Here is a 55000-nt window from a genome sequence, read left to right as displayed (position 1 = left end):
GGGGTGTCCAAACTAAACGGGTCGTACCCAACAGTCCTGCTCAACACTGACCTGGACATGCCAGCGGCCATTGCTGTGGATGTACGCTACGGGTAAGAACACTGTGGTGACATCATGAACCACACACTGAATTTATCAACCATCCTGTGAATAGGGCTGTCACGTTTACACTTTTAAGTTGATGATTTATTGTCACACAAATAATTGCTATTAACGATTTAATTGTGTTTTTGACATTGAACATTGAAACAATATGAATCAAATGTAATTTCAGATTGCCTTGAAGGCTTCGTAATCAAAATTTGCACAGGACAGATTATGACAATAAATATGCAAAGACATATACTGACTGATATTTAATAGTATATACTTTCAAAAAGAAAGTTAAATTAATACAGATACATTTAAACACACACACACACACACACACACACGCACACACACACACACACACACACACACACACACACACACACACACACACACACCTGACCCTGACACAGTGTCTCCCTGACAGATACTTGTACTGGTCAGACATAAGTAAGAACAACCCCCACATAGGGAGGATGGGGATGGACGGCACCAACAGGACAGTCATCGTGAAGGAGAAGATCTCCAAGCCCTACGGCCTGACGTTAGACTACATCAATGATCACATATACTGGACCAACAATAGGAAATACATTGAGTTTGCCAACCTGGATGGAACCAACAGACAGACAGGTGCACACACACACACACACACACACACACACACACACACACACACACACACACACACACACACACACACACACACACACACACACATTGTTCACTTTGTTATACTCTAATGTATGTTAAAGCAGTATTTGTAGTACTTTATTCATGCATGCATTTATTACAGTCTGACTCTTTTTATTTGGGGTTCTGTGTGTCTGTAGTTGTGAGTCAGGACAACATCGGGATTATTACTGTGTTTGAGGATCACATCTACTGGACAGACAGGAGGACCAGATCCATCTACAGAGCCAACAAGACTCATGGTACCAACAAGACCACAATCATCAGCAAGCTGAACTATCCAAATGACATCCACATCTACCACCCCTCTAGACAACCTGAGGGTCTGTACCACCTGCTGTAACACTCTCATTATTACTCTTCATTACGTTTCATGACTTTTATTTCTTCTGTATTGTTGAATTAATTGATGTGTTTTGAAAAGTGTTGTATAAACAACGTTCCTATTGTGATAATGCCATTATAGGCTAGCTTAATTGTTGCATTATATGTGGACATATTTGAATGACCCACACACACACACACACACACACACACACACACACACACACACACACACACACACACACACACACACACACAACATAAATAATATGTAAATTAATACATAAATTCATGAAAATAAAAAATAAATAACCGAATAAATTTAAAATGTGACAAAAGCAGATGTACAACTTCACAATGCATTGCGGCGGGATGTGTTGTGAACTTGTAGAACAGCTGTTTTCATTATGAATACAGGTGTTCCTTATTATTGTTTTACTTACACACATTGGTTACAACAGGTTTATAAAGCACTGTTGTAACATATTGGTGTGTGTTCTCATATTCCTTACATGTTTTCTCCACCCTGCAGTGTCTGGTCATCCATGTCAGACCAACAATGGAGGCTGCAGTCTCCTGTGTCTGCTCTCACCTGGAGGAGGCTACAAGTGTTCCTGTCCCACCTACCAGTACTGGTCAGATGACGACAAGCAGTGCATGTCCAACTGCACTGCCAGCCAGGTGATTCACCTCAGCTTCTCTTGTGTTACTCTGTATGAATTCATGTCTCATGTCTGCATTTGATACATTAGTACATTACTTCATTTTCATTTCATTTAGTTTTCAGTAAATTATGTGCCATGTTTGAAAAAAAGAGTAGGAAGAAGTTTGTGTATAAAAGTGTGTATAAAAAGTAACGTATCTATCCGGTCCTTCTTTGTTCATCTCAAACTACATCCGTCCCAGTGTTTACACACTCAGACTCACATTGAAAGCAATACAATTATACAAACAAGACAATACAGTCAGAATGATGCACCAAAACCTACAACTCCCGTACCGAGCTATTCTATTTAATATGTACATTTTAAACATTTCTTTGAACTCATACCATTTCATACAATTCCTGTCGTGCTTTGTTCCACAGAGTACAGTAATTCCTTTAACAGAAACACAATGATATTTTATATTGGTCCTCCTCAATAACCATGTGAACATTCAGATTCCTCTCAAATTGTGTTGACTCTCACTTGAAAAGAAAAGTTGGATATTGTTTGGTAATAATAATGTATTTTGTGTTGTACATTATTTGAACTGTCTACTGATTCTAAACAGAATCCTCTGTCTCCCCCATCAGTTTGTTTGTAAGAACTACAAGTGCATTCCAATGTCATGGAAATGTGACACAGTAGATGACTGTGGGGACCGGTCAGACGAACCTGCAGATTGTCGTGAGTAAAGACTGGAAAATGACCATGTGTCCACGCACGCACGCACACACACATGTGCCCATAATAAATAAAGGTCAATAAAAAATGTGTTGGTCATTTTTGTCGCGTTACCAAGCTAAAAGCCATGACTCAAATAAAGGATTTTAGGAGCGGAGTGCCTTGGAATGTTTTCTCATACTTGGAAGTCAGCCTAGTATACTACTACAAGGGAAGGAACTCATGTCTTTACACACATGTTAATTCTTTAACCCACAAATTAATATTAATTTACAGGGAAACAAATGTAACAGGGTTAGACATGCCATGGGCATGTCAAGGATATACATTATAGAACCTTCTCCTCCGCACAGACAGTGAGGCAAGTATTTCCTACAGCTTTAAGTCCAGAAATCTGAAGCAACACTTTGAATGTGTTATACCTACAGTATACTGTTGAACCCTCTCCAATGAGCACCTGTTTTCAGTCACGGAGCCATGCAGCGGTTCCTCTTTTCTCTGTTCAACATTACAATGTGTGTGTGTAGCGTACGTGCGTGCGTGTTTCTGTTTGTTTGTTTCTTTGTTTTAAACATTGTGTACTTTGTAATCAAGGACATGCATGTGTGGTCACCAGCAGTCACGTCTTGTGTTGCTGTGTGCAAAGTTCAATGGCCCGTTTTGACGATTGTAACAACTCAATGAATCTGTGTGTCCTTCCGTGACCTGTTGTAACCTTTGAGCTGTGATGATGAGTAGCCTACAGAAGATGATACCTTGGCTCTCTGTGATATTATGATCAATGCTGATCACTTTATGATGTTGGTCAGCTCCATTCATTTGGCAAAATGACGCACTATATATATGCAGCCTTCAGCTCAGGCCTGTGTGTGTATGTGCGTGTGCGTGCGTGTGCGTGCCCGTGTGCGTGTGTGTGTGTGTGTGTGTGCGTGCGTGCGTGTGCTTTGAGCTGCATTTCATATCATGAAAGGTGCTATTAATTAATTGACATTATTGTATTAATGCATGTGTTTACACATATATAAAACATGAATTTATATAATGTAGTCATTATTTAATTTATTAGGGTTAATATAGTTACATTGAACCATCATGCCCGGCATGGCAGACAGGTGTGTGTGTGTGTACGCCATACATGCAATAGTGTATTGAATTATGCTCACTGAGAGCTACGTATGTATACGGTTCATATTGTCATCATCATGAACACCATGGAAATTGTTTGTTTTGTTGTGATGCTCATGGTTGAAACTATATAGGTCTCAGTGCGTGAATTGAGATTACAGCGCCTCATGCCTCTCAAAGGTTTTTTATTTCAGGGACCCCGTCCCATAACTCTGAGAGCGTATACACATGCAACCAAATGGACCGGTTGGGTTCCATTTGTACACTCTCAGAGCTACTGATCCGTAAGGGCCCATTGTGGTTCCAACTGTAACTGTCAATCATGTTAGCTGCGGAGCCAGGATGGCTGGGTGTGGCTGTGATCGCTCATCTGTTGAACATCTCCATCCATTTATTTATTGAATCAATAGAGATAGAGACATTGTTGGGTTTTTTTCATGTCATGTGAAGGCAGGGAATCATATAGCTTCAAATTGACATATTATATTGCTGTTCAGTTTGGACCACCAGTTTTGGAGATATGGTTTATAGAGTAATGTTTTGCAGAAAACAGGCTTGAAAGGTTCACTTCTGTGGTCTCTAACATTACACCTAGCTACATGTTTAAGCACTTATTTAATATTTACATGTCGATTTAAGCTCTGACATTCATTTCAGACATGCTCTAGTATGTGAAGAGTCTGCCTGTGCTAATAACTCATTTTGCTAGTTTATTTATTTTGGTCATTAAAAACAGATTCATACAGTGCCTGCTTTGTTTTTTGCAAAAGAAACATTGACCAAAAAGGTGTAGGCTGAAGCCTAAGCTTATTGTGCCTACCCTTCCAACATATAAATGGCTTTCATAGGTGAAATAGTACAACAAAGCAAACAAAAAAAACACAACAAAAGAAGAAAAAAACAAAACAAAGAAAGACAGGACGAAACAGTCAACAAAGACAGAACAGAAAAGAACAAAAACTAAAAAACTAAACAAAACAACTAAACAAAGAAAACAAAACAAAACATCATATCAATGTTCTATGTATCTACTATATTTGATCTATACAATTTATTTTATTTTATTTATTGTACTACAATGTTTTTGTTCGTCATACCTTGGCTCTCTGTGATATTATGATCACTTTATGCTCTACCTTTCATGTTGGTCAGCTCCGTTCATTTGGCAAAATGACGCAAGTGAAGTCTGTGCCACAACACTATTCACATGCAGCCTACAGCTCAGGCCTGTGTGTGTGTGTGTGCAGCGTGCGCGCGTGTGTGTGTATGTGTGGCACGCGTGTGTGGGCGTGCGTGCGTGCGTGTGTGTGTGTGTGTGCGCACGTGCTTGCGTGTGTGATTGTGGGTTATTAATACTATTACTATTACTATTCATATTCATATTCATATTCATATTCATATTCATATTAGAATGAGTTCAGCTCCTCCTGGTCAGTCCATGAATTCATTGTTCACAATGTGAACAGTGTGATATATATTTGTTTAATAGACTTTTGTTATGTTCTGGTCCGCCTTCTAATGCATTAGAAACAATACTAATGATTGTCTACTGGTCAAACGTACTTGCTGACCCCTGGACTCTGTATTTCTACGGACTCCACTGTGACCTGTACTAATTGTATAAATTTTTTTCTGACACTGTTTGTGAGATGCGAAAATACCTTTCGCTGCACTGTACTGTACTGTACTGTACTGTACTGTACTGTACTTGTAGCCTACTGTACATTGACAATACTCCTATTTTAGAGCCGAATAAAAGTCGGTTCGGCTCTGTAGAGCCTACAATGTGACGTCATTTGAGGTTCGGGGGGGGGCGCGGGTACCGTCCTAAAGTCGGCTCTTCGGTGCTAATGAAAATGTCTGACGAGCCGAAATCATTTCGGCACTACAGCGGTAAAATAGGAGTATGAATCGGCCCTAACACATCCATGTGGACTGGCAGAGTACAGTTGAGTCTTACACAAACACACGCACACGCACACACATAGTGCCACAGCATATCCATGTGGCAGAGTAAACGGGCACTAATTCTCTTTCAGGAAGTTGCTCTTCCTGGTTTGTGCGCTGAAGCTCTGTACGTGTGACCAAATCACAAAATGCGAGCCAACCTGTTAACACTTTGATTGCTGGAAGATCTCAACAGGCCTATTTGGATGTTGCTGCCATTTAACATTGCACAAAGGCCTTGTTCGGGGGCCCACAGTAAAATGTTCTCTTATAGCGAGAATCACACGCCTACATCAAAAGAAAGCTGAACTTGTCCACTTCAATTAAAAAAATACATTTTGATTTTACCATGTTCCATTCTGGAGATATTGACCTTTTTGCAACACCTGCATTTGCCTGGATGGTTTAAAGTCAGAGACATTGACAGGCAGATATAAAATTGAACCCAATAAATATCCTATACATCCTATACACCGAATGAAAGCCCTGAATGTGTACTTTTACGAGGAAAACAGTAAACATTGATCCCATCTACAGTTAGACAGTAATTGGTTATTGAATGCAGCTTGTGCCCACCAGATAACTTCAGAGAAGACATGGACGTGAACTCCTCAATATTCACAAAATAAGGCCTATAGCGACATATAAATACTATATACCGTATGAAACAGAAGACTCTCTGCTTTCATAAGGAAAAAAATTGTACCGTAATAATAAAAAAATCACACCCCTGTGAAGTGAGCAGTGCAACTCTACTTCTCTACTTATTCACTACAGCTCGCTATATACGGACTGAGACAGAAAGTCATGTAAAGCTTTTATTTACAGTTTGGTCTGTAAACTTCTACTGTAATAATAAAAATCACACCCCTGTGAAGTGAGCGGTCAAACTCTGTTCTCTACAGCTCGCTATATACGGACTGAGGCAGAAAGTCATGTAAACCTTTTATTTACAGTTTGGTCTGTAAACTTCTACTGCAATAATAAAAATCACACCCCTGTGAAGTGAGCGGTGCAACTGTTCTCTACCATTGCACCGCGCAACTGTAGAGAACAGTTGCACCGCTCACTTCACAGGGGTGTGATTTTTATTATTACAGTATAAGTTTACAGACCAAACTGTAAATAAAAGGTTTACATGACTTTCTGTCTCAGTCCGTATATAGCGAGCTGTAGAGAACAGAGTTTGACCGCTCACTTCACAGGGGTGTGATTTTTATTATTACAGTAGAAGTTTACAGACCAAACTGTAAATAAAAGCTTTACATGACTTTCTGTCTCAGTCCGTATATAGCGAGCTGTAGTGAATAAGTAGAGAAGTAGAGTTGCACTGCTCACTTCACAGGGGTGTGATTTTTTTATTATTACAGTACAATTTTTTTCCTTATGAAAGCAGAGAGTCTTCTGTTTCATACGGTATGTAGTATTTATATGTCGCTATAGGCCTTATTTTGTGAATATTGAGTTCGGGTCCATGTCTTCTCTGCAGTTATATCTGGTGGGCGCAATGTGCATCCACCCAGTATCCAATTTATGACAAACTGTACATGGGATCAATGTTTACTCTTTTCCTCGTAAAAGTACACATTCAGGGCTTTCATTCGATGTATAGGATGTATAGCATATTTATTGTGTTTATTGTTATATCTGCCTGTCAATGTCTGACTATAAACCTTCATAACTATGCTTTCTTTTTGATGATGATGATGATTGCCGCCTCGCCTAATCTATCTCACTGCTTTCATTGTTTTGATCGCAGTAACATTGGGGGGGGGGGGGGGGGGGTCATGGGCACATTGGGCAGCAAAAGTCTTGATCCGTACGGCTATAAAAAGTCCCATTCCACCGTTCGGTTCAGAACTATAGTATAACGGTGAGACGCGTTGTCATCAGCTGATTTTGTTTTTCAAGCTAGTGTAGGGGAACATGCCTGGGCATGCTAGCCTGGCACGGCCAGACTCATAGCGAGGGTTCACTGATGTTTCCTCCGGGGAAGAATCTTCAGTGAATCCCCGCTATGAGGCTGGCCAAGCCAGGCTATGGGCATGCAGCTTGGGGGCGATGGAGGGGGAAAAAAGCGTCACCCGGCTGTGATGTCGACGAGAAGGAAAAAATGACTTCCACAGATGACAACACCACGGTTTAGGTCGCGGAAAAGTTCGTTATACATTACACCCGGGTCGATTACGTCCCCGACGCGTTCATTGCGGTCTTATCACTACAATTATAATGAATAAAAAAGCGTTACAATCACACGTCTGAGCGATCTCCGATTATGACGGCTCTGCATGGCGATACGTGATCCACCAACGGAACACTGTCTTGTCGTGGCGGCCCCTCGATACTGTGGTTAGTTCGTAGTATTGTAGGCTCGGGGATCGTTTGGTCGCTACAGTATGAAGAAGGAAACATGCATCTGTCCATGTGTGTTGCAGACGTTGCATTGCAATGCCGATCTGGTGCATATGTGTTCAGGCAGCGTTCCGTTCAGCGTTCGTCATGTTTTTTCCGAGAGACAGAGGAGAGCATGTACCCCCTCGCAAGATCCTCCTCCTGGAGAAACAGGAGGGGAGGGGGGAATCAAATGTCCGAGGTGGAAAGCCTGGTGAGGCGAGGTTAGGTGAAATTTGATTCTTTTCAAACACAGACTAGATCGGCATGGGCGCAGCCATTACACTGGCTTCTCTACACGTAAAGCGGCCCGCCCTCCTGTTTTCAGGAGGGGAGGGTTTTTTTTTTTTTTTTGTTTTTTTTCTGATCACGTGAGCTGGACTAAGCAGCAATGATAGGGCGATGGTTCTTCATTGTCCGGGTGGGTAAAAAGATGAATGAAAGTATGCTATAAAAAAGTGATTGAAACGTATTGATACGTGATCCGCACCCGACGTTTGATTAATTGATAACGTATTGATACGCGATCCGCGTTGGGAGTGTTAATTTACAACAAACTATTGCTTGCCAGCCATTTTCATTTCATGTGAGCTCCGATATAAATCGTAGTTACTCTTTCCCATCTTGGTGGGGCAAATACATTATAAATAGCAGCGAAGAGGAGAACCAAAGGACATCTTTCACGTGTATTTCAACAGATAAACCACAAATACCGTACAACCAACCAGCTGTTGTTACACTGAAGCTCATTTATTGTTTGTTATTGTATTGTTTCTCCACAGCTCTCCATGCTACACCATCACATGACACCACAGGTAAGAGAGTGTGTGTGTGTGTGTGTGTGTGTGTGTGTGTGTGTGTGCGTGTGCGTGCGTGTGCGTGCGTGCGTGCGTGCGTGCGTGCGCGCGCACGCGTTTGGGTGTGCACATGTGTCTGTCTGTCTGTCTGTCTTTAGGGTTTGTGTATTTCTAAAAGTAGACCAACTGAAGTGTAATGTCTCACTTTATCCAGAGGTGGAGCCCTTCCTCATCTTAGCCAACGGGGACAACCTGATGAGGATCAGCTTTTACGGCTCCAGCTCCACAGAGCTCAAACAGGTGAAAACCATTGGACATAATTAACAACACATGTAATCCTATACAATATTCTACACACACTGCTTTTGACATGCTGGAATGTATTCCAGTCTGAGACTAACACAACTGCTGTGGTGTGACAGGACTTGAAGAATGCATGGTATCTGGACTATGACTATCAGCAGCAGAAGATCTACTGGATAGAGGTGACACAACAGACCCCCCGGCGCAGCATGATCAGTGTCATGAACATCAACGGCAGTGACGTCCAGGTCAGTGTGACAACGACAACTATGAGGATGAATGAAGGATACTTGTTGTATTTATAATAGTACTCAGAGTACTTATAATAGCCAGTTGGACAGTAACAAGTTACTTGTTGTATATTACTGTAATATTATTATTTAACCCAGCAATGAGTACTGTAAGGAATTATTTAACCAAAAACATAATAATATAGTAATATGTAAAAAATAGCACATTACATATTACTCAGAGTAAACAGTGTTGTTGGCTGCCTTTTGAAAACATTTAGTTTAAAAGGTCAAGAGAGATTTAACTGCTGTATTTTATCTACTGTACACAATGTGGAATATGCAGCAGAAAAAGATGAAAGACAATCTTTGTTTTATATTATTCAGTTTGACTCAGTTTGATTCAGTTTTAAAGGAGCTGGCTAAACAGATTGTTTTGTTGTACATTTTCTTTGCAGGAGGTCGGGGGTTAATATGTAATATAATATGTAATATATTACTCTTGATTCCAAGTAATACGTATTATAACATTAATGCTTTTTAAAGCAGTAATATGTAATTAGTAATATATATTGGCCAACACTGATAATTGAAAATCTCTAAGCTGTGTGGAACTGAGAACTCAACTGCTACAATTCCAAGTGCTTCTCAGGGTGGGATGTCTCCAGTTCAAATATGATTCATTTTGGGGGTCTCCAGTTCAAATATGATTCATTTTGGGGGTCTCCAGTTCAAATATGATTCATTTTTGGGGTCTCCATATCAAATATAATTCCAACTGAACAGTTTGAGAACCACTGAGTTAGTGTACACACGCACGCACGCACGCACACATGCACGCAAACGCACGCACGCACGCACGCACGCACGCACGCACGCACGCACGCACGCACACGCACACGCACACACACTAGTGTTGATTTTGACAGCAAATTTTGATTTTAGTTTAGTCATAATCACAATTTCAAAGACTATGACTAAACTAAAATCAAAAATTGCAGAATTTTACATTAATCATTAACATTTGACATTAATTAATTAAATAAGACCTTTCTACAAGTTTCTACAAATGACTTCTAAATCATGCTGAAAAATCTATTTTGCAGTGGTTCTCAAGTCAAGGACCCAAAGAATTATCTGTATTTGGCCGCGGACCCACCATCAGAAAATATGTTGTTCCAGGGACACCCCCAGAAGCAAATATTTGAGTTAAAATCGTTTGCTGTGAAAGCAAATACTGTATATTCAAAGATTTGTGCCACATTTTCACAATTAAAAAAAAAAATAGCAAGCTCGTACAAGAGTGCCGCGCTACGAGCTTGTAGATCTGCACTTTTTTTCAACAACTGGTTTAAAATAATGATATATTTTAGTCATCTGAAATGTGTTATTGTTTGTCTAGTTTTTGTTGAATAAAGATTTATTATTTATTATTATTATTGTCAACTAAATGTACAGATTGTTAATGCATTCAGTCTTAGTTTTACACACACACACACACACACACACACACACACACACACACACACACACACGTATCCCATGCAGCCCACACTTTGACAAGTTGCTCTAACTATCATAATGTAAGAATGAAGGCGTGGTGAGTATATTCAGAGTGCATGTATGGTTCATTGACAGGTCATTCACAACACGTCGACCATCACACCACGGGGCCTGGCTGTTGATTGGATAGGAGGAAACCTATACTGGACTGACTTTATACATGACACCATAGGGGTGTCCAAACTAAACGGGTCGTACCCAACAGTCCTGCTCAACACTGACCTGGCCATGCATGGACCATAGCTGTGGATGTACGCTACGGGTAAGAACACTGTGGTGACATCATGAACCACACACTGAATTTATCAACCATCCTGTGAATAGGGCTGTCACGTTTACACTTTTAAGTTGATGATTTATTGTCACACAAATAATTGCTATTAACGATTTAATTGTGTTTTTGACATTGAACATTGAAACAATATGAATCAAATGTAATTTCAGATTGCCTTGAAGGCTTCGTAATCAAAATTTGCACAGGACAGATTATGACAATAAATATGCAAAGACATATACTGACTGATATTTAATAGTATATACTTTCAAAAAGAAAGTTAAATTAATACAGATACATTTAAACACACACACACACACACACACACACGCACGCACGCACGCACGCACGCACGCACGCACACCTGACCCTGACACAGTGTCTCCCTGACAGATACTTGTACTGGTCAGACATAAGTGACAACAACCCCCACATAGGGAGGATGGGGATGGACGGCACCAACAGGACAGTCATCGTGAAGGAGAAGATCTCCAAGCCCTGGGGCCTGACGTTGGACTACATCAATGATCACATATACTGGACCAACGATGAGAAATACATTGAGTTTGCCAACCTGGATGGAACCAACAGACAGACAGGTGCACACACACACACACACACACACACACACACACACACACACACACACACACACACACACACACACACACACATTGTTCACTTTGTTATACTCTAATGTATGTTAAATCAGTATTTGTAGTACTTTATTCATGCATGCATGTATTACAGTCTGACTCTTTTTATTTGGGGTTCTGTGTGTCTAGTTGTGAGTCAGGACAACATCTGGACTATTACTGTGTTTGAGGATCACATCTACTGGATAGACGAGACGAACAGCTCCATCTACAGAGCCAACAAGACTCATGGTACCAACAAGACCACAATCATCAGCAAGCTGAACAGTCCATCGGACATCCACATCTACCACCCCTCTAGACAACCTGAGGGTCTGTACCACCTGCTGTAACACTCTCATTATTACTCTTCATTATGTTTCATGACTTTTATTTCTTCTGTATTGTTGAATTAATTGATATGTTTTGAAAAGTGTTGTATAAACAACCTGGTGTTGAATACAGGTGTATAAAGCACTGTTTTAACATATAGGTGTGTGTTCTCATATTCCTTACATGTGTTGCATGTTTTCTCCACCCTGCAGTGTCTGGTCATCCATGTCAGACCAACAATGGAGGCTGCAGTCACCTGTGTCTGCTATCACCTGGAGGAGGCTACAAGTGTTCCTGTCCCACCGACTCCTACTTGTCAGATGACGACAAGCAGTGCATGTCCAACTGCACTGCCAGCCAGGTGATTCACCTCAGCTTCACTTGTGTTACTCTGTATGACTTTATCCATTAAAGGAGAATTCCGCATGCTGAAAGGCTTTCTTATACCTTTATTTGTAGTTGTTACGTCCCCACCAAAGAGGTCCAGGTGTTATTTTGTGCAAAAGCGCATTATTGGCTATTTCCCCTACCATAAGCCCTCAATGAATTGCATTGAATTGCATTGAATTGAATGGGGTTATGGGGTGTTGTGCTAATTCGCTTATTTCCATCATTTCCATCGCTCAAAAATCAACTTGACTACTTATTTCGATGGAAATAAGCGAATTAGCACAAAACCTCAACCCCCATTGAGGGCTTATGGTAGGGGAAATAATGCACTTTTGCACAAAATAACACCTGGACCTCTTTGGTGGGGACGTAACAACTACAAATAAAGCTAAGAAAGCCTTCTAGTATGGAATTCTCCTTTAAGGACGGGAACCCCTTTTGGTGTTTTAAGCATTATGTTATACTTTAGCTATTGACAAATAGCAGATCTACAAGCTCGTAGCGCGGCACAGTGCTGCACTATGAGCTTGTAGATCTGCTATTTGTCAAATATTGTGAAAATGTGGCACACATTTTTGAATGTATATTCTTTCAGGGCGAACGTTTTTAACTCGTATCTTTGCAGGGATGGTCCCTGGAACAACATATTTTCAGATGGGGGTCGGCGGCCAATTGCATATAATTGTTGGGTTCTTTGACATGAAATAGTTTGAGAATCACTGACATAGAAACATTTTTTTTATAGACAACTGTCATGATTTAGAAGACATTCTGTAGAATCTGGTCCTCAGTCCTAAATGGGTTACATGTCTTTGATACATTACTGATTATTATGGACCTGAACCTCTGTCTCCCCCTTCAGTTTGTTTGTCAGAAAGACACGTGCATTCCATTGTCGTGGAGATGTGACTGTGAGGACGAACACGCTGACTGCCGTGAGTAGAGACTGAACCATTACCTCAGTAGTCATGCTTTATTATCACTGTTTATGTATTCTAAAAACACTGATAAATGCTTTATCACAATAATAATAACACAGTATGAATGCATTATAATCTGCTTATAATGCAGTATTATTAAAGCTATAGTAAGCTAAAGCTTACTAAAGCTAAAGTACAATAATCACAACATAAATCATTTTATATTGACTGTTAAGGTGAACTTTTATGATGGTGAATGGTGCATTTATATAGCGCCTTTATTGAAAGTGCTTAACAATGTGCGTTACACATTCACCCATCCACACACTGATAGCAGAGGAAACCATGCAACTTGGGAGCAGTTCGGCGGTATTATGCTATTCCGACGCAGTAAAGAAATAAGCAATGAATAAAGTATTCAATCAATCAAAGAAGACTACAGTGAGGTCAACACAGTGAATGTTTCAGTGTGAAATTAAAGCATACATTTAAAAAGTAGCATAAGTGGGTGTAGCTTTTATTTATTTACCTGACACCTGCAGGATCACTCATGCTGTGTCCATGGTAACGATAGGTCTGCAGTTCCATGACGACAGGGCCCTGAAAATGACACACATATTATCATCACTGATCATTTTAGATGACATTCATCGTGTCTCCCAGGCAGTGTTGATTTCGTCGACTAATACTAACTAAAAATGTTCGTCGACTAGCTTTTTCCACTGACGAAAACTACATGGAAACTAAATGAAAACTAAGCTACGATGACTAAATATATTGACAATTTCGTCAACAAATAAAAACTAGACTAAAATGCTAGGAAGGGACTAGTGGACAAGAGATCCACTATAAGTCATTTTAAAATTAGTTGCATGCTGAAAATAGCCGATCTACAAGCTAACAATGCGTCGCGCTGCGACACGTTGTGGGCTTGTAGATCAGCTATTTTTGTGTTCAGTGTCTTGCTCAAGGACACTTGGACAATAACACAGGGAAGAGCCCGGGATCGAACCGGGAACCTTCCTATTCCTCCTGGGCCAGTGCTGTCCTGCTAATACTGAACACACCTGTTTATTTTACTGCTGTCCTGCTAATGACTATACTGAACACACCTGTTTATTTTACTGCTGCCCTGCTAATGACTATACTGAACACACCTGTTTATTTTACTGCTGTCCTGCTAATGACTATACTGAACACACCTGTTTATTTTACTGCTGCCCTGCTAATGACTATACTGAACAGTGAACACACCTGTTTATTTTACTGCTGTCCTGCTAATGACTATACTGAACACACCTGTTCATTTAACTGCTGCTAATGCCCTCACAGTACATACCTGTACAGACAGACATACACGTTATATCCATCCATCTTCAATAACACTTCCAACAGAGATTTCCAGACTTCATTTCCAGTGTATCGTTAGAGTGAAACTAATTTATTCATTTTTTTCCCCTCAGCTCTCCAACTAAAACCAACTCACAACTCAACAGGTGAACACAATTGAAACTGATTTTTATATTGTATTGTCCAAGGTATTGTAATGAATGTAATCCGTTTTTACTGCTTATTACTCTGTGCAGAGTCCGAAGATGTCAGGTTGGTGGGAGGAACCAGTAGCTGTACTGGTATACTGGAGATGAAACACCAGGGAGAGTGGAGACCGGTGTTGGCTTGGTTTGACTGGAACAGGATGTCATCATCTGTAGTGTGTAGACAGTTGGATTGTGGATCTGCTCTTTCAACAGAATTTGCTTCTAGTTCTACACGTCAACCAGGATGGGTGATTCCATCTTCCTGTGTTGGCTCTGAGTCTTCACTGATGGAGTGTGGACCAGTAAAGTCGTATAATTCCACTCTTACACTGAAGCTCAACTGTTCAGGTAAAAGCAGTAAACAGTATATGCATCAACAATGTAAAAGTTGTGTTATCATCAACATGCTATTTCAAATATGCCTTTCCTTTTCATGTGAAGTCCACAATTAAATAATACAGAGCAATTTACATGTGTGATCGGAATACACTAAGTAAGCATGAATTGTAGTCGACAAACAAGTTAAAGAATCACACAAGTAGAAACAAGTGTAGAGGGAACCCTGTAGTGCCTAAAAGATACTAGGACACATTTCACTGCTTGTACTTGTATACGTTAGTTCCAGCGGAACCTTCAAAATAAGGGTTTCACTGAAAAACGCTGGCAGTTAGGGAAGAATGAATGAATACCTGACAAGGGATGTGTTAAAGCAGGCGGAGCGAGACTGTTTCGCTTCCGGTTCACTGCCTTTACATCGGTTACCTAGCAACAGAGACCTATAAGTGGCCGTCGGCCGTACAGCACAGAGACGAAGTTGAATGCAATATAAAACTAAACAGTTACAAAACTTGTCTAGTGATGTAAACACAAAAATAAAACCACTCATGATGTCATGTGGCAGCCAAATGGACTGTTTGTACAATGTTTGTTTCAGGATGCGAAGCGCCCCATCACTTCACACAAGTGTGATTTAAAAAGGTCACACCCGTGTGAAGTAAGGGGCGCTCTTATCATCTTACAACATCAATTACAACATAATGTTTGTTTAACATAACCACCCCCCCCCCCTCTCTCTCTCTCTCTCTCTCTCCATCTCTCCAGAGTCTGTGAGGTTGGTGGATGGTCCTAGTGTGTGTTCAGGCAGAGTGGAGGTGAAGTCTAATGAGTCGTGGGCCTCAGTGTGTGAAGGTGACTTTAACCAGCAGGATGCAGAGGTGGTCTGTAGGGAGCTTGGTTGCGGAGCTGCTTCGGCCCTCAAGGGGGCGCTCTATGGAGAAGTGAACACTCCAATATGGACCAAAGAGTTCCAGTGTGAAGGCACTGAGTCTGCTCTCCTGGACTGTAGAGCCTCAAACTCAACCAGAAACACCTGTTTGCCTGACAAGACCGTTGGACTCACCTGCTCAGGTAAAGACAAGCTACACCCTGCAATAATTTTTGAGGGGTGCTAGCTATAGGATAGTAGTATAGGCTAGTATAGTTCTGTGTCTGTGTGTGCCACATAATTGAGGCTAAAAGTGAGGACAGAAAAGTGAGGACACCAATTGTGCTTGGCCGGAATGTGATGATGTATGATAAGAGCCCCCCTCACTTCACACAAGTGTGATCTTTCATGTTTATTATAAAGTGATACTGTTTAAATGTTTACTCACCTGTCTCTTTACAGTGGTTGATGATGTAAGGTTGGTGGGAGGAACCAGTACCTGTTCTGGTATACTGGAAATAAAACACCAGGGAGAGTGGAGATCAGTGGACGGTGGGTTTCACTGGAACCTGCAGTCCTCATCTGTAGTGTGCAGACAATTGGACTGCGGCTCTGCCGTTTCAACAGAAAGGACTTCTGGTTTCACACAACAACCTATATGGAGGATTACACCTTACTGTGTTGGGTCTGAGTCTTCACTGAGCGTCTGTGTCATAATGGAGAATCATGTCACACGGAAAGGTTTGATTACAGGCAAACCCACTGTGAACTGTTCAGGTAACACAATGACAGCAGTCCTTACAGTCTCTCATTTCATCTCTGTGCGTGTATGTATGTGCACTTGCGTGCGTGTGTGCGTAAGTGTCTTCGTGCTTGTGTGTGCATGTGTGTTTATGCGTGTGTGTGCATGCTTATGAGTGCAGTGACTAGAAAAGGCCTTTAGTCTCATGAGCTACTGGGAAAGATCTCGTGATGATGATGATTAGTTATTTGTGTTTTGATTTATTGATTATATATTTCCATATGAATTACTTTATTGTTTAGGGTTTCAGTAAAACAACGTTGACTTTCCTCTGATGTGATTAGATTCAATTTGCATCCATAATGCATTCATACATTCTCTTGTAGATCACTAACATCATTGTATAATCACTCTCTCTCTCTCTCTCTCTCTCTCTCTCTCTCCAGAGTCTGTGAGGTTGGTGGATGGTCCTAGTGTGTGTTCAGGCAGAGTGGAGGTGAAGTCTAATGAGTCATGGGCCTCAGTGTGTGAAGGTGACTTTGACCAGCAGGATGCAGAGGTGGTCTGTAGGGAGCTTGGTTGCGGAGCTTCTTCGGCCCTCAAGGGGGCGCTCTATGGAGAAGTCAAGGCTCCAATGTGGGCCAAAGAGTTCCAGTGTGAAGGCACTGAGTCAGCTCTCCGGAACTGTGGAGCCTCAAACTCATCCAGAAACACCTCCTCATCGGACAAGTCTGTTGAACTAACCTGCTCAGGTAAAAGACACCTTTTAATTTGGATAATCATTTTATAATGAGAGTAATAACATGTTTTTTTCCCCTTGCATGTTAATCCCACCCCCCCACTTGATAGTGGGTGCAGCAGATTAACTCAACAACGGCACCGCTCACTTCACACTGGGGTGTGATTTTATTTTTGATGCCCAGCTTTGTGGATCTGTGTGAACACAAACATTGGCTGATGATTGGCTGATCACCCCATAGTGATGATTGGCTGAGCAAAGTACATATTGAAGATACAAGTGAGGGCAGACGCCAAAAGTGATTGGCCAGAATTACATTTGTGATGATTTGATTGGCTAAGCACAGAATGTGATGTGTGATGGTGCATGATGATAAGAGCACCCTTTCGTGTGAAGTGAGGACGCCACAAGTGATTAGCCTTGAGGATTAGCCTTGAGGACTTGAGATAAAAAGGACTTCAGGACAGAAAAGTTAAGATAGAAATTGTGAATGGCCAGAATGAGATGATGTATGAAGATAAGAGTGCCCCTCACTTCACATGGTTGTGATTTATTTATTTATTTAATTTTTGTATTTGTTTGTTTGTTTATTGCGTTTACTCTCTTGTCTCTACAGAGTCTGATGATGTCAGGTTGGTGAGAGGAACCAGTAACTGTGCTGGTATACTGGAGATGAAACACCAGAGAGAGTGGAGACCAGTGGACGGTTGGTCTGACTGGAACCTGCAGTCCTCATCTGTAGTGTGTCGACACCTTGGCTGTGGCTCTGCCATTTCAACAGAGAGGAGTTCTGGTGTTACACATCAACCTGCATGGAGGATAACACCTCACTGTGTTGGGTCTTCTCTGAGTGACTGTGGAAATAAGATGTCTTCCCACTCCTTGTACGTACTGGAGGTGAACTGTTCAGGTAACAAACTACTACTTCAACGACAGTAATGTCTGACAAAGCCACGGGAAACACTGGCCCTGATCAATTATTAAACCATTCGGAGCCATTATTTACCGTTTGTGAAAATAACATGTGTGGAATGTTCTGATGGGGCATTATGCCTTACTATACTATTATGCTACAGTATGTAACATTCATCTTGCATATAATGTCTCTGGGCTTGTTATTGCTTTCATTTTTCTTGTTTTATTATGCCTTTATCGTCAGTGACTTGAAATGTCTCTCTCTCTCTCTCTCTCTCTCTCTCTCTCCAGAGTCTGTGAGGTTGGTGAATGGTCCTAGTTTGTGTTCAGGCAGAGTGGAGGTGAAGTCTAATGAGTCTTGGGTCTCAGTGTGTGAAGGTGACTTTGACCAGCAGGATGCAGAGGTGGTCTGTAGGCAGCTAGGATGTGGGCCTCCTTCAGTCCTCCAGGGGGCGCTCTATGGAGAAGCCAATGTTTCAATGTGGACCAAAGAGTTCCAGTGTAAAGGCAACGAGTCTGTTCTCCTGGACTGTGGAACTTCAGACTCAACTAGAAACACAAGCTCACCTTACAAGTCTGTTGGACTCACCTGCTCAGGTAAAAGACAGGCTAAATATTTGGTTTGGAACTTTGGATTATTATTTCATGAATAAATAAATATGAATCTTTACTGTTTACTCTCTGGTCTCTGTACAGAGTCTGACAATGTCAGGTTGGTGAGGGGAACCAGTAAGTGTATTGGAATACTGGAGATGAAACACCAGGGAGAGTGGAGACCAGTGGATGGTCGGTCTGACTGGAACCTGAAGTCATCATCTGTAGTGTGTCGACAGCTGGAGTGTGGCTCTGCTGTATCAAGAGAAAGGACTTCTGCTTCTACACATGAACCTGTATGGTGGATTTCAGCTTCCTGTGTTGGGTCTGAGTCTTCACTGAGGGAGTGTGGAACAAAGAAGTCTGGCAATTCCACTGCCAGACTGGAGATTATCTGTTCAGGTAAAACAATGACTTCAACAATGACACATTTACATTATCTCATCTATCTGTCAGTACAATATCTTATAATTAAACTGGTCATACAGTCAAATCTACTGTATTGAGGCGGCGGTGGCTCAGGGGTAGTTTCTGGATGGTAACCGCAAGGTTGCCTGTTCGAACCCCGGCTCCCCCAGAGTTGGTGTCGAAGTGTCCTTGAGCAAGACACTGAACCCCTAATTGCTCCCGATGTGCTGGCTAGTGCCTTGCATGGTTTCTGCCGCCATCGGTATATGAATGGGTGTATGAATGTGTGTGTGAATGGGTGAATTGATGCACAATCTATGTAAAGCGCCTTGGATAAAGGCGCTATATAAATGCACCATTTACCATTTATTACCAATTTCAGCCAATCGCCTCTGTCTTGTTCCAGATCTGCTGTTTAAGCCTATCATCACCTTTGTAAGCTCCATTTCTGAAAGCCAGCAGCAGGAGCTGCATGTGATCAGCTGCTCCACCAACACAACATCACTGGATACAACACAAGACACAACACCACTGGATACAACACAACACACACCACTGGATACAACACAACACACACCACTGGATACAACACAACACACACCTCTGGATATGACACAACACACATCTCTGGATACGACACAACACACATCACTGGCTACGACACAACACACATCACTGGCTACAACACAACACACATCTCTGGATACGACACAACACACATCTCTGGATACGACACAACACACATCTCTGGATACGACACAACACACAACACTGGATACGACACAACACACATCACTGGATACGACACAACACACATCACTGGATACAACACAAGACACAACACCACTGGATACAACACAACACACAACACCACTGGATACAACACAACACACATCACTGGATACGACACAACACACATCACTGGATACAGCACAACTCACAACATCAGTGCAAACCTTAGTACACTCCATTTCTGGAAGCCAGCAGCAGGTGGTGGAGGGTTTCAGCTTCAGTATCAGATGCTCCATCCTGCCACAGTACCCAGGAGGCTTCTTCTACCTCACCTTCACTGGATCCAACACCACGCGCAACTACACCCAGTCAGCTGTCAATCACTCTGTATCCAACACAACACACAACATCACTGCATCCAACACAACATCACTGGATACAACACAACACACAACGCCACTGGATACAACACGACACACAACACCACTAGATACAACACAACAGACAACACCACTGTATTCAACACAACAGACATCTCTGGATACAACACAACACACAACGCCACTAGATACAACACAACAGACAACACCACTGTATTCAACACAACAGACATCTCTGGATACAACACAACACACAACGCCACTAAATACAACACAACACACAACACCACTAGACATAACACAACACACAGCATCACTGGACACAACACAACAAACAACATCTCTGGATGCAACACAACACACAGCGTCACTGAATGCAACACACAACATCTCTGGATGCAGCGGAACTCAGAACCATACCCAGACAGCTGTCAATCACTCTGCCACATTCCTGTTTCCTGCAGCAAACCACACCCACCAGGGAAGTTACATCTGTGTTTATCACATCCACGTTTTCTCTCACAACTTCTCCTCTAAGAGCGAGGTCCTCTCTATCACTGTCACAGGTAACACGAAATGTGGTCTTTTCAAGTCACAATTTGAAACTCAAGCAAGCAATCTTTACGCTGTTCTTTTGCATGATGTTTGATGTTCTAACATATTTAACATATTTCCCTCACAGCTTCTCATCTGACATCTAACGTTCTCACATGTACAGTCATGGTGCTGCTGCTCTCGATCCTGATAATTGCTGTCCTCTATCGTCTCTGGAAGGTAATCATACTTCTTTATTCAACATAACACTGCAATGTAAATGTCAGACGTTTTTAATTTAAGAGAGCCGGTTTATTAAAGCCGGGCACTGCTGTGTTTCTCCAGGTCATCAGAAGGCGGCGTGCGGGAGCGCAGGACATTGGCGTGGTTTATTATAATGTAAGACGGGAGAGCGTAGAGATAGTTTATTATAACGAATTTGCTCGTTCCGACGTTGAAGCCGGACTGAGTGAAGAGGCAGAATACCACCAGTATGATGATGTGGGTGTACGAGGAGGTGCTGACGCTGCACCCGGTGAGGAGACAGAATACCACCAGTATGATGATGTGGGTGTACGAGGAGGTGCCGAAGCTGCACCCTGTGAGGAGACAGAATACCACCAGTATGATGATGTGGGTGTACGAGGAGGTGCCGAAGCTGCACCCAGTGAGGAGACAGAATACCACCAGTATGATGATGTGGGTGTACGAGGAGGTGCCGAAGCTGCACCCAGTGAGGAGACAGAATACCACCAGTATGATGATGTGGGTGTAGGAGGAGGTGCCGAAGCTGCACCCTGTGAGGAGACAGAATACCACCAGTATGATGATGTGGGTGTACGAGGAGGTGCCGAAGCTGCACCCAGTGAGGAGACGGAATACCACCAGTATGATGATGTGGGCGTACGAGGAGGTGCTGATGGGGCAGTAAGAGGCAGGAGACCTCCTGTGTACGAGGTGGATCTCTAAAGGGTTTCGAGAGAGCACCACAGTAAAGGTCACAGATACAGGGCACAGAATAAAGTATATACATAATACAATCTGAATCATCCCGCCTGGTGCAGAACAGGAGACACCATCATTAATATTAAAGTATACCTAGATGTATAATCCCTTCCAGTGACATCATTGTTTGATTTTTTTGATTATAAATATATATTTATAAATATGTATTTTTTTTATTTGATTTTTGTCATTGTGAGAACGATGGCTTCCATTATATCATGGTAACTTTTAGGGAATAGAAAGCCTGCAGTTTCTATTAGCTTGGATTCCCCATCAATTGTCACTGGTGGACGGGTTTCTGAACTGCCCACAGCCCTCCTATGAGACACATACTGGTTTCTGAACTGCCCACAGCCCTCCTATGAGACACAGACTGGTTTCTGAACTGCCCACAGCCCTCCTATGAGACACAGACCAAGTAGGGAAAATAATTGACCCCCTCCCTCAAAATAATTATGCAGCTCACCTGCATCTTTTAAAACAGGCCTAAAAATCCACCTTTCAGCAGGCCGGAGGGACAGGAAAGGATCACTTCTCCCTTAAACACTCCACTCTGTACATATATGTTTTATTTTTGTTTCTGATTATATTGAATTTTGTTGTTATTTTTCATGTCATGTCTATGAATTGATAGGGCCTGAAATCTAAACAAAACCGCAAAGGACTTTTGTTTTGATGCTATCCCTTTGAGACTGGGCCCTAGTCTTGCGCCACCTATTTACTATTTTGAAAATCATTTTAAAATAGTTCAACTAGCCAATCTACATCTACACGTTGTGAGCTTGTAGATCAACTATTTGAACTATTTTAAAAGGTTTTTTAAAATAAAGTTTAGGGATAAGGGTTAAGGGGTGGTACAAGATATAGCCCCACCATGAGTCTTTACGTAAAAGTACGTGAACATCTCAAATGCAGTCCCTGTCCCACCCACCAATCGGCAGCCATGTTTTCTAAAGCACAGCAATGGACCTGAATGCCTCTTAATGAACTGTAAAGTTCACTGTTCACTTGCAGCAGTGTTGAACGCTGTACTGTAACTGTATGATTTACATGTTATCAATGAAAGAAAAACCTGCAAGAAAAGTTGCAGGTTTAAAACACAATAAGGCGGGTAACAGGAAAAACCCTTCTCTTGACCCAAGTTGACCGTGTTATTATTTATTATAATGTTTTATGTTGCTCACTGCTTTTTCAACAGTCTGTTCTAGGTGTGCAAATGTTTTTATGCAACTAAAGCTTCATGTTAAAATTTAAAATGTGTTTTTCTTTTTTTTTACATGTTTGATATGTAGGTGTGCGAATGTTTTTAACTATTATGTTAATATTAAAATTCAATAAAGTTGAAACTCCTTGAGTAAAATTAAGTGTTCCATCTCGTAACTGTGTTGTGTGTGAAGTACAGGAAGTTGTCACCGGTTACCATGAACACAAACCAAGGATTCGTCCGAAATCAGTGGCTGCGTCCGAATTCATAGTCCCTACTCCCTACTCCCCAGTGATGATATCGGACAGTAGGCTACTCGTGAACTCGATACTGCCACCATCTGACACAGTCAGGTTATTCCCTCCCCAATGATTGTGGATTGCAAATTATTCTAAACACATAATGATGGCGCTTTTATGCATTTGTCGCAATTCTAAAAAAGAATGTTATTTAAATAGATATATTTTTTGTATTCATGGATGAATGAAGGAATGAATAAATGAATAGGTTAATGACAATATGTTTGCAGGCATTTAGGCCTATGTTCGTGTTATGGTTATTCTCTTTACATAACATAACTGATTCCTCTCCTCTCCCACCGCACCATATTATCCAGCAATATGAAAACAGTGCACCACCTTGACAATATTCTTTTGACAATGAAAACATCATGACATATCATTGAATAGCATTTATAACCACATGAACCCCCGCTATATGCCTCTTCTGGCCGGTACCAGGTCACCTCGCCCCTTTTCCAACTCGCCCCGGCGAAAAGTGAAGACGGCTCGCCCCGAGCCGTGGAGAGCCCGCCCCCAAAGCGCGGATATGGCGTGCAACTACATGTAAACTGTCTGGTAACGGAACTTGTTGCGGCGTCTCGCATCGTAGACGAGTGCCGATGAGCGATGAAATGGACTGGATAAATAACAGCGTTGCTATATTATTATAGTCACAGGTCACATAATAATAATAATAATAGGACTTTCCAGCACCAATTCTTACAAGGAACGCAGGTGTGTATAGTTAATATATAATGTGAACGAACAACTGGACTGACAGAACAATGTCGGAATGTTGAGAGTTGGAAGTAAGCACTCGAGGAATGAAGAGAAACAAAAAAAGACATCCAATGGCCTTTTGGTAAGACTTTTTGAAAGCAGTTTGGGGCCACTGGGGTTTGTTTGTTTGTTTGTTTGCACCACACCACACCGCACAGCACTGGGAGGAAGAGGGACATGATGATGGTTCACTCTTCCAGGGTTCTGAAGGCGTTCTGCATGTCCTCCAACAGCTGGGCGTAGTCTGCTTTGATCTTGGCCTCGCCGTCCTTCACCGGGTCCTGAAGCAGACCAATAATAATAACACGTTAGTTAAAAGATACATTTTAGATTCGTGGAACAGAACTTGAACAATGGCACTTTTAGTCATAGTCTCCTTGAATAGTTTTCATTTCGTTTGAGTCACATTTTGGTCACCTGGAATGTCTTAGTGTTAGTCGACTAAATCTACAGTTGATTTAGTCAACTAAAATGTATTTTGGCGGGCCTTGATGCCGTCGTAATGACTGTTTTTACACTTGCTGAAAATAGCCCATCTACAAGCTCACAACGCGTCGCAGCACGACACGTTGTGAGCTTGTAGATCTGCTATTTTCAGCATGCAACCAAGTGTAAAATGACTTATACTGGATCTCTAGTCCCTTCCTAACATTTAGTCTAGTTTTCATTTAGTTTTCGTCAGTGAAAAAAGGTAGTCGACGGACATTTTTCGTCATAGTTTTAGTCGACGAAAACAACACTGGAACAACGCACAAGATTTACTTCATGTTAATACAGAGTGATAGTTGCCGACACGTTTAGAATCGATTGTCTTCATTGATCAAGTCAACCACAAGCCCGAGAAAATCAAACATCGGGATATTTGCTGGCGGGAACGTTGGCCAAGTCTGTTAGTCACTTTCAATCTGGAATCCCTAAATTTGGGTATGTCCTTATAGGCAAAAAAAAGTCTGAAAAAGACAAGCTCACGATGCGCTGCATTTCATCATATGACATGCATCATTCGTTGTCTTCCCTCTCCTCCGAACACGGGCCGATTGTGTTTGTGGAGAACTAGCTTGACAAAGCAGGATGCGCCACAGTGGAATCGAACCCACACAACCTCCACGGTGGTGGTGGGCAGGCACTTCACCGCTGCACCAACCCTGTGAGTGCCTCACCTAGGGCTGTCACCATTACAAGTTTAAGCTGACGATGAATTGTCACAAATAATTGCAATTAACGATTTAATTGTGTTTTTTTTTTGCATTGGAACGTTACAATGTGTATCGGATAGCCTTTTGGGCTTCATAATCACAAATTGCACAGGGCAGATATGACAAATAACATAAATATACAGGGGGAAAAAACACATTTAATAGATTTGTCTTTCCAAAAATATTACAAAACACGTAAACTACAAGCTTGTAAATGTAGATCAACTATTTTCTCTATTTTTGAAAAATGAAAATGAAAATTTGTGACTGGAAGAATTTGAAAAAAAGATGTATGGACATTTTGACGATGATTTGGCGCTTCTATAATCATTGTGCCGGTCCCCAACCATACCGTACCTTGAACTTCATGGCGCTGATCTTGTAGAGGATCTCTCCCATGTGCTCTCGGATCATGGACCAGGTGATCTTCTGGTCGCTCTGCGCCGTGCTCTCCACGGCGTGGCGCGCCATGTCGTAGAACGCGATCATGTTGGACAGGATGCCCACCGTCTTGTAGAACGGACAGAACCTGTGTGGTGCAGGGAAAGAAGTCCCGTTATGAAATATCTAGTCTCACGTAGCCAGACAATTATTCCACAAAGTCCGAATGCTATATAGAGTCTGGAACTATAGCAACCCATGAGCTGAGTAAGGAAGCTGCCATTTCCGTTCACGGAAATATATTTTAAAATATCTTTACATTTTCTTTTTGCATTTTCTTTTCTGCTAAGCAACAAGCTATACATGCTTAGGTGTTTTCTATTTATATTGGGATAAATCTGCGCGACTGTAAAGACGAAACGGAAGTGGGGAGGAGGCTCCACTTCCGCTTTATCGCTTAGGCATGACAGCTCTTCCGTTGGTCCAGACTGTATGATGAAGCTTTTGGAAATTGCGAGAGTCAACAGTCTGTGACATATCTGACACTAATACAATTGTATGGAAGACGCTTCTAAAACATGCAGCATTGGTAGTTGACCACTTCAAATGCTCCAATCTTAAAATAATAACAGACAAATAGCCGATCCACAGCTGCAGATCAGCTATTTCAGTTGTGCAACGTCACATTCTGCTTCCACAGAAGACATGGCTGCCGGCTTCTATATGGAATCCCAAAAGAGTGACCGAGAAGTTGAGAACTTTAACAGTATTACTGCGTAACCCGCGTTCCCTGCTATTTAATCCAATATTCTACGCTGCCGAGGTTGTTATGATCAGAAGAACCAGCGGCCATGACAATGCGAAACGAAGCCACCCTGCACAGCATGTAGTCTAAACAAACGGCCCGTTCACATGCATTGGGCTCAATTTCCCAGAAGCCCTAGCAGCCCAGAGGATGACTTGATTCCCAGGTTTCGTCGTCATAACGCGACGGACTCGTCACCAGGTCCGGGACAAATCCGCTATTTCTTTAAAATGATTTAAAAAAACGGCGAATTAAACACATTAACCCATTTTGGGCGGGAACCCCTTTTGGTGTTAGCATTATGTTATGCTTTAGCTATTGAAAAATAGCAGATCTACAAGCTCGTAGCGCGCCACCGAGTGGCGCGCTACGAGCTTGTAGGTCTGCGATTTTTTAAACATCGAAGAACGACTGACATAGAAACATAGCTCTTTCAGAAAACTGTCAGGATGTAGAAGACCTTTTTAGAATCTGATCTCAGGTCAAAATGGGTTAATCCACGAGAAAGAAGTAAAATACTATTGTGTCATCATCACTGTCAACTGTCAAGCCTGGTAGTCATCTGGACAAGGAATAAAAATAAAAAAAAAGGTACACTACACATCAGTGTTTCTTTTTGGGGTTTTTTACCTGTCGTAGGGGGTGTAACCGTTCTGTTGCAGAAAGTCGTCCTTCAGCAGCTTGGCGACCTCTAGCGTGATCTTGTCCGACTCAGCCAGAGATGCCTGTTATACGACTACAACGGGATGAGGAGACATTAGTGGATGTTTTACAGCTTGAGTTTAAAATAATAGTTAATGTGGTTAAAAGCTAAAAAGGTGACACAGATAAGTTCCAGGTCTTAAATGTTGGTTAACTGGTTCAGACCGTACGACGTGTGGGCACGTCATCGGCCATCCAGCCGACGGATCCAGAGGACACGTCCTAGCGCATTTTCGATGATATCAAACGAGAGAAGAATATTCTGCATTTTTCTCTTTTTTTCTTTTGAGTTGGACTCCAAGGCCACCATACTTTTGGCTCTTCGTTCATCTGCGGTCCCGTTCACTTCCTACTTTACCGCGGCAGAAAGAATGGCTCGTCTCTCCTAATCTAAGGAGCTCTCCGTGGTTTTGATCAGATGGATTTACTAAGCTCTTAATTTCTGACTTCTCACCTGCCTCTCGTTCAAAATATGAACACGAGCGATAATATTGAAACGAAAGAAAGGTAAGCAAGAAAAAATATGTCTCCGGTTTGAACGGAACAAAACTCATAGAGCTTGTAGGTCTGCTATTTTTGAAAAATCGAAGAACGACTGACATAGAAACATAGCTTTTTCTGAAAACTGTCAGGATGTAGAAGACATTTTTAGATCTCAGGTCAAAATGGGTTAATGTGGTTAAAAGCTAAAAGGTGACACAGATGCGTTCCAGGTCTAAATGGGTTAAATGTTGGGTTAAACGTTGGTCATTCCGTCGTCTCCTCACCTTGCCGACCAGCTGTACGATCTCGGCCAGGTCCTCCTCCTGCAGGATCTCCTTGGCCTTGGTGCGCAGCGGCACGCACTCTGGGAAGTGCTTGTCGTAGTACTCGTCCAGAGCGAGAGTGTACTTGCTGTAGCTGATCAGCCAGTTGACCGAGGGGAAGTGCTTCCTCTGGGCCAGCTTCTTGTCCAGACCCCAGAACACCTGCACAAGAAGAGAGAAACACACAAACGAGAATGCTAGTGTGAAACTATAGGCCTGAACCTCAATTAGTCCGACACTACCAATCTCTAATTTGATGTTTTTCGATTTAGAGATTGGCCTAATTGGTTATATTAATTAACAAATAGTTTGATTTTGTTTTAAAAGGATATATATATATATATATATATATATATATATATATATTGTGAGGTTTCGGATGTAAATCAAACACAGGGCTCAGGTTAACCAGGGTCTGGACTTCTCTAGTCACGGATTTTATTTTCTCAGGGTTTCTCACAGGGGGAAATAAACAGTGTGAGGCAATGTTCAGGGGGGTGAAGCTCTGTGCCTCTGGAGTCCGGTCTGTAGGGTGAGAGGGCACAGAGTTACACACTGACAACCAACAGAAACATACGTTGGGGCCCTGGGTCCACCCAGGGCGGTCTACCAACGTTAAACACCCGATAATAATCCTCTTCTTAGCACTTCACTTTTTTGGACAGTTGGTACGGCGGCCGAGCCCTAGGGGGCGCCCTCGGGCCGCCTGACTGCCGCAGGTGGGTCTAGAAGAGGCTTTCTCTGGTGCGCGTCTAGACACGGAGCCCGGCCCAACCGGATCTTCAGACGGATACGGTTGAGTGGGTGGGTCCTTCACCGCTATACGATATCTTCGGCCAAATAGTAATAATAATAACAGCTTCTCAATGTCTCTTCCCCTGCGATCTCTTCTTTCAGATCGAGGCGCTCACACAATGTCCATGGGAGCTGGCCAGGCTCGAATTGTTAATCACCGTCTTCTTTAACAGTCTTCTATGGCCGTCCATAGAACGTAAGATTAAAGGTGGGCTTACGACCTGAGATGAATGAAGGCGTCCGGGAGATGCGAGCTCCTTGTCCTCGCATTGATCGACCGGGCCATTTACATATATTCGTCCATAGACGCGGCTGCTCCGCTCTCCGTCTCCGCGTCAGGACTGCTACTGCTGCTGCTCCATGAAGCCTATGAATGGATAGAGTGGTGAGGGTGTGGATCAGGCATATAGGAATGTGGTACAGAGAGGCGCTGCATTTCTATGCCACTTACCACCCAAGGCTCGCTCTACGAGCGCGCTGCGTCTCTAGCTCTCTCTACGTGGTGAACCAACCTGCACTGACACGCGAGTCCGTCTGTGTTTATATAGTCCTCGTTCAGGCTCGCAGGTGAGTGTGGTTACCTGACGAGTAGGCGGCGGCATCAACCCTGACTGGCCGAGTAGGAGGTTCGGTAGGTAGGCGTTGTCTACCACGACACCCAGAGCGCGTCTCGTGACGTAGGGTTTCTGTCTGCTTGGTGCGCTGCTGGTTACCATGGCAACGTATGCCGGTGAATGGTGGCTGTCACTGGAGACACCACACATCCTCCCCCTAAGCTTCTCGCCCCCGCCAGAAGCTTCACTGACCTGTCCGTCTTCGTACCGCCTCGAGAGTGCATCGGCGTGTTTTAGCTCTTTACCTGGGCGGTGTTCCACCTTGAAGTTATAGTTTTGCAGCTCGACGAACCACCGTGTCACTCTGTCGTTCCTATCTTTGTTCGTCGACATCCACTTGAGTGGTGCGTGGTCGGTTATGAGCGTAAACCTCCGTCCCCATAAATAATAGCGCAAGTGGTGAATTGCCCACTTCACCGCTAGGCATTCTTTTTCTACTGTTGAATAATTCCTCTCGTGTTTCAATAGCTTTCTGCTTATGTATGTGATCGGGTGCTCGTCGCCCTCTATTGTTTGTGCGAGCACAGCGCCGACGCCGGTGCCGGATGCGTCCGTGTGCAGCGTGAAAGGCTGGCTAAAGTCTGGTGTGACCAGTACCGGCTCGCTGCATAGTGCCGCTTTCAGCGCTTGGAACGCAGCCTCGGTGCTGTCGGTCCAACATACGTGGTGGGGCAGGTTTTTTTTTGTTAGGTCGTGGAGCGGGCCAGCCAGAGTGGCAAAGTTTTCCACGAACTTTTGATAGTATGAAACCAGGCCGAGGAATGATTTGACTTGTTTTTTGGTGGTGGGTCGGGGCCAGGCCTGTATTCTCTCCACTTTCTTTTGTTGTGGGCGTATGCAGCCCCGGCCTATAGTATAGCCTAAGTAGTCCGTCTCCGTCCAACCAACCCGACACTTCTTTGGGTTGGCGGTGAGCCCCGCGGTGCGTAACGCGGCCAGCACCGCTTCCACCTGTTCTATGTGTTGGGACCAAGTAACGGAATGAATGATGACGTCATCAATATAAGCGGCCGCGTACTCTCGGTGCGGGCGGAGGACTTTGTCCATCAGGCGCTGGAAGGTGGCCGGCGCGCCGTGGACTCCGAACGGCATTGTCTTATATTGAAAGAGCCCGTCGGGGGTAGTGAAGGCAGTCTTGGGTCGGGACCGGGGAGTTAACAAGACTTGCCAATACCCTTTTGTTAAGTCCAAGGTGCTCACGAACCGTGCGGGACCGAGTCGCTGTACGAGTTCGTCGACGCGCGCCATTGGATAGGCGTCAAACGCGGAGATCTCGTTTAACTTCCGAAAGTCGTTGCAGAACCTCAGGCTGCCGTCTGGTTTGGGGACCAGTACGATGGGGCTGGACCATGGGCTATACGACTCTTCTATCACGCCTAATTCCAGCATTTTTTTTACCTCGTCGCGGACCGCCTCCCTCCTGGCCTCGGGGATCCTGTATGGGCGGAGGCGCACGACTTTGCCCGGCAGCGTGTCGATGTCGTGCTGGACGACATTGGTCTGCCCTGGCAGTTCGGAGAACACATCTGTGTTTCGGTCCAACAGCTCCCGGACGTCCTGCGCCTGCTGGGGGGACAAGTCCTCGCCCACGGCCACTGGTGGGATCTGAGGAGAGACAGCAGTTAGGAGAGCAGGTAACGGGATGGCCTCGGGCTCGTGCCATTTTTTTAATATATTAATGTGGTATACTTGCGTCTCCCTCCTTCTTCCTGGCTGACTGACGCGGTAGTTTACCGGGCTGAGTTTCTCTACCACCTCGTAAGGTCCTTTCCAGCGGGCAAGGAATTTACACTCCGTGGTGGGCACGAGTACTAGCACTTGCTCTCCGGGCTTGAATTCTCGTATGAGCGCGCCTCTGTTGTATATGCGCGCTTGGTCGGCCTGTGCCTTCTGCATGTGCTCGCGCACCAGTGGCCACACGCGTTTTGCGCGTTCTTGGAGTGTGACAACGTGCTCTATCACGCTGCGTAATGGCGAGGGCTGGCTCTCCCAAGCCTCTTTAGCGAGGTCTAGGAGGCCGCGGGGTCTCCTCCCATAGAGGAGCTCGAACGGAGAGAAGCCGGTCGAGGCCTGGGGAACCTCTCGTATGGCACACAGAACATACGGGATGAGGCGGTCCCAATCTTTTCCGTCCTCCTCTGCTACTTTTTTTAGCATTTTTTTTAATGTCTGGTTAAATCTTTCAACCAGCCCGTCCGTCTGCGGGTGGTAGACGGAGGTTCGAATCTGTTTCACCTTTAGCCATCGGTACAAGCTGGTCATGAGGCGTGCCACGAAACATGTGCCCTGATCCGTTAGGATTTCGTCCACGACACCCACCCGGCTAAATAGCATCATTAACTCGTGTGAAACAGTTTTAGCCGTGGCGGTGCGCAACGGGATGGCCTCTGGGTAGCGCGTCGCGTAATCAACTATGACCAGGATATACTTGTGGCCTCTGGCTGATTTAGGCAACGGGCCGATTATATCCATCGCAATGCGTGAGAACGGAACGTCTAGGATTGGTAGGGGTATAAGCGGCGCATGGGCTACTGCGCGGGGGGCCACCAGCTGGCACTCTGGGCACGCTCTACAGAAGCGCTCGACCGCGCTCTTCACTCCCGGCCAATAGAAGCGAGTGACAATTCTATCATAGGTCTTTTGGACCCCTAGGTGGGCACCTAGCTGGTGTGAGTGAGCCAAATACATCACACGTAGGACGTATTCTTTTGGGACCAACAGCTGTTCTACAAGCTCGCCTGCCTTGTCCTTATAACACCGGTATAGAAGGCCCCGCTTCACTACAAAGTGTGGTAGGGAAATTTCACTCACCCCAGGGTTCAGGACGCCGTCGACGGCGGACACGTGGTTCCGAGCCGGCGCCAGGTTCGGGTCGGTCCACTGGCCGCTGGCGAACTTCCCTTGGAGATGGGCTGGCGGCGTGTCAAGCTCTGGGAAGTGAGTGAATGGGTCGTCGCTTGCTTCTCTCTCTGGTGCGTCGGCGGGCGGGAGGGCCGGGTTGCTGGGCCCGGGCCGCTCGGTGTCTGGGGAGGTGGCGTCCGATGAGGGCTCGGACGGGGTCCCGGCGAGCGCCGGGCAGGCCAGGCGGGGGCCAGCACTTCGTCGACCCCTCCGGCGTCGGCCCCCCGGGGGCCTGGCCCGCCAGTACTTCTTGAACAGTGAGCAGTCGGTGCCAATCAGAAGGGGCACCGGGAGGTCGGGGACCACGCCCGCTGTGACCTGGGCGTCACCCCGTGGGGTCTGCACCTGGAGCCGTGCCACTGGGTAGCGGCGCACGTCTCCGTGTACACAGGTGACCGGGAGGCTCCGGGGCCCGGTACTGGTGGCGAGGTCCGCCCTCACCAGCGTCACCACGCTGCCGGAGTCCACCAGCGCGTGGGTATCGGTTCCGTCCACCCGCACCGGGATGGTGGCGCGTCGGAGGCTGCCCCCCGTGTGGAGGCAGGGCCGGCCGTGGTCGAGACTGGCGGCCGACGCCATAGAGGCATCCGCGTCGCGGGGCCGGTCCGGGCAAGCCCAGGAGAGGTGGCCTCCTTGACCACACACATAACATCTCCTGGCCTTCTGGGTGCGCTCGTTCTGCTGACTCGCAGGGGGTTGGGACCGAGAGGGTGTCGGTTGCTGCCGTCGCTTCTCTCGTCCTTGTCTGTCGTCGGCCTTCTGGGTTGGTTCACTGCGTGTTTGCTTCGCCATGTCGATGCTCACCTGGTGGTTCTCCAGCAGGGCCACCAGGGCATCGACGGAGGTGGGGCTAATGCCGGCAGCATATTCTTTGGCCTTGGGTGGCAATGCCCGGACGGCCCGGTCAACTACTATCCGCTCTATCCATGGCATGTCCTCTCCTGTGGTTAACCAGTTCTGTGCCAGTCTCATTAGACCTGCGATCTGGGGCCGGGGGGCTTCGGAGGGCGTGTATGACCAGAGATGGTACCGGTGGGCCCTGGCTGGAAGGCTGTAGCCCAGGCCGGACAAAATGGCCGCCTTCAGCCGTTCGTAGTTTTGGGCCTCCCCGGCGGGCATGTCAGTATAGGCCCTCTGGGGCTCTCCGGACAGGTACGGGGCCAGGATGTTGGCCCACTCGTCTGCTGGCCAGTGCTCTCTGGTGGCGGTGCGTTCAAACACCTCCAAGTACGACTCCACGTCGTCCTCTGGGCCCATCTTGGTGAGTGTGCCCCCTCGTGGCCGGCGTTGCTCGCCCTCGCGTTCGAAGGTGCGCGCTAGGTCCCTAACCGCATTCTGGAGCTCTGCCTGGCTCCTAAGCAGGGCAGCAATGGCATTGGCGTGTTCCATCGCCAGCGATGATTTGGATCGACGATACCCACGTTCTCCACCAACTGTGAGGTTTCGGATGTAAATCAAACACAGGGCTCAGGTTAACCAGGGTCTGGACTTCTCTAGTCACGGATTTTATTTTCTCAGGGTTTCTCACAGGGGGAAATAAACAGTGTGAGGCAATGTTCAGGGGGGTGAAGCTCTGTGCCTCTGGAGTCCGGTCTGTAGGGTGAGAGGGCACAGAGTTACACACTGACAACCAACAGAAACATACGTTGGGGCCCTGGGTCCACCCAGGGCGGTCTACCAACGTTAAACACCCGATAATAATCCTCTTCTTAGCACTTCACTTTTTTGGACAGTTGGTACGGCGGCCGAGCCCTAGGGGGCGCCCTCGGGCCGCCTGACTGCCGCAGGTGGGTCTAGAAGAGGCTTTCTCTGGTGCGCGTCTAGACACGGAGCCCGGCCCAACCGGATCTTCAGACGGATACGGTTGAGTGGGTGGGTCCTTCACCGCTATACGATATCTTCGGCCAAATAGTAATAATAATAACAGCTTCTCAATGTCTCTTCCCCTGCGATCTCTTCTTTCAGATCGAGGCGCTCACACAATGTCCATGGGAGCTGGCCAGGCTCGAATTGTTAATCACCGTCTTCTTTAACAGTCTTCTATGGCCGTCCATAGAACGTAAGATTAAAGGTGGGCTTACGACCTGAGATGAATGAAGGCGTCCGGGAGATGCGAGCTCCTTGTCCTCGCATTGATCGACCGGGCCATTTACATATATTCGTCCATGGATGCGGCTGCTCCGCTCTCCGTCTCCGCGTCAGGACTGCTACTGCTGCTGCTCCATGAAGCCTATGAATGGATAGAGTGGTGAGGGTGTGGATCAGGCATATAGGAATGTGGTACAGAGAGGCGCTGCATTTCTATGCCACTTACCACCCAAGGCTCGCTCTACGAGCGCGCTGCGTCTCTAGCTCTCTCTACGTGGTGAACCAACCTGCACTGACACGCGAGTCCGTCTGTGTTTATATAGTCCTCGTTCAGGCTCGCAGGTGAGTGTGGTTACCTGACGAGTAGGCGGCGGCATCAACCCTGACTGGCCGAGTAGGAGGTTCGGTAGGTAGGCGTTGTCTACCACGACACCCAGAGCGCGTCTCGTGACGTAGGGTTTCTGTCTGCTTGGTGCGCTGCTGGTTACCATGGCAACGTATGCCGGTGAATGGTGGCTGTCACTGGAGACACCACAATATATATAATTCTTTTTTTATTGGGAGAAACCAAGCAAGTATATGTTAAATCAAGTACCCCCCACAGCCCAAATGGAATGCTCCTCTATTGCATTTATTTATTTTTATGTTATGCAATCAGAGGGATCAGACTGATGATTCCACTGCCAATCTGTCAATTTATTTTGTAAAAATTCTGTAATAGTCAACTAACAGTCGACTATACCATTTTGGCCATCCATAGTCGACTATATTAATCCTTAATCCAGTGTTGATTTTGTCGACTAAAACTATGACGAAAAATGTTCGTCGACTACCCCTTTTCACTGACGAAAACTAAATGGAAACTAAATGAAAACTAAGCTATGATGACTAAATATACTGACAATTTCATCAACAAATAAAAAACTAGACGTCAGGAAGGGACTAGTGGACAAGAGATCCAGTATAAGTCAATTTACACATGGTTGCATGCTGAAAATAGCAGATCTACAAGCTCACAACGCGTCGCAATGCGACGCGTTGTGAGCTTGTAGATCGGCTATTTTCAGCAAGTGTAAAAACAGTCATTACGACAGCATCAAGTCCAGCCAAAATACATTTTACTCAACTAATACAACTGTAGATTTAGTCGACTAAAACTAGACTAAGGCCCTTTCCCAATTCCTTTTTTAACCCTACCCCTCATCCCTTGGCCCTAGCCCTTATCCCTTGGCCCTTCCCCTTGTCCCTTCATAATGAGTGTCAAGGGGTAGGGGGATAAATCATCACCCTAGGAATTGGAACGTCCCTAAATATTGAACGTCCCTTGTAGATATTGATATACAACCTGTTCTCAGAAAATAGCTGATCTGCAAGCTCACTACAGGCCAGTGGTCCCCACACTTTTTCATGTCAAGGACCCCCAAATTGACACGAATTAGCCCGCAGACCCCCATTTGAAGAGATATGCCAGGCACCCCATATATTTTTACGAATCTAGCAGTGTCACGGACCACCAGTGTGACATGCATTAGTCCATGGACCCCCATTTGATGGCATTTCTGTCTCTGGGATCCCCAATTTATATTGTAAAATCAATGTTAATTAACTCTGAGAGTGTACAAATGGACCCTTATGGGTCCATTTGGTTCCAAACTATCATTTAGCTGGGGACCTCCTGGAAGTCTCTCAAGGACCCCTGGGGGTCCCCATAACCCACTTTGGAAACCACTGCTATAAGCTGTAGATCGGCTATTTTGGGAGAAGAGATGGAACGTAAATATTTATGGCTGTGGTTATGATGAAATAAATATATTGTAATTTTGTCTCATCTTGGTAGCCCACCAGAATGTAATTCAGCTAGATATAGCTCATTCTGACACACTGCTCAACAGTTGTACCTGATTCATTGATTATTGTATTAACAGTTTGTATAGAATGGGTACAGTTATATATCATAATAGCCTACAGGGTTAGAAAAAGGAAAAACAATTTACAGTATAGAAAGAAGGGGCTGTGGTCACTGTGTTCATTGTTTTTAATATCATTAAGAACAGAGTCATTTTCTATCATGGAAGTCGTGGTATGCTAATAATAATATGAATGATAATGTTTCAAATTCAACAACATTTAGGACAATCGTGATTCATCTCCATCCAATGTACAGGCTGTACAGCAGCTTGCAGACTGTTCCATAGCTGGTTTGCCTGGGGGGAAAAACCAACACCATTGCTAATTAGTTATGTAACTTATGCAACTTGTGGGGATTAGCATAACATTGGTCATGATAATACCATACCAGCTATAACTGCAGCGAGTAGCCAACGTTATGCAGCGACAGCGTTATGTAGGTACAGTAGGATATTTCACGGCTTTTAAGAGCTCCAAAACTGCAGAATGTTGACATATCGTGGTCTGGGGGTCGGACTGATGCCTGCTAGTTAAGCTAGTTTGCATCCGAGTTGTTCCACCGGGGCACCGGCGGTAAATAAAAAATAATAAAGCGCTGATGCAAAATTAATGGGTAACGTTACCGTAACGTTGTATGAATGCAACGCCGTAGCATATCGTTAGTTCAAGTGAGGTAACGTTAACCTTTGCTAGAGATTGCGATATTTTTGGCGATGCAGATTGTTAACACATTCAAATAATATTGGTTAATATCATATTCTTCCATAAGTTCCATAATAAAGGACTGAAAAGGCGTCTTACCTTGTCCGCCTTCCGCCCTCTGTGTCATGTCCTTCCGTTTGAAATCTGGTCGCGATATCCCTTGGTTTGAAGGGGATCCTAACCCTCGCCATTGCCCCTACCCCTCGCTCCAAAGAGAATTGAGATAACCCTTCCTCCTCACGTGAACGCGCATCAGCAAGGGGAAGGGCTAAGGGCGATGGAGAAGGGGGGAATTGGGAAAGGGCCTTAACTAAAACATTCCAGGTGACTAAAATGTGACTAAAACTAAATGAAAACTAGAGACTATGACTAAAACTAAAATGTGCTGCCAAAAACAACACTGCCTTAGTCACGGGCGGCCCTATATGAAATAGGCCCTATATGAAAACTAAACAAAACGCGTGTGACATTAACGCTCTTTCCCAATTCATTTTTTAACCCTACCCCTCAGCCCTTGGCCCTAGCCCTTATCCCTTGGCCCTTCCCCTTGCCCCTTCATAATGAGTGTCAAGTGGAATCATCCCCCTAGGAATTGGAACGTCCCTTATAAAAACCTATGGCATCGCTGTGCGACGCAATTGTGCAACGGAAACCCTTGGACGTAAACAACATCCCGTTTCTGTGGTAACGCCAGCAACCTGTATAATGCCTTCTCCTGCTGTTATTGTTTCTTTCGCTTGTGCGATTCAACTTTTTCTGCGGCTGACGGAGGCGAAACAAGCGGGAGCAAGGAAACGAAGGTTCATCCGACATGTGGGAGTATTGGTGGCGCAGTTAGAGGTATGTAGACCCGTAGCAGCAAGCTCGTGTAATAATAAGCTCATAAGCCCTCGAGCTTGGCAATGTTGTAACTTATAACGTTATTCATTACAGCTTCGAACTAACGTTAACCAACGATTGATTTGTATTTGTTTAACTAGTAACTATTATTTATTTTTCTTTCAAGTCTGCTTGGTGTAAAAGGGATAGGCAAAATAAGCCACTGGCTTCAACATAAACCATTTGTCTGTAGGCCTATAGTGCAAAGTTATGATCAAATGAATGTATTCCATGTTCATTCTATGACCAAAATAAACTGAACTGAACTGAGTAATGCTATCCTACACATTATTGCCTTTATTAGCTTGGGGAAGGTGGGAATCCTTCGCTGTAGGCCTACAGTCTGTACACATTTTCAGGGACACTTTGCTCAGATATTCTACCTGATGTTACACCCCTGTCTTCTACCAGTGTAGCTGAGGCTAGCAGAATCAGTGTTTTCTTTCAAATCACTTCTAAAAGTGGTTTCTGCTTTTGTTATAAGATCATTTTTGTTGCTGTTTATTCTGTTATTTATTGTTAGGCCTACCCATTGATTTTGTGTTTTAAGTATGCTGTTTTAACCTATTAACTTTGTTAGGAAAATAAATTGATTCTCATTACACCTGGTACAACATAAAAATGACAAACTAAACAAACTTCTCTTTTTTGTTTCAATTGCAGAGAGGTCGACGTGCAGTTTACTGCCAGTTGAACAACACCGTGCCTGTCCTGCGGTTATGGTTTGACGTCGAGAGGGAGCTGAAAGCTGACTTCCGTCTCACCAGAAGGTCAATGAACGCTGTCCAGAGGCTACTGCACAGAGACCAGGACCATGGCTGGGGTAATGAAATGGAAGTCCTGGTCTACATCTACTGGCTGGCTCATGGTCTCTCGTACCGGTGTGTGTTGAACACGTTCAGCATCCCCCTTTCCACTTGCCATCGAATTATCCACAGAGTGGCCAAGCACATCTGTCGCCGCCAGAGCCTCGCCATCCGGTTCCCTCGGGCAGATGAGCTCCATGCTGTCGGCCAAGGATTTGCCCACTTGTCTAAAACCCCAGCTTTCAACAATGTAGTTGGTGCGATAGACGGCAGCCATGTGAGGATCAAACCCCCAAAGACCCACCACCTGGACTACTTGAATTACAAGAACTTTTATTCAATTACCATGCAGGCAATTTGTGATTCGGATGGGAGGTTCTTGGACATCTTTGTGGGTTACCCTGGGGCAGTTCATGACACCCGGATCATGAAGAACAGCACCTTTTTCAGGGCCAGACAGTACCCCCCCCCCCCCCCCCCCCCCCCCACCCCCCGCTACATCCTTCTAGGTGATGGCGGCTACCCCTGTTTGGAAACACCAATCTGTCTCATCACACCCTACAGAGAACCAGTTAATGGAATCGTAGAGAGAAGATTCAACATCTGTCATAGAAGGGGCCGTGGCATCATTGAAAGGGCTTTTGGGATGATGAAGACGAGATGGAGGACGACACTTTTCAAGGCCCTGGAGGTGAAGCCCACATTCACACCAATGGTCATTGCCACCTGTGCCTTTCTGCACAATGTGTGTATGGACAATGGAGACACACTTGAGCCAGATGAGGATGTTACTGCAGACATTTTCGAACCCCGTGCTCCCCTTGAGGGCCTGGCCAATGGCGAAACCTCAGGGAATGACGCAAGAGACAGGCTAGCCGCTCTGGTTACAGCCCATGCAGACGGTGTATAATACATTGTTTGATTATTATTATTTTATTATTTATTATTGAGGATATATTGTGATTATCCCTGCTGCTATATTTTCCAATTTCCATTTAGGCCTTGCGTCGACTTTTTTTTAAATGTCTTCTAAATCATTTTGAAGACAGTTTTCTGAACTACCTCATGTTTCTATGTCAGTGGTGCTTATATTTCATGTCAAGGATCCCAAAAAGAAGCAAAGATTTTAGTTAATAACGTTTTTCAAAAATAGCAGCTCTACAAGCTCGTAGCACGGCACTCGGTGCCTATGTTGCCTAACTTTTTGCTTCTATTTTATTTTACAAAAACTTTGTATGGCAAGTAATCCACTGTAAGCACTATTCAGATGTTACTTTTCTTATGACTGAAGGAATTTAATTTATTGTGCTCTTTTGGTTTGAAAGAAGAAACCAAATTCACAGTTGCTTTGTATCTGCAGGGTGGTTATCTGGTGTAAACCACTGTCCTGTACATTAGAGGAAAGTCATTGTTTATTTGATGTTTTGTTTTCATTGTCCTTTATCTTTTTTTTATTTAAGCATCCATCTCATGGAAGCATAACTAACAACTTCTTTGAGATACTATTCCAGTATAGTGCTGCCAGAATTGGCCAAAAATTACTTTGGTTCGAACGTATATAATTTTATGAAATATTGCAGCCTACTATGCTGTAAAACTTCTTTCTTTATATGCTCTAGTCGTGTATTTTGAGACCATTCCGTTACCAATGTGGCCTTTTTTATGCCCGATTCTATTGTGCATTACTACTTTTTATAGTTCCTATATCCCAAGGCTTTTTGAATGGGAAATTGAAAAATAAAACGACATTGTTTGGCTAAAGTGCCTAAAGTATTTTTCTTCAATCTCACAGGCGACCTGATGCATATCAATGACAATGCTTGGACAACTTATCTAGGAACTATACACTGATCTGTACATTACTGTAGTCCCAGAAGTTCGTTTCCTGTTACATTACATTTTCCCATGGCTTTGTTTGGTTCAGCATCAGATTTGAACAGGAAACATGACTGTGTTGTGTGCTTTTCCAGTTCAAGAGACAATCCAGGCGGGAAGCACGCACATCTCAAGTGTACTGGTGCTGGACATAACTATACATAAGGAAGGTTGGATGTCCGCACACCGTGGTTAAGCTTGTGCGGACATCCAACCTTCCTTATGTTTCAAACCTGCTTCTGAGCCAACCAAGCTATGGGAAATTGAACACAGGTATACCACCTTTGAAAACTGGAAGAAATATAACGTTTGAATTAACTTGCAGGTACAAGAAAGGTTGGACAAAGGCAGGTAGTATATAATGTATAAAACAAATGGTTAAAGTAACTACAATTGATTTCTCAAACAGAGTCATTTATTTTAAATTAATATACAAAAAGAAAAACATGGCATGAAAAACGCCCTGAGTTTGACATTGTATTACAATATACAGTAGAACAACATAGCAGCAACACTGCTGTACCAGCAGTGTTTAAAAATAGCAGCAAACAGCTGGAACAGCAGTGTTCAGACAGCAGCTGAAAGAAAACATACCCCCTGGGTTTCAAATATTGTAAACAATTAAAACAGCAGCCAAAATAAAACAAATTGAGCAACTAAGATGGTGGATACGCTGTGATATGGTGCTGATATTATATCAGCACCATATCACAGCTTATCCACCATCTTCTCAAACAGCCCCAACAAACGGTCAGTCTTCTCCTCACTCGCATCGAATCTCTTCTGTTCCTTTTCGCTCTCGTCTTTGAGGAACTCAACAATGCTGGTGCTGGTCTTCTTCTTTTTAGGCGAAGGACCATCTGTAGATGTGGATGGGATTTCAGGGGTAGGGGTTGTGGCAGACATGGAGGCTGAGGTTGAGACCATGCTGGAGGCTGCTGAGGGCTCTACCATCTCCTGAAAAAAAAGTAATAAGGAGGAAAGGAATTACAGTATGTTCTGCTTTTACACAACCTCTGAAATGCCCCCCCCCCCCCCCCCCCAGTAGCCATTACACACTGGTAAAGCATTAGACTTGTTTACAACAGCGTCCACCAGTTTCAATTCATCAGAAAATTACCATTAGATTTTTGTTAGGATCTGGCAGATCTGGAGAAAATGAGGCAACCAGCAATGGAGGATCAACATATGGCCTGCCACCAAGCACCTCATGCATGTCTGGGAAGAACTGCCATGTTGCAGCCGTTTCTTCGCCCCCATCTGTCCCCGATCCCGTTTTGGGAGTTCTGAGGTCCTGAAAGACAGACAAGACAAATTATTGATTTCCAGAGAAAATAAGTTGTGTGTAAGGTTGCTTTGTAATAAGCAACCTTACAATATTTGAAACCCAGGGTGTTTTCATGCACAGTGTTTTTTTTTAATTAATTTAAAATACATTAATCTGTATTTAACCCATTGATGCCTGATGCAACGTATACGTTGTTCTACCCTTGATGCCGGCGCGCTCTCTGCGTCTCATCAGCTATTGCTATACATGTAGCAACATAACTATTTTAAAAAGAATTAATCAGAATTTGAAGGTTTTTAGAAAATTTAGGTCAGGCCCTAGAAGGCGTTCCCAGATTTGGCCTCAGGCATCAATGGGTTAAGAAATCAATTATTGTGATTGTAGTTACTTTAACTATTTAAGAAAACAAACACTGAGATGTGCAGATACTGTATGTTGAATTGTTTACTGTGGATTGGGAAAACATGTTAAGCTAATCATCTGGAGATCCCCAACAAATAATTTGGGAACCTCCCTGTGGGTCCCAACACAGGTTGAGAACCACTGACCCATCTGTGTAATAAATATGATTTTTGGCAATAGCATGTATAACACACACACACACACACACACACACACACACACACACACACACACACACATACCCTGTATTTCTTTTTGAGATTTTCCCACTTCTTGCCAGCCTGCTGTGATGTGATCTTTCCACCCAGCCCCAATTCTCCGAGGAGTTTTCTGTATTAGACAAAATGATAATCATTCATGGTAGGCCTATAGACAAGCTAATAAAACCATTAACGTGGTCAAGCGAAATCAATAAAGAATAATGGCCAGCAGTGCTGTCAGCTAATGGGTATCCTCTAAACAAAAAAAAAACTTTTCCTCACTCCCAAAGAGGTTTCACAGCACTTTTCGATCTTTCGAATTTCACCTCATTCTCAGCCCTGAACCTGATCAAGGCTCTTGTTTGTTCAGGGGTCCCTGCAAGCATGCCAGAGGATATAATATGGTGCATAACGTTAGTTTGATGCAATTGGTCATAAAACAATACCACAGGGCTACTATCACTGCACCGAGTAGCCAAGCCAGAATGTCAATCAGTCCGACACTGACAGGTCGGACTGATTGATGATGAATAAAGCTGTTAGCTAGCCAAATGAATGGGTAACGTTACGTTAGCCATGGTTCACATGACGGTCGGATTATGTTTATTATTATTATTTATGTTTCGTATTATGACTGTCATGTTTCAAGGCTAACGTTACGTATGAATGCAACACCGTAGCATATCGTTAGTTAACCTTTGCTAGAGATTGCAATAATAATGAATAATCGAGTACTATCATAATAACAACAAAATAAAATGTAGCTTACATTTGTGTGCCGTCTTTCTTCCGCCTGCTCCAGCCATCTGCAAAATGTATTTGTTTTTGTTTTGATTTCGAGGATGCGCAAGGCATTGTGGGATACCCCTTGCTTTTAAGTCTGGTCGCGAAGTCCCTTCATTTGAAGGGGATCCAATCCCTTGCCCTCGGCCCTAACCCTCGGTCCAAAGAGAATTGAGATAACCCTTCCTCTTCACGTGAACGCGCATCAGCAAGGGGAAGGGCTAAGGGCCATGGCGAAGGGGGGAATTGAGAAAAGGCCTAACAGTTAGTTCTCAACGTTTTTTTTCTCCGAGTCAAGGACCCCCTCAAATTGACATGCAATTTGGCTGCAGACCAAAATAGCAGATATACAAGTTTGCTAGCGAGGCAGGAAGGAAGTGCTGTGAGCTTGTAGAGCTGCTGTTTTTGAATAGCCAACATATAAATAGGCATTTGGTTAAAATGTAGCCTGGAACTATACTTTTTATGGCATAGGCAGCTCCCGGCAGGATCCGCCGGGAGAAACTATGCGCAGCTGCGCGACATGAGACTAATTACTTAGAGCGACACAGAGAGAGAGGAGTGTGTGTGTGTACACGTGTGCGTGTGTGTGTCAATTTAACAAAGGTGCAGACAATCAGAAATCAGCAGAGAGTGAGAGATGTTTGCACTACTCTATGCCGAATTGAAGTGGACTTTTTTTTTTCTCCCTGGAAAAAAAAACGTCTGGGTTTCCAAGGCTAGTTAAAATGAGACAGACAGACAGAGACACACACACGTCTAGAAACGAGAGCATACCTGTACAATGCCCAACGTGGCTGAAGTCACAGGGTCTGAGAAGTCTCCACCAGGGGGCGATACACTAAGGAGAGTTTACATTGTTATTAAATTGGAACTAGTATACAGTGGGTTAGGTTAGGTTACCTAGGTTAGGTTAGGTTACCTAGTGTAGCAATCATCAATCGTTGCAGAAGAAGACAAATCAATAGTTACACACACAGTATTAGGACAACCATAACCTATGTTGACATGGATGGAACAGCAGAAGCAGAGGCCTAGTCACAGTCAAAACAGAGCAGAAAGGCTTTATCTTTCTTTGTGTTTATTTTTATTTTCTACTGATATGCATTTTGTTTCTATTTCTATTGTCTTTTTCTTCTTTTCTTGCATTTCATTTTGTTATGATTCCGGCTTGATGTTGTATTATGTTTTTGTTTCTGTAGGACTACACTGTGGTGCGAGATTAAAATAGGGTGCATTTTGCATCCCAAAACACAGTATATAGTTAAGGGAGGCAATAAAACAACGACCTCTGCATCCACGGGATGCACTACTGTACTACTGTAGTAAGTAGCCTTGCCGAGCCATGAGGCCCATAGGGCAGGAGCCTATCTCCTGTTTCTGTAGCGTGAGGCAGCTTGATGTACAAGTACACCCCCTGGAGTATGTCGCAGGGACTTACCCCCAATCCAACCCTTGATGCTGAGTGTCAAGCAGGGAGGCACTGGGTCCCATTTTTTAGAGTCTTTGGTATGACCCGGCCGGGGATTGAACCCCGACCTCCCAGTCACAGGGCGGACACTCTAACCACAAGGCCACTGAGCTGGTGGCCTTGTGGTTAGAGTACTACTGTACTGTTTTTTAATTCTAGTTTATTCTGCTAGCTTTAGTTATAATTCCGTTTTCTACATGAATATAACCACATTATAACCATGTAATATGGTGAAATGGGAGTTAAATGCTGCAATTTGTAAAAATGGCAAAATTATGACTCCCAACGTCGTTGAAGTGGGACTCATAAAATGTCCCTGGGACTCATCTAAAAGACCATCCCTGCATCCTCCCGGGACTCATTACATTGAAAACCTATTTACATCACTGCTCACTTATAAAATAAAAATAATGTATAAAAAAAGAAGATGGAAGGCTTCATGTACTGTACAAATCATGGTTTCAACTCACGCTCCTACGATGCTGACGCTGCCCTCTCGCTCTGGGTTTCCGAGGCACTTGACACGTCCGGCGCGCTCGTAGAAGGACGCCAGAAGGTACGCAGGATAGCCGCTGTCTGCAGGACCACAAGGCACAGAACCACCGTCCATTCTGGACGGGAACCCCTTGTTTCAAGCGTTATGTTATACTTTAGCTATTGAAAAATAACAGGAAACATAGGTTTTTCTGAAAACTTAGGATTCAGAAGATTTTTTTTTTTACAATAATAGTGTGGCAATAGCCGATCTACAAGCTATTGCGTTGCAAGGCGTTGTGAGCTTGTAGATCTGCTATTTTCAAAATGTTTGCGTCTTTCTTATATTATTTGACAATTTGGCCATAGTTTGTCGATTACTTTTGATGCAGTAATGGACCTTTTCTCTCTTCTTATGGTATTATTAAAGGTTTTAAAAGTCCTTAAATTGCCCCCTGGGGGTCCCCAGGAGATCTGACATATCATTGCTAAGTGTGGCACACAGACTTTGTGGTGACTTAAATAGAACTATAATCTACTTATAACACTGTATAATTGGAGTTACAACAACTTATAAATACGTGTTACACATTAAAAAGCATTTCATTGTCATATTGACTTATAAGGGCACGTATGAGAACATTGTAGTCGGCCTATAACACTATAATTACTGTTATAAGCATTCATCGAAGTCACAACACATTATGAAGCCTTTTCTAATGACTTAGTTAAAATGTCAAGTATCATACTACTTCATTAGTAGGCTACTGGTCACTCACAGAGTTTGTCTTTTAACCAGGGTCATAGCTTTATCACCAGTAAGACGCCTTGGAGGCGAGAAGCGTCCTCTCCCAAACCACAGAGCTTCTTAATACGGCACAGTTGAGAAGCAGGATTTAAACTATTAATCTGGTGTCAGTGAGGTCAGATGTACTGTAGAGTTGCTGGCCGGCTCCATATATGCAAATCTAGTATGTCAAACCATGTATGGCTATCCAGGGTTTGATGAGGTCAGTGTTGTGATCTTCATATGGAGATCCAGTTGATGATAGTCAGCTCCACACATGGAGATCCATGTGTTATTATTGTACTTTTTACTCCACTACAATTATTTGAAAACTTTAGTAACTTGTTACGTTGTAGATTTCTTTATATTATTACAAAACATGCATTGACCACTTTATCCCTATATACTTCGGCTAGCCGGTCTACATGCTCACAACGAGTGAACGACTATGTATGAAGACACTATGCCCTGATTTTCATTACAGGATGATCACTATTGCCAAAAGAGTGCTACAGTGATGACAACTTTTAATAGGCCTACCTGGTAGAACCACTAACCACCAGATGGTGCTGTTTGACCAAATTATATGTTAACCTCCAACCTGCCACATCATCTGTTGTAGAAGCTCATTGTCAGAAAGGACAAGGGAGGAAGCCAGGCTCGTTGGTCTAGGGGTATGATTCTCGCTAATTTTGACCCCTGGAGGTCCCTGGGGGTCAAAACATTTAAGTAGAACATTATTTAACTACATTGTTTTATTTGTATGACTTATTGCACACTTGACATAGTATTATAATGCATAAATCAATACACTTATTTTCAAGTGTTAAGACACTATATGTGTCTTAACACTTGAAAATAAGTGTATCAGGCCATGAAATCAGGCCATAGTGACTATGGACTGATTTCCATCACTAGTAGTATTATCACAACTGCCAATGGAGTGCTAACAGGACAACTTTTAATAGGGCTACCTGGAACTTTAATAACTACTTATTATAACCACAAGATGGTGCTGTTTGATCAAATTATGTTAACCTCCAACCTGCCACATCATCTGTTGTAGGCTGGATAGCCTGGGAAGCATTCCTTTTAGGGTTTATGATCCGGTCAGGAGTGGATGGTAACTTTCGTCATGTTGTAGTCACTGATTTGTAGTCATCAGGCAGGAAACCACAAGCCGGAAGTTGGAAAGAGTCTATGAGAACACCTTTTTAGGAGTAATAATTTACCACACATTCACTTGGAAATCCCATATAAAGTAGCATAGTCTATGTCCGGTCCAAAATAGCAAGAAGTGTTGGTGTTCTAGGCAAAACAAGGTATTTATTAAATTATAAGTCACTGCTCACATTATACAATACGCTAATATTACCATATCTATCTTATTGTGTGGAGGTCTGGGGAAATACTTACAAAGGAAACCTCCAGCCACTTGTCATAATACAAAAGAGAGCTATTAGAATAGTGCATGAGGTAGGGTATTATGATCACACTAAAGGTGGCCTTACACTAGCCGATAATCGGGCATTTTTGACGCTCGGGGGTGCCCGACCGCTCAAAGCGCGATCGGGATCGGCCCGATCAACATCAAGAATGTTTGATATTTGCTCTGCCCCGCTCCGATTATCCTGTAGTGTGTGGTGCTATCAGATTTCAGATTGGAAAGAAATCGGCTAGTGTAAGGCCACCTTAACAAACTGTTTTTAAGGTCAAATACATTGAAGTTTACTGATTTAGTTGAACTTAAAACAGCTCTTATAGAGCACCGAAGTCCTGACGTCACTGTCAGTAGAGGGCGTCAGTCCCCAGGTTCGTGTACTTTTTATTTGCATTGTAATCTCCATAGGGGGATTTTAGATCGCCTCATATAAGAACTGTGTTTGAAAAATAAACCGATCACCCCGGCCTTTTCACTCATATGGATATGAAGCATCGACTGAAGGTGGAAATGTACAAATATACCAAAAGAGTAACAAAATAAGCGTTAGAAACGAGCCAAACAACCCAGAGACTACATTTCCGGGTAGGCGGGTGGCTGCATCTGCCCGTCGCACAACAGAAACTAAATGTTAATTACGTTTATTTTTATTTTATTGATATTTAATGTTTCGTGGTTAGTACGAGTCGAGTCACCACCAGCTGAGCTTACGTCAAGGAATCTCAGGAACGCAATGTGTTGACAGCTGGGCATGACGTATATTAGCAGCGACATTGCCTTCATATGTAGTTTCAAGGCTTTTGCGGCCACATTAATTCCATTTTCTACAGAAACTGGCTGTATTAAATATGAATGGAAATCATTAACGATGCACAGCCACTCCCCAGACAGAAAGGCCGGGGTGGTCGGTTTATTTTTCAAACACAGTTCTTATATGAAGTGACCTAAAATCCCCCTATGGAGATTACAATGCAAATAAAAAAATACATGAACCTGGGGACTGACGCCCTCTACTGAAAGTAACGTCAGACTTCGGTGCTCTTTATTTATAAAGTAAGAAATAGACAAATTCCCAAGAATATCTTGTCATATTTCAAGAATGGGGAAGGGGGGTATGAGTTGAGAGGAGACTTAAATTTCCAACAACCCAGTGCCAAGACCACTCGGAAGAGTATGTGTATCTCTGTCCGAGGGGAATGGCCTACCAGAGGAAGTCAAACACAGTAGTAACTTCTCAAAATTAAAAAAAATGCTCAAGCGAATCCTTTTGGCCAAATACAGCATACCAAAGTGAAATGAAGTATACTAGTTTTTACCCGTTTTGAATATGAACAGCAAATGATGGGTATGTGGGTAATCTATCTAATAATTTAGCGATCGCTCGCCCGCTGTCTATTGCGAGCAAAATAGACAGTGGGCGAAACAACTCAAGTTACGCGGAAAAGTGTGTCCCAGTATTAATCTGTGTCCGTCCCAACATGGTGGTCACTGGTGACCCTAGCTGGTGACCCGGAAGCCGTCCCAACATGCATTCTAAGGAAGTACTCGGACTGACTGACTGACTGACTGACTGACAGACAGACAGCGACCGAGCAAAATAGACAGCGGGCGAGCGATCGCTAAATTATTAGATAGATTGTGGATGATGACGTTATTGTATGATCAACTGATACATTTTGTACAGGTATTGATAGTCATTAGAGTTGTCATTATATTTAATTAATTGAAATTATTGTAATTATGTTAACATTAAAAATAACAACAAAAACAACATTACTCAGTAACAACATAAATGATAATGATCATTGGTAATGAGGGTAATGTGAATTAGGATAGTAATAACAATAATAATGTGTAATCTAACGGTTATGTAGTGCTATGTAACTCATCGGCCTGTTGTTACATTTTAAGGAAGTTTTCGAAAGCCAAACTCTCCTGATCTTGCCTTTTTTGGTCAGCCTCAACCATATGCTTCTTGTGCTCGACGAAGCCTTCCAAAACGCTGTTGTCTCTCTAGGTCGTCCTCAGACGAGCCCTCCATCGTCGTTTCCAGTCATCCCGGTTCTCCATACATCTGGCCTTCCTCACTTTCAGATCTTGCTCGGTTGAGTTGACCCATGAGCCCAGGTACTTGAGCACAGTGCCTCCTGTTGTTGTGAGAGGTAGATGTTCCGGTGAGATGTTATAGGTGATAACCTCAGTTTTCTTGGCATTTACCCTAAGGCCAACATTGGCACACTCCAGCTCCACTCTGTTCAGGAGTTCCTGAGCTTGTTCCACGTTGTCGGAGAGCAGGCTGATGTCATCCGCATAGTCCAGGTCTGTCAGGACTACTTTGGGATGTCGTCTCGACCTCCTTGGTGTTAGGGTGAAGCCAAGACCCTGCTCTCGTCCACTCGTCCACATTAAATATAATGACAACTCTAATCACTATCAATACCTGTACAAAATGTATCAGTTGATCATACAATAACGTCATCATCCACAATCTATCTAATAATTTAGCGATCGCTCGCCCGCTGTCTATTTTGCTCGTCGCTGTCTGTCAGTCAGTCAGTCAGTCAGTCCATCTTTTTCACCCGGTTTGAGCAGGCCACAAACACCGCACAACCTGCACCGTCCCCATCCCGGGACACCTGCCCGCTGTTCATCTCTGTCCATGATGTACGGAGAGCCTTTAATAGGACGAAGCTCCAGAGTACTGAATTCATCTTGTGTTGGGGGAAGTGTGAACAGAACGTGTGAATGTATGTTATATGTGTTTGATTAATAATGAATTAATAAAAACCCTATAAAAAAGCACGTTTGAGTTCGTCAAAGATAAGCTATTATTGGAACGTTTAGTTCAAAATTGTGCGTATTAGTCTCTAACAATCTGCTTGTCTCTTGGGCTGGTCGGAGCCCAGGCCTACCATCGCCAAATAACCGAACACGTATGTACTGAAGAGAAACTGCTTGGCTTCATTCAGTACAACACGTCTCTCCACGGTTGGTTCACGCGCAAAGTTGAGCCGTGCTTCCTCCACCCTGCTGCGTGCTTGCTACAACCTCCGGATGTCTGGAATGCATGGACACTCTGGCTTTGTCCAGCATTGGCACGCACAGCCTGGTCGCCTCCTCATTCGCAACAACGAATCTCTCGTATTCGCTGCTGGGCTCAGCTCCCTTGTCCAGCTGCCGAAAGCGCCTCCTAACCTCCTCCGTGTACCTGGCTTGCAGGCCTGGGTCGGCTGCGAATGCCTTCTAGTCGTGCCGGTTATTGGGGCTTGGCTTGGGGACTCTGAGGCTCAGTCGCACCCTCATGGAGACCACGCGGTGGTCAGAGCCCACAGAGCTGAAAGTGCTGAACGGTTCAGCATTCAAGATGGAGCTCCTCCACTTTCGCCTCACAAGTATGTAGTCCAGCTGACGTACAGTACCTGTGGCTCGGTCTCGGAAGGTCCATCTCTTGCCTGTTCTTTTCTGGAACATGGTGTGTTGTGGTCTCTGCTTTTTTTTTCTTTTTCTGTACTTGGCACCAGGAATTGCCCACCGTTGGCTGGTGCTCCCAGCGCTCTCATTGTCCTGCAGCAGGTCCAATGAATTTTGATCCCCTATAAATTATACACAATACAATTTAAGTTAAAAATGTGCTGTGTCAACATAAAATGTGTCCAATTCATAAACTACACTATATTTCGAGTAATGGTTAGGACGTAACGTGTGGGTAACGGTAACAGGGGGATGTCAGGGACTCGACGTTACTGTGTGTGTGTGTGTGTGTGTGAGGGTGTGTGTGGGGCTGATGAATGACAATGATTTATATGTAGGCTACTCCCATAGTGTTCCGATCATATGCCTACCATTATCATGCATATATGCCATGTTAGCTTTATATTTAAACAGATGAAGAAAGTCCCCACTCGGGTCCACACATAGACAGCTCCATGTTTACGCAAATTACACACAGACAGGCAGATATACACAATCAAACCTACCACTTATCTCTGAGTCCACGACATCCACGGAACTGTGATCCTCGTGCTCCTGATCTTCTGTAGAAGAATCTTCATTGGACTCGACAAAATGTTTGGGGCTGGTAGTTGGTCTGTCGCCCAGTATGGCATCCAGGGTGTCGTACAACTGGAACTTTTCTTTTACATCTCCCGCACCGCCACTTATCTTTATGTGTTTCTTTGAGCATTTGATTTATGTGTTTTCGTCTGACCATATATCGATGAGGGCTCCGGTCTCCTCAGCTGACCACGTCTGTCCACGGGACATCTTTGCTTTCTGCTCTCCTGTAATGAAGTTGGAACAACGCAGGTTCAGGAGGGGAGACCACACCAAAAACAATCTCTCTCCGTCACGTCACCACCACCACCAATCCGATCAACGCCAACTCCTAATCTCACCTGCTTGATTCTCCTGATAACAACTCCTCCCTTATCTCCACCTCTCTAGTTAATCAAGGACGGTATTTAAACCCAGCCGGTATTTAAACCCACTCATGCACAGTTTTTCAACGAAAACCAAAGCATAGTTACGCTCACGAAAACTCGCTCAACCTACCATGGATAATGACACCTAATTACCCTGATGGCCTCGGACGACGAGGAATTCTTGCCGTCTTCGCCACCTCCTCCTCCTCCACCCGACCCGCCGACTCTTCTAGCAGCGAGGTCCAGCCACCTCTCGGCTTCGCTCGCGAAAACACCAGCCGAGCTCCACATTAGACCGAGAAGGACGGCTCAGTCCACCCACCGTCCTCCACCTCCCGACTCCCGCTCCAGAGCTTCCAGCAGCGCGGCTCCTACCCGCAGCTCTCGCACACGAGCACAACCACCCAGGTCAGTTGTGTCCCCCACCCTCTCTATACAAGACTGGACTGTAGCCGGTCTCCAAAGAGTGCTCCGCTCCCGCAACGTTCTATTTTCTCGGGCCGCCACTAAACCAGTGTTGTTCCAACTATTTACATCAGCCATGCTGGTGTCCTCCTCCCCTGCGGGAACGTCGCACGGTGGTGACGTCAGAGCCGGAGGCTCGGCAGTCCCGCCGACCGACCCGCCCCCCCCAAAAAGCCCAGAAGAAAAGATCACCCCCTGTGCCATGGTCCAGTCTCACCACCACCTCCCTCCCCCTCCCCCCACCACGTCTTCACACAGCCAACCCACCGCCCAACCAACAGCCATCTTCACCTACACAGTCCCCTCACCCCCCCCTCCAGCCCCCTCCCTCATGTCCCAAGCATTAAACGTTCTAGCCAACCTGTATTCACAGACTGCCCTCCCTCCCCAGAACCCCCCAGCACCACCCAACCACCCCCTCCCCTCCGAGCCTTTCCAACCCACTTCGGCCATTCACGGCCCCCCCTTCCCCCCCACGACCCCTCCCCCCCCTCATTCACCATGCCTTTCCAGTCCACTTCAGCCATTCACGCCCCCCACTTCCCCCCCCCCCCTCCACCATGTCTTTCCAGTCCACCTCAACCACTCACGTGGTGCCCAACAACAACAGCTCCGTTCAAATCCCAACTCCACTCGGAAGCGAAACTGCACCTCGCTGACTCCAAAAAAGGATCACAAACGCAGACAGTGTTCTCCTCCATATTATCCTTCACCTCTTGCCGTCGCCAACCTGTCCGACCTGTTCTTCATCTCCACCGTCCACTTCCAACAGGGGAACGGACACAGCTGTTCTAAACGATGACGTCACCATCCCAGCTGAGACTGTAGTCAGTAACCCCGCCCCACCCACTCCAGTCAATGAAGTTATTCCTACTACTACTACTACTACAGAAACGCAATGCTGGTCATGTCAGCCCCCTTCATATATCGCCCCCAAAGTATCTCCTTGTGGGAGATAGTCTGGTACGACATGTAGCCATCCCAGATGGTATTACATACTCATTTTCTGGTGCAAAAATCAAGGACCTACATACACACATCCCAGCTATTCTCCAGCATCATAAATCGGTCCATACTGTCATTATCCATGTAGGACTAAATTACATAAAATCAGGGCCCGCCCAATCTGCACAAGTACACAAGGATTATGAGACTTTAGCCAATTTCATTGAAACTCTGAAGAAAAACTGCATTTTCTCAGGCCTAATGCCAACACTCAGTAGGCGCTCTGAAATATTCAGCCGTCTATTCAGCACCAATAACTGGATTCAAAATGTCTGTGTTGCCTGTGGGTATGGCTATATTGATAATTTTGACTCTGTTTGGAAGAAACCTCAGTTATTTTATGACAATATTCATTTAAATTACAAGGGGAAAAAAATACTGGCCTCTAACATCACCCGCCAGCTCACCAACAGTGTCACTACATGATGCCAATTACTAACAACACATCCCCTTCCTCCACATTTCCACTCCCCCCCACCACAAATTGCCATGGCCCCCTCTGTTATCCCTGTTATTATATCTCACCGTCCCCGTAATATTAGACACCCGCATCATGTTCCACCCAAAACATGCCTCCAAACGCTTCCACAGGTTCCCACTGCTGGAAGTTCTGTTGGCCCGCAATCATTTAAATTTGCGCTGCAAAATGCCCGCTCCATTAATAATAAGTCATTTATTTGGAATGATATTTTCAAAACAAAAAAACTAGATTTTATGTTTCTCACAGAAACATGGCAAAAACCAGAGGACTACACCTCACTGATTGAGCTCTGTCCAGCAGATTGTTCGTTCATCTGTGCTCCCAGGAACATGGGTCATACAGGGGGTGGCCTAGCAGTGGTCCACAAGGACCGATTTTTAACCCGGACAGTGAGTTCTGGTTCTTTTTCCTCTTTTGAACTATTAATGGCCAAAGTAGGACGCTCCAATCCATTTTATTGTGTTTTCATGTATCGCCCTCCTGGTCCAAATGGTTCTTTTTTGACTGAGTTTAGTAATTTTTTAACCTCTATTATCAAACTTGAGAGGATCATAATGTTAGCTGACTTTAATATCCACATTAATGATACCACAAATAGCTTTGCAATTAATTTTTCAAGTATCACAGAATCATTCAATTTCCCTCAGCATGTGTCAGGTCCCACACACATTAGGGGAAACACTCTGGACCTTGTCTTCTCCCTAGGCTTGAATATCCATGACGTCTGCACTGAGGAACTCTCTGTGACAGATCACTATTTTATTTCCTTTAATTTGTCCTTTATACTAATTATCCAATCAGCAAGAGAGAGAAGCTCTCACGCCTAATAAACGAGTCCTCCACTGAGAATTTTGCTTCAGCTTTT

The 55000-nt window shown here is 44.3% G+C and overlaps 2 protein-coding genes across 3 annotated transcripts; one reads left to right on the top strand and one right to left on the bottom strand.

Moving 5' to 3' along the window:
• The first annotated feature begins 18967 nt into the window (after positions 1–18967).
• Positions 18968–21639, top strand: LOC306940109 (uncharacterized protein). 2 transcript variants are annotated; one of them, XR_013791974.1, is made up of 5 exons: positions 18968–19138; positions 19238–19537; positions 19950–21221; positions 21338–21429; positions 21535–21639. XR_013791974.1 is itself a non-coding variant. In XM_079525090.1 (4 exons), exons 1-3 carry the CDS (start codon positions 19021–19023, stop codon positions 21302–21304), a joined length of 1773 nt encoding a protein of 590 aa, XP_079381216.1. In that variant the 5' UTR covers positions 18968–19020; the 3' UTR covers positions 21305–21429; positions 21535–21639. The 2 variants fall into 2 exon arrangements, 1 of the variants encoding a protein (XP_079381216.1); XM_079525090.1 differs by having other exon boundaries at positions 19950–21429.
• A 2798-nt stretch (positions 21640–24437) lies between these two features.
• LOC306939516 (V-type proton ATPase catalytic subunit A-like) lies at positions 24438–45671 on the bottom strand (the record flags this gene model as incomplete). The annotated part of the gene is made up of 6 exons (XM_079524103.1): positions 24438–24740; positions 26013–26184; positions 27472–27566; positions 28311–28511; positions 44368–44431; positions 45532–45671. 6 exons carry the CDS (start codon positions 45669–45671, stop codon positions 24648–24650), a joined length of 765 nt encoding a protein of 254 aa, XP_079380229.1. The 3' UTR covers positions 24438–24647.
• Positions 45672–55000: the final 9329 nt, after the last annotated feature.

The sequence above is a fragment of the Electrona antarctica genome, assembly GCF_951216825.1.
Source record: "Electrona antarctica genome assembly, chromosome: 16".
Lineage (NCBI taxonomy): Eukaryota > Metazoa > Chordata > Actinopteri > Myctophiformes > Myctophidae > Electrona > Electrona antarctica.
The sequence above is the reverse complement of the archived record's forward strand: the minus strand, read 5'-3'. Positions and strand labels throughout refer to the sequence as shown.

Coding starts and splice junctions, on each gene's coding strand:
- LOC306940109 (XM_079525090.1), top strand. CDS start 19,021: ATGTGGACCAAAGAGTTCCAGTGTAAAGGCAACGAGTCTGTTCTCCTG. Junction 19,139..19,237: donor TGTTGGACTCACCTGCTCAG/GTAAAAGACAGG, acceptor GTCTCTGTACAG/AGTCTGACAATGTCAGGTTG. Junction 19,538..19,949: donor ACTGGAGATTATCTGTTCAG/GTAAAACAATGA, acceptor GTCTTGTTCCAG/ATCTGCTGTTTAAGCCTATC.